Consider the following 72,089-nt stretch of genomic DNA (forward strand, 5'->3'; position numbering starts at 1 on the left):
TTAGGCTGATTCGGGATCATCTAAAAGCAGCTTCTGATAGACAAACGTCTTATGCAGATCTAAAGAGGTCTGAGATTGAGTATTCAGTCGGGGACTTCGTGTTTCTTAAGGTCTTTACATGGAAGAAGGTTCTGAGATTCAGTCGTATAGGCAAGTTGAGCCTAGGGTTTATTGGGCCGTATCGAATTCTGAAACAAGTGGGACCGGTTGCTTACCAGTTGGAGTTACCTCCTGAGTTAGACCATATTCATGATGTGTTTTACGTCTCGATGTTGAGGCGGTACTGATCTGATCCATCATAGTCTCTGTTGAGGATATCGAGGTTAGGCCAGATTCGACCTTTGAGGACGAGTGGGTCCATATTCTAGAGCGAGACGTTAAGGTTCTAAAGAGGAAGTCTATCCTTTTAGTGAAGGTTCTGTGGCGGAATCATAGCATTGAGGGGGCCACGTGGGAACCTAAGGACTCGATGCGTCAGCAGTATCCTCATCTGTTCTGACCAGGTAAATTTCGAGGTTAAAATTTCTTTTAAGGGGTGGTGGTGTAATGCCTCAAATCTTATATTTTTGTTTCTGCTATTATTTGACGCAATTGTGTATTTGCTTTAGTGGTTAAGTGTTCTGGGTGTGTGTGAGAGGTCCTAAGTTCAAGCCTTAGCAATTTTTTTTTATTTTTAGAATTAAGCCCTATCTCTGTTCAATGGGCTTCTATTAATTTGCCTGTAGTACTATATCAGAATGAGCCTGTTGGTTTGAGTGGTAAGGGAGTCTGTGTGTTGTGTGGAGGTCCTGTGTTTAAAGCCCAGCGTGAGCGAGGGTATTTGTTTTTGTTTAATTCTGTGAGAGAGTTTGGATGGAATTAGAATTCTGAGTAGTAGGATATTGGAGATAATTAAGGGATGGGTTGTCAAATATGGATTTTATTTTTCCTTTTTTGAATTTTTTCGGTTTTCTTCCCCAATTCTGACGTTCCATTCCTTTTCCACCTCTCTACCGATTTTCCCCTTTTGCTAGTTTCTCCTTATCCGTTCTTTCTTTTCGTCTCTATCACTTTTCTGTGCGTTGCTCATAGGGTCTTGTTTTTATTAGTGTTCTTCGGGTATTCTGGTAAGTAAGGATAACATGATTATTTATGTTGGTTAGTATATTGTTATTGAAGGGGGTTGTTTTGTGTTAGGGAAGGATTAAGGGGCTGAAGCTCTTCCAAACGGTGTTGAAGTGTGTGGAATTGCCATCATTCGGTCGTAAGTAAAGATTTTTTAGGGATAAAGGTTTGTCTATCTCGTTAAAGTTACGACTAAGTGTTGAATTAAGTGACTGATTTGGGTTTTAATGGATCAATTTTAGGTTTTAGGAGACTGGGGGTATTTTCGTTGCGAAATAGTACCAGATGTGTACCAAAATGCAGAAAAGTGGGATTTGGTGAAAGTTGAAAAACCCCTCTGTCAACGCCTCACGGCTGTGTGGTAGGTCGTGTGCGACGACACGGCCGTGTGATCTATAACGCCAGGCCGTGCAGAAAACACGGCCATGTGATGGCCAGGGTGTGACTGTGTGGGCCACACGGGCTAGCCACATGGGCGTGTAAGTCATTTAATCGAAATCTTTCCCAGGGTGGCACGGGTTGTCCCAAACGTCTGTGAGCCTACCTTGGAACCAATAAGGGGTACTTAGACCTTAACTTGTATGATCTGTATGACTGATATTGTATTCTGAGCATGCTATTATCATATCTGACTGACCCGTTTCATAAATCTTTATCTGTAATTAAGCATGTAAGCATGGTTATTCTGTAAGTCTGATTCTGCATTTATTGTATCTATTTTGGGGTTGGGGATGATATATATTTTGGAGGAAGTGTTTTGAGAAGCGTTTACACCTATTATCTGGCAGTTCAACTGCAATATATCTGATACTGCCGCATTCAATACAGCATGGTTTGTAGGGCTAGGTGGGTGTTTTAAACCTCATATGGTGTGTAAAAATGGTCGGAGATAGTGTGTGGAGGCTAGGGGTAGAGTCCTGATTTCTGTATCTGACTACATATCCGTATTTGTATCTAAGATAGGTTAAGGCCCAAATTTGCATCTAAATCTGTAATGGGCTTAGGCCTAAGACTGTATTTGACTGATATCGATTATTCTGTATATGTGCCTGCTTAATTTTGTAGGGATTACACTGAGTTTACGTAAACTCACCCTTTCTTCTATCTGTTCTGTACAAGTAATCCACAGAGTTAGGCGGATCGGTGCAGCGATGGACTCGACGGTGACCACTCTTTTAAAAATGTGTCACTTTTGATTTATGGTTTCATTTTAAATTGTTGGGTATTTCTTTTGTAATTGAGACTTTATGGACTATTTTGCTTAAAATTGGATTTTTACAGTGTTTATGAACTTACAACTGCAAAACTTGATAAAAACCAGGATTTTACTGAAAGCAAATGTTTTCTCAAACCATGAACGGTTTTACTTAATTACAATGGTTTTTCATAAGCTTCCGCTTTTAAACATTTTTAAGGCAAGTTAACTAAACATGAATGACCGTTTTGATAATAATTCTATGCAAATAGAGTAGCACATTCGAAATAGTTTTATTGTGTTAGTAGTTTCTAAAACCCATTCCATGTGACATCGCCAGATTCGATCATAACGTCTAGGCCAGGTTTGGGGTGTTACAAGAGACCAAACTGAAAACGATCCAGTCGATGAACAACCAGTGAGAGGAACTAGGTTCATCACTGAAATTTATCAATGGTGTAATTTGACGAAACTAGAACCAATCACTTTTGAAGAAGTTGCTCAAGAAGATGAATGGCTAACAACTATGAAAGATAACATGATTAACAAAAATGAAACATGGGAACTTGTGGATAGACTAGTTCACAAGAAAGTGATTGGAGTTAAGTGAGTGTTCAAAATCAAAATGAATCCTAATGGATCAGTCAATAGATATAAAGCAAGGTTGGTTGTGAAAGGGTTTAGCCAGTAATATGGAGTGAACTTCATTGAAACCTTTGCCCTGTTGTGAGGTTAGACACCATAGGGCTGCTAATAACTTTTTTAGTTCAAAAGGGTTAGAGGATACATCAAATGGGTGTAAAGTTAGTCTTCTTAAATGGATTTCTAAAGGAAAAAATTTATGTTGAGTAACCTCAAGGGTTCACAGTACCTGGGAGCGAGGCCAAAGTGTACAAACTAAACAAAGCATTATATGGCTTGAAACAATCACCAAAAGAATGGTATGAAAGAATTGACAGTCATCTGATGGAGATGGATTTTGAAAGAAGCATCAACGAGCCCACATTATATGTGAAGAAAATTGGTATATGGTGATGATTTACTTGTGATTGACAGCAACAATGAACCAATACTTGTATTCAAGACTTAGGTGAAATGACATGCTTTTTTGGTTTGGAGGTGAATCAAGCTTGCGATGCAATCTTCATAAACCAGAAGAGGTTCGCAACAAAAATTATACGAAGATAGAATATAGAGAATTGTAAACCTGGGAGCACCCCTATTACTCAAGGTGAGAAACTCACAAGCAATGAAAATGCTGAGAAGGTTGATGAAGAAAGCCACAGAAGCTTGGTGGGACGTCTACTTTACTTGATAGTATCCAGATCTGACATAATGTTTGCTATAAATCTGTTATCAAGATTCATGCATTGCTACAATGTGAACCACTACAAAGTAGCAAAAAAAGGTCTATGATACATAAGAGGAACTCTAAGCCATGGAGTAAGATTTGTGAAGACAGAAAAAGTCAAACTACTTGGGTATTCAGATAGTGATTAGGCTAGGTCTACTGAAGACATGAAAAGTACCTCAGGTTATTTCTTTACTTTAGGATCGAGCATGTTCTGTTGGAGCTTGAAGAAGTAAGAAACAGTGGCATAGTCAACTGCTGAAGTTGAGTATGTTGCAGCCTCAACAATTCTGAATCAAGCTATTTGGTTAAGGAAACTGCTAGATGATTTAAATTTGAAACAAGAAGAAGCAATAGAGATTAAATGTGATAATTACTCTGCTGTTGCAATTGCAAAAAAATCCAGTGTTCCATGGAAGAGCAAAACACTTCAAAATCAAGTATCACTTTGTGAGAGAATTAGAACAAACCAAGGAAGTAACTTTGGTTCATTACAGTTCACAAGATCAATTAGCTGACATTCTAACAAAAACCCTTGAGAAAATGAAGTTTGAAAAGCTACGTAATGGTATTGGGGTTTGCAACAACATGGAGGTCAATGAGGAGTGTTGCGAAGTGACCATCCATGAGTTGGCAAACCCTGATCGCAAAACTGTGAGCTCCTAAAAATCTGTGAGTTCTTCAAATGTGTGAGCTCACTAAGATTGCAAGCTCATCCAAACATACGAGCTCACCAAACCTGTAACGTCACTAAAGGTGTGAGCTCTGTCAGACGAACCCACACATGTGAGCTCCTTACTCTGCAAGTTGCCAACTTGCACTGAAACAGTGATGATTTTTGATAAGACATTTTGGGTGTTGATTAGACTAAAATCAACCAATGAGGAAGCAAGTTGTATGAATCAACTTACAAGATTAAGCCGATTTGTATTATTATTATTATTATTAGCTTATTTAAGCTCACTTGTTATTGTAAACATTGTATCGGCTTTTTCTTAAATGAAACAATTGATCACAAGCTGATCTTTCTCCATTTTTTTAATCTTTTTTGCTCCAGTTTCAATCCTTTCTTCATAAAAAAATCCAGTAGAAACTGTAATGAAAGACTGAGATTCTGAAAAGGGTAACTTGATTGTTTGGACTTTTGAAAAATAGGCGTCAAATTTCAACATTACTTTTGTGCATAAGAACTATCACTAAAAATGGAAGAACAAAGCAACCAATCGATTTTAACTCAATAAAATTCATGCAAGAATTTTAATTAAATTCAATTCAATTTAAACTCCAATCATTAAATGAATAAATTCAAGCACTATTAATTTTTAACTTTTTTATATTAATTTTTTTAATTCAAAGCACAAATATCAAACATAAAACCAAACAAAAAATCAAATTCAAATATAAGAAATCGAATAAACTCAAACTATGGAATAGCTCTTGTTCCCTTGTATAGTCGACACAGAACATTGTTTCTTAAGGTGAGTTGCCCTTGATCTGACAATGGATGTCCTGACTGGTGTTGGTACTTAGGGTGTTAACAAAGTCGGGATTGAAACCTCCTGTAATGACATTTGACAGCCACTGTTGATTGAAACATAGCTGCAACTAGGAATAGCTCTTGTTCCCTTTTATAGTCAACATTGAACGTTGTCTCTTAAGGTGAGCTGCAGTCGATCTGGCAGCAGATGTCCCGACTAATGTTGGTTCTTGGGGTGATACTGAAGCTGGGACTTTTGAAGGATATTCTATATTCTAGCTCAAAAAAATGTATAAATGTCTTCATCCTAAACCAATTGCAGAATATCCAAATGAAATACTTTTTTGTAACAAGCGACCTGTATTTGATTTGACAGAAACTTTTTGACTAGTTAAAGTTAGTCAAGTACTTAGCAGTTTTAGACAGGTCCTACATTATCATTAAGATGATGTTACAGCTTGTTCACTTGCACAAGCAAAAATTTATTGTTCTTTCAATGTAATAAAACTATATATACAAATTTTTATTGCTAAAAAATGTAATGAGATAAGTCAACTTCTTTTCTCCTTCAACATCTGTTTTTGTTTCTGTTTTTACCTTTCAACACAAATTCTAGTTCTTTTGTTCTTGTTTTGTGATTAAAAACTCAACACAATTTTTCATTAGTTTGAGGATAAACCCTATAACACATTCATTTTCCAAACTCATATTTCCTCGTATAGCACATAATTGATGGGTTCTTTTATGCCTTTGTTATATGAACTATTTCTCTGAAGATTTAATCGATTTTCCCACCCTATATATACATTAAAGCATGATATGAGACAACTTGTGGTCATGATTGAATAGCAGATGAGCTTATAGTACCATGAAAGCATAATGGATCTAAAAACATTGGACTAACTACCTTGGACAACATCGAAAGATAAGTTAGAGATCAGAAAAATCCAAAGATGCATCAATAGATCTTTTGCTTGAAGTCTTCCAAACTCGACATCTACACTCTTTTATTTAGTTGTTTAGAAGATAAGTCGGTAAAAGCAAGAAACAATATAAATTCAAGTGATCGTTTACGCTAAATAGAAGGGTCTATTAATAAGGACCTGAATATCTATAGTCCCATATGAGCGATGTTTCCTGGTGCTCAAAATGAGATCGATGAGTTCTTTCTGTAAAATACTCAAATACTGCTGAAATCACAAGTAAGCATCAGAAAGTCTAGAGCCAGAAGAATTTCATACAGATTACGAGCTTTATCAAACTTATGTTATGTACCTTAACATTATCCACACATTCGATACTTGTATATTCAGGCGTAGTCATTATTCATTTTCTTGTTGTAACATGTAAAAACATCCCATTTTTGGTTGCCAACCATAAGTTGTAACCACCGAAGTTCTGCAGTGCATATTACAAGTTCAGAGATTTTGTTTTAAAGAAAAAATGCAATAAGTTGAAAATAAGGATTCATAAAATTATTGAGGACATTCCTATTGCTTCGATCGAGGACAAGAACTGTTGTCTTCGGATCATCACAAAGCTTCCTCAAAAGGTTTTCGTAAATACAGATGTAACTTAGGCTCCAATTCTTTAATTTGATTGCCCTTCTTCCCAGGGGTATCCAGTGGTTCAGTTAAAGTTGCATTAAATCCCTATAACATGGCAGGCTGATTACAAAAATGAAAATGCACGCTAGGAGCAGTTTTTCTCTTCCCCTATAATGTTCAGAGATAGAGAGCAAGAGAAGCAGGGCCTTTTCAACATTTTCAAATAAAGAAGCACTACAAAAGTTAGCATACCAATATGTGCAATTGATTATGCAAAAGTGTGTAATGATCAACCGTAACTTCAATAGGGAGTGATGGTTGAATTTGTCTTGTCCTCGATTGAGCTTCAACAATGGTTTCATTAAGTTCACTACAAAGGGAAAGCTTCAAGGTTTACCATAAAATTGAAACAAGAGATATGCATAAAAAAGGGAAACCATGCAATCTTTCTCCAATTTGACAACTTAAATTCCAAGATTTTGAAAAGAAAAGTTTTGGTGTTCCATTTTTCTAATTAAAAAAGGAAAAAAAAAACGGGAAAGAGTTGTGAGAAAGGTCTTCTTTCTATCTTTCTCTAGCATTATAAGCACCAGTGTATCCATCCCTCGAGTTTTCATAGAAGATAATATGAGTACTAAGCTATGACCACCACCTTATAAACGATGTGGCCCATTCTTAAGATGTATGTGAAGTCACATGCATGAAGTTATGGTACTGACAATTTCTTTTTCACCAGAAACTCCAGTGACATTCCACGGATTAACCAGAATAGCTCCACCACCAAGAAACTGAGTAGCCCCAGCAAACTGGAAAATATGCAGAGACGTTCTTATGAAAATTTAAGCTTTAAGGTTTACACATCTAGAAAAATCCCTAAACATATGTATAATCCAAATCAGATAGCTACATCTTTGTTGGATGCTTGGCAAGCAACAGACTCATAGCTGGCAAAGTTCATTCCATCCCTCAAAGATGTCACAAGAGCTACATCTGCATAATTTTTTAATTGCCAAAAGTTGTTGGAACTAAGAATGATGATGAATTACAAAGACAGAAACTTGAGCTTGAAGGCTTGATGCTTGTTAAGCAAACAACATAAATCAGATATGAAGCTTAAGTTATTTGCTTAAGAGAAAGCCATAAAAATGAAGAAGAAAATGTGTATTTTCATTAACTTCAAATTGAGGTATAATTCCATTACATATATCAGTCAATAGGCTGATCAAAAAATAAACAAATTTCATCTAAACATCTACCTACTACCACTAATTACATTGAAACTTGATAAACTAAACTTGCAAACTTGGTAAAGCTGATTTATCGGCTCAAATGTTAGCAAAAATACATCAAGTACATTAACAACTTGGTTCTAATTCTAATTTAACTAAGTTACAAAACATCACTTGAAGTAACAAAATAAACTGAAATTGAACAGCTGCATCAACTTCAGCAGCATCTGCATGGTTCTATGGTTCTTGTCTGCATCATGTGTTGCATGCAGGCCAACTTCAGCACTTCTCAATAGCTTGCATGTTGCATACTCCCATTTTAGCTCTCAAATGGATGAACCTCGACACAGTAAGGGGCTTGGTTAAGATATCAGCAAGCTGATCCTCAAAACTATAATGAATCAGTTTCACTTCTTGAGCCTGTTCCATCTCCCTAACAAAATGAAACTTAATTTTGAAATGCTTTGTTCTCCCATGGAATGCAGGATTCTTTTCAATTGCAACAGTAGATTTATTGTCACAATTGATCTCTGTTACTTCCCTTTGGTGTAGATTCAAGTCGATCATCAATTTCCTTAGCCAAATGGCTTGCTTAGCAGCACTAGTAGTTGCTACATATTTTGCTTCAGCAGTTAATTGAGCAACAACATTTTGCTTCTTCGAACTCTAACAAAAGATGGCTGATCTAAGGGTAAATAGATACCCTATGGTGCTCTTCATGTCATCTACTGATCTGGCCTAATCACTATCAGCATAACCAACTAGTTTCATGCTTTTAGCCTTGGTGAACTTCATTCCAAAGCTCGGTGTACCTTTGATGTACCTAAGAACCCTTTTGGTGGCTTGTAAATGCTTCTCAATGCAACCGTGCATGAATCTAGATAGCAAACTCATAGCAAACATAATATCTAGTCTAATGGCAGTTAAATGGAGCAAACATCCAACCAAACTCCCGTAGGTTGTTTCACAAATCTTTTTAAAATCACATTGGCTCAATAGCTTTTCTCCAACAGCAACTAGTGTGTTTGTTGCTTTGCAATTCAGCATGGAGAATTTGTTCAGAATCTTTAAGGCAAAAGCCTTTTGACTTAATAAGATCCTTTGTTCAGTTTGAGACACTTCCATGCCAAGGAAGTAGGACATTTGTCCCAAATCAGACATCTGGAACATCTTTTCCATTTTTTCTTTGAAATCAGCTAGCATGGTATTGTTGCTTCCTGTTACCAGTAGATCATCAACATACAAGGACACTATGAGCTGTGTTTCAACACCTTCTATCTTCACATACAAAGTAAGCTTAATGATGCTTTTTTTGAACCCCAAGCTAGCCAAGTAAGTAGCTATCGATTCTATCATACCAGGCTCTTAGTGTCTGTTTTAAACCATACAATGCCTTATTCAACCCGTAGACACTATCTTCCTTGTCAGCTATTTTGAAGCCTTCAGGCTGCTCAACATAAATCTCCTCTTCAAGAAAATCATTAAAGAAAGCTGACTTTACATCTAGTTGATGAATTTTTCACTGTTTTTGTGTAGCCAAGGCAACCAGCAACCTGATTGTGTCTAGTCTGGTTACTGGTGCAAAGGTTTCAAAGTAATTTATATCATACTTTTGACTGAATCCCTTTACGACCAGCCTTGCTTTTAGCTTGTTCAGAGTTCCATCAGCATTGTGCTTGGATCGAAACACCCACTTCACTCTAATGACCTTTTTGTTGGCTAGTCTTGCAACTAGCTCTCAGGTCTTGTTTTTTTCTATCATACTCATTTCATAAAGCATGGCCTATTTCCATCCTTGATGAGTTTCAGCCTCTTCAAAACAACCTGGTTCAATAGTAATCACATCTGTTCTTGCATATATCTCAACCAATGGTCTAGTTCCCCTGACTGGTTCATTATTAATATCCATTTCAGGATCATTTTGATCAGCTTTAGTCTGATCTGTCACCAGGTCTTCAGCAGCAGTTTCTAGTTCATTTTTATCCCAATTCTAGTTTGTTTTCTCATCAAATACAACATCCCTGCCTACAAACATTCTATTGGTTGAAGGATCCAAGATCCTATAGCCCTTCTTGAAATTGTTGTAGCCCACCAATATGGCAGGTTGAGCCTTCTTGGATAGCTTGTCTCTCTTTACTACTGGAATATGAGTATAGCATGTACATCCAAATACTCTCAGGTGAGCTAGTGATGTTTTGAATCCAAACCATCCTCAAATGGAATTTTCTAAACTAAAGCCTTGGTTGGTAGTCTGTTTTGAAGATATACAGCAGTGTTAACTACTTCATCCCATAAGGTCTTGGGCAAATTCCTCTTAAACAACAGACATCTTGCCATATCCCTCAAGCTTCTATTCTTTCTTTCACTAACACCATTTTGTTGAGGTGTGTAGATGTTGGTGAGCTGGTGCTTGATACTTGCTTCATCACAAAAGCCTTGAAACCTTGCTGAAGTGTATTCAGTACCATTGTCTGACATTTAGGTCTTCAGCTTGCAACTTGTTTCTGTTTCTACTGTAGTTTTGAACTTTCAAAACACTAATGCCACTTTTAACTTGTGCTTTAGGAAGCAAATCCAACAATACTTCAAGTAATCATCAATGAACAGGATAAAATACATACTGTCATTTAAAGACAGTGTCTTCATAGGGCCATACACATCATTGTGAACTAGCTGCAACCTTTCAAAGGCTTTCCAGGCTTTGTTTGAAGGGAATGGCAATTTGGCTTGCTTCCCTAACTGACATACTTCACAGACTTCTTCTTTCTCAATTGATTTGGAGAAGTTTTCAACCAAGTCTCCTTTGGTCATTAGAACCAATGACTTGTAGATGGCATGGCCCAGCCTTTTGTGCCATAGCTTGGACTCATCTAAAACAACTGTGTAGGCACTGTTTGAGCCCTTGTTTCAATCCACCACAAAGCTTCTGTTAGCTATGGTCACTGACATAAGTTTGGATCCACTTGGATCACTGATCAAGTATTCTTTGCCTTTAAATACTACTGAATAGCCCTTTTCAAGCAGCTGAGCTATACTAAGCAAGTTTCTATCAATTTCATGCACAAACAAGACATTTGAAACAAATTTGGTACCTATATGAATGTCAATCAGCACATCTCCTTTGCCTTCAGCTTTGATGAAATGTCTATTTCCAACTTTCACCCTTATTTTGAAGCTTCTGTCAATGTTCTTAAAAATAGTAACATCATGGGTTATGTGGTTGGTGCAGCCACTGTCTATTAGCCACCATTTTATGGCTTTTCTTTTGGCAGATGAGTAAGAGACTGCAAAGACTTGCTCTTCTTGGGGACTACCTTCTTTTTCCACTTGAGCTTTAGCTCTTGGCTGTTGAGGTTGGTTTTGTCCCAGCTTACCTTTGTTTCTACAAACTTTCTCAGCATGGCCCATCTTTTTGCAGACTTTGCACTGCACATCAGGCCTGAACCAATAATTTTGTCTTGGATGATTCAGCCTTCTGCAGTGTGGACAAGGTGGATATCTTCTTGCACCATCTGTTCTAAGCTTGTTTGACCAGGTCTTCTTCCCTTTGTAGCTAGAGGAGTTCAAGGCAAGTCTGCTCTTGGCTTGGAAGGTACCTTCTTGGTGTTCCTCCTGTCTATTGGCTCTGTTTTGCTCTTGAGCATAAAGAGCATTGATTAGCTTAGTCAATGAGATGCTAGTCAGATCTCTCAAGTCTTCAAAGGATGAAATCTTGGCCTCATATCTTTCAGGCAAGGTGGAAATGGCATTCTCTATAATTCTTACTTCACTAAACTGGTCCCCAAGTAATCTGATGTTGTTCACTACAACCAAAATTTTGTCTGAGTATTGCTTCACTGTTTTTTCCTCATTCATCTTCAAATTTTCAAAGTCCATTATCAAATTCAGTAGTTGTTGCTATCTTGTTCTTTCAATTCCTTGGAACTCTTCCTTCAGCCTATCCCAAGCTTGCTTTGGTGACTCACAAGCCATGATCCTTGTGAAGATCACATCAGACACACTTTTTTGGATACAAGACATGGCCTTATGTCTTTTTGTTCTTTCATCTGTGTGCTGCCTGATCTGAGCCACTATGGGATTGGCACTTAGAGGTGCTAGTTCAACATCCGAGTTGACAACTTTCCATAGGTCAAATGCCTACAGGTAGGTTCTTATTTTTACTACCAAAATGTGGTAGTCTTCTCTATTGAGGACTAGTGGTGTAGCTGGAGAGAATCCTGATGAAGACATGGTTTTAAGGGTTGAAGAAATGACATGTTTACTAAGAAATGAGCTCTAGATACCAATTGTTGGAACTAAGAATGATAATGAATTGCAAAGACAGAAACTTGAGCTTGAAGGCTCGATACTTTTTAAGCAAACAACAAAAAATAGATATGAAGCTTAAGCTATTTGCTTGAGTGAAGCCAGAAAAATGAAGAAGAAAATGCATATTTTCATTAACTTCAAATTGAGGCATAATGCCATTACATATATCAGTCAATAGACTGATCAAAAAACAAAAAAAAATTCACCTAAACATCTACCTACTACCACTAATTACATTAAAACTTGATAAACTAAACTTGCACACTTGGTAAAGCTGATTTATCAGCTCAAATGTCAATAAAAATACATCAAGTACATTAACAACTTGGTTCTAATTTACTAAATTACAAAACATCGCTTGAAGTAACAAAATAAACTGAAATTGAACAGCTGCATCAACTTTAGCAGCATCTGCATGGTTCTCTACTTCTTGTCTGCATCATATGCTACATGTAGGCCAACTTCAACAAAAGTTCAGACATGCCTAAAGTCAAGTTATAATTTCAAACAAAAATAATGATTTCAATCGGTATTAATAACACAAAAGTCAGCACAGGTAACAACATATAGTGTGCATAAGGTGTGAAAATCAAGCGAGTGATCCTGAAAAATAGTAAGGAAAATGCTATAGAACTCGAGACAAGTTGTAGAAAGGACCACAATGTTTTTTTATATTCAGCAGCTTAGAAGATTGAGTCAAGCAAAGTAATGTTTGGAACGTCTTCTTCTATCAATTATGCAATAAAATCGACTCAATAACATACCCCACAAAAAGTTAAACTGCAAATTAATGTGTTACAAAAGTATGGAGTTTTCAATGATTTAAATCTTAACCAGATATTAAATTTCAGAAATTCATTTGGGACATAAAAAACTCATAAGCATGACTGTTCAACTCACAAAATGTGAAGTTATATCTTAGTATGCTAAAATCTTGCTAAGAATGTTTAGACTCATGGGAAATTTCTACTTAAATTAGAAGGTCTACTGACATGCCTTACTGGCATGGAAAAGTGCCCGTATAAGAAAACGAAAGGCTTTCCTTGTCCTTTGAAAAGGAAAATGTTATGTGAGCTGTGAAATGCTTTCTAGCTAGATCATTGTTGATTAATCATATTCTTTGTATTGTATTTATTAACCTATATATGCATCAACATTGAAAAACACACAAACTATCTATGCACGTGCATACCCTCTCATAAATAATACTTTGACAATCATAACCTAAGAACCTATATCTGTATCGTAAACTGTCTTATTCATTGTTTCACCTACAATTTTAGAAAATCGACTAAATGTTGAAGTAAATAATATAAAGCTTTGACTATTTTTTGCGGGAAAAAAGGGGGGGAGGGGGCAGTATCTTTCCAACCAAGCAATAACCTTTAGTTCACTCTTTTATCATATATAGTGATGGATAAAAGGTAATAAGGTATAGACAAACCAGAGAATTATTTTGTTTTTCATTATAGTAACTCGGTGAGATCACTTGATTACTTCTAACTTCGAAATTTAAATATTTTTGAAATAATTGCGAAAGATTAAAAAATTAAGAATAGAAAATCCCAATTAACTTTGTAATCTCTCGATTTTTTTATTGCTCCTTTTCAATCAAAAGAGATAAGAGTCAGTGAATTAGAAACGATTAATTAAGAAAAAATAAAAAAAAGTTTTTATGGAGCATGCATATCAATATTCATGGATCATACCTTTTGTTCCACTTCCCATTCCTATTTTAATAGGAATGAGACTCCTACTTTTTTTTACGGCAATAAAAAATCTTCTTCGTATGTGGGCTTTTCCCAATATTTTATTGTTAAGTATAGTTATGATTTTTTTTCTCAATCTGATGTATTGGTGCATCAGTAAGGGTTCCAAATCTTCCATTAATGCATCCAACAATCTCATGGACCTGGCTTGTAAGCTCTTTATCCATGATATCAAGAAAGTAAACATGTAAGGTTTGAGGAGTCAGTACAAGGGGAGGGTTAAAATGGCCTTGACAAAACTACAAATTATTGGAAAACAAAATGAAATGAGACAATATTATGGTAAAAAAGCAATAAATAACTCATGGGAATCAGATTCACTATTAAAAAGTGTCCGCTGAAGATAAAGATAGCACTGCATGTTCTATTTAAATAATAGATGCAACAATTGATTATCAAAAAAGTCAGTATGGCATAATAAGAAGGAAAATCAACACAAGAGTACTGCACCTTGAGATGCTAGAGAATGTTAAATTTTTGGCCTGCAATGCAACAGGAAACCAGCATCCAAGCCTAACTAGTGCAACAACAATTTTTTGTTCATTTGTAACTTGATTTAGTTTCTTTGTAATGTGACTTCAAGTTAGTAAGAGTTGTTGTTGTTCATTTATGTTTGATGTAATAATTGATATGTCAGCTTCTTTTGAATGTAATTTTAGCTTAACTTAAGTCATGTATTAGTGGTAGCAGTTAGACATTAGGTAACTGTCTTATTCTATTGTATCACATATACTTTAGCCGGATGAAATGGAAAGTAAGAAAAATTCATTTCTTCCAAAAAAATTCTGTTTTTTTGGTAGTTTCTTTCTTGCAATTCTCAAGTCTTCGAAGCTTAAGCTTCCTTCATACTTTATTCAAAATTATTGCTTTGTTGCTCTAGCTTCAACAAGAGCTTCATATTTCATCCGGATAACTTGGTTTTGTTTTTCTTTCTGTATGAAAAACCCAACAAATGGTATCAAGAGCCTGTCATCTTTGAGGGCCTCTATTGTTGGTATCTTTCTTTGTGGAGAAAACTTAAAGAGAAAAGAAGCAGAAGCTATTTTTTGTTGGTCTATTTGTTTGCTGTAAGGATGAGCTTTACACCACTACCACCTGTGTTTGCTGAAGAAAACTACCACATTTGGGTAGTGAAGATGAAGACATATCTCCAAGCACACGGCTTGTAGAATGTTGTAGAAAATGATGCTAAACCATCTCCATTGAGGGCCAATCCCACCATTGCACAGATAAGGCAACATAGTGAAGATTGTGCCAAGAAGCACAAGGCTATGGCTTGCCTACAAAATAGAGTATCCGATGTGATTTTTACTAGGATAATGGCTTGTGACTTACCAAAGCAAGCATGGGAGAAGCTAAAGTAGGAGTTTATGGGGTCAGACAAAACAAGACAGCAGCAATTGATCAACCTTAGGAAAGTCTTTGAGAAATTGAAGATGAAAGAGTCAGAGACCATCAAGCAGTACTATGCTAGGATAATGGCTATAGTCAATAACATTAGGCTCATTGGTGATGATTTCAGTGAGAGCTGAGTTGTTGAAAAGGTCATTACAACTCTCCCTGAAAAATTTGAGTCAAAGATCTCTTTATTGGAGGACTCGAGGAATTTATCAGCCATTTTACTGTCTGAGTTGGTAAATTCCCTATATGCACTTGAGCAAAGGAGGGTCAATAGGCAAGAAGAGCACCCTGAATGAGCTTTCCAAGCAAAGACCAAAGAAAGCTCAAGTTCAAGCTACAAAGGCAAGAAACCATGGCTTGACAAAAGGGAGAAATCAAAAAGGGATGTTGAAAAAAAAAAGCTTTCCACCATGCATTCACTGCAAAAAGACCACACATTTGGAGAAGAACTGTTGGCACAGACCAGATGTTCAATGCTAGAGATGTAAACAGTTTGGTCATGTTGAGAAAATGTGAAAAAACAAAAGGAAGGTATAAAGTCAGCAGCAAATACAAGTTAAAGCTGCTGAAGACCTTCAACCTCAAGAGGAGCATGTTTTCTCTACATCCTGTTATGCAACCTCAAACAAAATCAGTAAGAACTGGTTAGTTGACAGTGGTTGTCCTCACCATATAGCTTCAGATGAAAGGCTGTTCAAGAAGCTTGACAGAAGGTTTATTTCAAAAGTTAGAGTTGAAAATGGAAACCTTATTGAGGCCAGAGGAAAATGAGATGCAGTGATTAACACACATTTAGGTAACAAAGTTATTTTTGATGTACTTTATGTGCCTGACATAGACCAAAACCTACTTAGTGTTGATCAGCTAATTGAGAAAGGTTATTCACTGGTTTTCAAGAATAACTCCTGTGTTGTTGAGGATTCATTTGGCCAAGTACTGGTTACAGTGGCTATGACTAATAGGTGTTTTATTCTGGATATAAATCAGATAGAGAATAAGGCCTACACTAGTGTTACTGACTTAGCTAGTTTATGGCACAAGAGGTTAGGCCATGTCAGTTACAAATCACTTGGTTTACTGAATAGATTGAATTTGGTTGAAGACATGTCCAAAATTGAGGTCAGTGATGATGTTTGTGAAGTTTGCCAGCTTGGTAAGCAGGCAAGACTGCCTTTTTCCAGTTAATAAGGCATAAAGAGCTCGAGGCAAGCTCGAATTAGTTCACACTGACATTTGTGGACCAATGAAGACTTTCTCTTTGAATGACAGCAAATACTTTGTGCTGTTTATTGACGATTTCAGTAGATTCTGTTGGATCTATTTTTTGAAGCAAAAATCAGAAGTATTTGAGGCATTCAGCAAATTTAAAGCCTTAATTGAGAATCAATCAGGCTATAAGATTAAAGCTTTGAGATTAGATAATGGTACTAAGTATTTGTTTGACAAGTTTCAGATGTTGCGTGAGAAAGATGGAATTCATCATCAGCTAACAACAGTCTATACTCTTCAGCAAAATAGAGTATGTGAGACGAAGAATCGAACTGTGCTTGATATGACCAGATGTTTATTATTTGAGAGTAAGTTGCCAAGCAAATTTTGGGCTGAGGCTGTCAAGACCTCAGTTTACCTACTCAACAAGCTGCCTACTGCTGCTGTTAAGGACAAAACTCCTTTTGAAGCCTGGCATGGACTCAAGCCTACTGTGTCACACTTAAAAGTGTTTGGTTGTGTCTGCTATACTCACATTCCAACTGAGAAGAGAACCAAACTTGATAAAAGATCTGTTCCTAGAATCTTTGTTGGTTATAACAGCTTCAATAAGGGCTACAGAGTATTTGATCCCTCAATAAAGAAGATTTTGGTGAGTAGGGATATGAGGTTTGATGAAGAAAAAGTTTGGAGTTGGAGTGATGCAGATACAAGTTTGAGTGAAGAAAATCAGCTAGACAGCAGTTTGAAACCAGTTGAAGAAAGGCCAACTGATGAAGACTTTGATGAAAAACCTGTGAGAGGCACTAGAACTATTGCTGACATCTAATAAATATGTAATGTTGCAACAGTTGAGCCTTCAAACTTTGAGAAAGCTGCCAAGAACAAGAGTTGGAAGAATGCCATGGAAGCTGAATTAGATATGATCCACAAGAATGACACTTGGGAATTGGTTGACAGACTAGATTAGAAGAAATTCATAGGTGTCAAGTGGGTGTTTAGAGCCAAATACAATGCTGATGGCTCATTGAACAAGCACAAAGCAAGGCTTGTGGTGAAAGGCTATAGTCAGCAATATAGCATTGATTTTATAGAGACATTTGCTCAGTAGTAAGGCTAGACACAATTAAACTTTTATTTTCCTTAACTGCACAGAAGTAATGGATAATTCACCAGCTCGATGTCAAGTCTGCTTTTCTGAATGGCTTTCTCAATGAAGAAATTTTTATTGAACAACCAGAGGGGTTCAAGGCTCCTGGTGAGGAGGAAAAAGTCTATAAGTTGAAAAAGGCCTTATATGGTCTAAAGCAGGCACCAAAGGCCTAGTATGACAGGGTTGATGCATACCTGACTAGGCTCGGGTTTGAAAAAAGTGTTAATGAACCTACACTTTTTACAAAAAGGTCAGAACATGAAACTTTTCTAATTGTCTCACTTTATGTGGATGACTTACATGTGACTAGAAGCAAAGAAGAATTGATTAATGAGTTCAAGGTGTAAATGCAAGAAGTCTTTAAGATGACAGATTTGGGAGTCATGACATACTTCCTTGCCATGGAAGTAAACCAATCTGATCAAGGCATCTTCATTAGCCAACATGCTTATGCTTTGAAGATTTTCAACAGATTTTGTATGTCCAATTACAAAACAGTCAGCACATCAGTGGCTCAAGGGGAGAAGCTGACTAGTTGTGGGAATCAAGAGAGAGTTGATGAGAAGGAATATCGAAGCTTAGTAGGTTGTTTACTTTACTTAACAGCTACTAGGCCTAATATTATGTATGTTGTTAGTTTGCTATCCAGATTTATGCCTTGTTGTGATGTTGTGCATTTTAAAGCAGCAAAGAGAGTTCTCATATATATAAAGGGAACTTTGAATTATGAAGTAAATTTTGAGAAGGCAAAAAAGCTCAAATTGATAGGGTATTCAGATAGTGATTGGTCAGGGTCCATTGATGACATGAAAAGCACCTCTGGATACTTTTTTACTCTTGGCTCAGGAGTTTTCTGTTGGAGCTCAAAGAAGCAACAAACTGTTGCTCAATCTACAGCTGAAGTTGAATACATTGCAGCTGCAGCAGTTGTTAATCAAGCCATTTGGCTTAGGAAAATTTTGTGTGATTTGAATGAAGAACAAGTTGAAGCAATTGAGATCAGGGTTGATAATTAGTCAGCAGTTGCTATAGCCAAGAATCCAGTTTTTTATAGAAAAACTAAACATTTTAAGATTAAGTTTCATTTTGTTCGAGAGGCTGAACAATTGGGGGAAGTGAATCTGGTTCATTGCAGCTCAGAAAACCAGTTTGCTGATATTTTAACCAAGTCTCTCGGTGCCACATGATTTGATGTTTTGAGAAGAAAGATTGGTGTTTGTTGCATATAGCCCAAGGAGGAGTGTTAAATTTTTAGCCTGCAATGCAACAGGAAACCAACATCCAAGCCTAACCAGTGCAACAACATTTTTTTGTTCATTTGTAACTTGATTTAGTTTCTTTGTAATGTGACTTCAAGTTAGTAAGAGTTGTTGTTGTTCATTTATGTTTGATGTAATAGCTGATATGTCAGCTTCTTTTGAATGTAATTTCAGCCTAACTTAAGTCATGTATTAGTGGTAACAATTAGACATTAGGTAACTGTCATATTCTGTTGTATCACATATACTTTAGCTGGATGAAATGGAAAGTAAGAAAAATTCATTTCTTCCAAAAAAATTTCTATTTTGTTGGTAGTTTCTTTCTTGCAATTCTCAAGTCTTCGAAGCTTAAGCTTCCTTCATACTTTATCCGGAATTATTGCTTTGTTGCTCTAGCTTCAACAAGAGCTTCATATTTCATCCGAATAACTTAGTTTTGTTTTACTTCCTGTGTGAAAAACCCAACAGAGTATTAGTATGATAATGTTAATCTGTTTAATCCCATGGCAGTTCTCATTGCAAAAGTTAACACAATCTTTCAGGTAAACAGAAAGAAGATGAAAAGTGTTTCTGAGCATACAGTTAGGAACATCTGTCCTGGTAGGGACAACAATTTTCAAGAGAACCACCTTATCACCCAAATTGGGATTTTACTTGAGAAACATTTCAAATGCCAAAATCTTTTGTGTTATTCCCTCGATCATATCAATCTGATCAACGCCCAACATTACCTTACCATTATTAAACATGAACCCATAAGCAACTCAAAAATAGTTTGAAAGTTGCTTCCTTTAAATCAAACTACACAAACATAACTGATACCAATTAAGCAAAAAAAAAATTCAATTCCTACCTTTAGACCCGCAAACCTCTCTTTCAGTTCTTCCATAAGATTTTGTACTTAAGGGAGTTCACGAGCTCAAATGAAATTATCAGGATCAATCCCTACTGGAAACTGTAATTTCAAGATCCCAAGCAACAAAAAGAGTAGATGTGATAAGGGATAAATGTATTTTAAAATGCTAAAAGGTCCATGCAAAAGAGCAAATTAAATTGGCAATTTGAAGATTCTTCGATGGAAAAAGATGAAAGAGATTAGCTATGACATACTACAGCTACACGAGTCAACTTTCCTCAATCCTCTACTCCTTCGAGTGTGCCCTCCAGCCTGAGAATACGAGAGCAAGCACAAACAAAATGCCTTGCATAGTCATATACATGGAAGCTGGAACATCAACAAACTAGAAATTAAAACGATGCCACGGTAATGGCCTTGAGAACTATAACATAAAATGATTTTGACAGAAAGAAACAACATACTCAAAGTGATACAAGAGTGCATTAAAACTGACATTGCAGTTTTACAGCAGTTCAAACAAAAAATTCATGATGTTGCACAACTCACAAGCGTCTCAAAACAAGATTGTTTGAATTTGTTCTCATTTCACAATTAAGTGCTTTGCAATCCAACGTAGGGAGATTTCAGTATATCCATAACCATTGGATTGAATCAACCTCTCAAATCACGAATCAGCATAATCACTCCCCAATCTAGACAGCATTTTTTCTTTTAGGTATCGGACAAACATAAAAGAATATAAATGGCCAACAGTTTATTGCAAGTGTTCAGGCGGAATGACTACAACAGTTTGTATCACATTGGGTACAAGGCAGTGGAATGATAGAAAATTGAAAGGTTATCATATAGCAGCAAGAAGACATGTAATTTGATATTAACTGTCGTTTTGCTTGCAGTGATAAAACCTGAGGAATGTTTAAGCTCCCTACAGAGTCGAACCCAAAGTGCATTTTTAATACTATATTTAGTGGAAATTTAAATACCTTCATCCAACATGCAAACTAAGCTCAATTCATATATCCAAGCAACCTACTAATACATAAACATTGAAAGAAAGACAAGAAAATTGACTCTGCATTCCAATAAAACAATGCCTTAAGTAAAATGAACTTACCCTACTAAATCAGCAGCATGAACAGACCTCAGTGGCTCCAATCGAGATGGCAGTGTCCGATGGATTTCAGAAGAAGAAATGAGGTATGCAGAAACCAACCGATTTTCATTTTACTGTTCCATTCTTTTAGGTATCTTGGAAGAAACGTTAGGTGGTAATCATGGCACCAAACCACATCCCCTTCCTCGTAGTGCTCGTTAACCACATCGGCAAACAACTTGTTCACTTTCTTATAAGCATCGAACTGAGATTGGAAGCTCCGAGTGGTTGCAAGGCAGCTGTCTTGCAGAAGTCTGAGATAGTGAAACAATGGCCACAATATGTTGTTACAGGATCCATTATAATATTGATGAACAATTTCTTCATCAAGAAACACCAGTATGCACCTCTGCATTAATTTAAGCACAAAATTAAACATATAATCCTATAAACTTTTCCAAGCTTATGGAATTGCATTTCTTTAACAACAGTTAAGATCTTCATTCTTTTCTAGTCTGACCTTTTCAGCTAAAGCTTCAGTTAATGCCTTTCGTTCAATTTCATCAGGAACACTTACGCTAGCCAAACCAATTCATCTGGTCTCAAATTCCTTCACACCTTCATAACAAAATTAAATGTTGAACTATGCGAAACCAATAAATCTTATTTAGGTAGATAAATCTTGGAATAAATTATTTGAGATATTCTAGAATATTTTATTTTTTTCAACTTACACACCCTGTGCAAGAAACAAAAAAATCAAAGTAGCAGATAGGTCATTCTTGACAATAGCTGTGAAAGGCATTGTTAAAATTTCGCCTTCCTTAGTTTTACATGATGTTTTACATGTGTCAAATCTAGCTTGTAATCTCATATCAGTCAGTAAATTATCCCAGTCCTCGAATTGTCATGTTATATTTAACTCCTCTACGTGTAAATTTCAGGACATAGTCTCAGGGAGGATGATTGGCAATGCTAAAGAATATGGTGGAATTTACTTTCTTGACGACGACCGTCTAAGTCAACCAACAACTTATGTTTAAATTCTGCTTCTAGTTTTGATAAGGTTATGATATAGGCTTGGACATCCTAATTTTTACTATTTAAGATATTTTTTACCTGATCTATTTAAAAACAGAAGTCTTTCTTCATATCACTGTGAATTTTGTGAATTGGCTAAACATCATTGGTCATTCTTCCTACCTCAAAAATATAAATCTTCCAAATCTTTTTCGTTAATTCATAGTGATGTTTGGGGACCTTCAAGAGTCTCAACTTTTTTAGGAAAACATTGGTTTATCGCATTTATTAATGATCATACTCGTATTTGTTGGGTGTTCTTATTAAAAGATAAGTCAGAAGCTAAAAATGTGTTTCAGTCTTTTTATATTATATTGAAAACACAATTTGGTGTGAGAATAGAAGTACTTCATAGTGACAATGGTGGGGTATTTTTTAGTGACTAATTAGGTGTTTTCTTAACCAAACATGGTATAGTACACAAAAGCTCTTGTACAAATACACCACAATAAAATGGGGTTGTAGAAAGAAAAAACCGACATCTTTTGTAAGTAACTAGAGCCTTGATGTTCACTAGTTAGGTACCGCATTATCTTTGGGGTGAAGCCTTGTTAACAGCTACATATCTTATTAATAGAATGCCTAGTAAAACTCTAAACTATAGAACTCCTTTTAGTCTTTTTAAATATAACTTTCCCAACTCTAAATTGATCACATATTTATCCCTCCGAGTTTTTGGGTGTAGTGTTTTTGTTCATCTTCACAACCAAGGTAAACTAGATCCTAGAGCAAAAAAATGCATCTTTGTTGGCTATACTTCTAATAATTAGGGTTACAAATGTTACGATCCAATTGATCAGAAGATTATTGTTACAATGGATGTCACATTTGTTAAAAGGCAATCTTAGTTTGATTCTAATCTTTAATGCGGGAATTATAGTAAGAAAGATTCTATAATTGATCAAGAAAACACTAAAAATATACAACATAGAGATTCTAATAATGGGAAAGGTAAATTTATGATTAACATAGAAATTAATGATGTTAATGTTGTTAATGAAAAGGAATATGAAGGTGTAGAGTTTGATCATGAGAATAAAAAACAAACAAAGGAGTTAATTGTTTACTCAAGAAGAAATCGAAATCAAGAAAGTGGAATCCACCAGATTCATCACCAAGAATCCAACCTGCAAGATCTTGTCAAAAGTCCAGGTAAAGCTCATAATCCAACCAATAAATTTTCTGATTTAGATATTTCAATTGCTAAAAGAAAAGGTGTTAGAAATGTTTCAAACATCCCATGTCTAACTTTGTGTCATATAAAGTCTTGTCTTCGACATTCTCAACCTTTGTTTCGTGTCTCAATACTGTGAAAATACCCAAAAATGTGAAAGATGCTTTATAAGTTCCTGAGTGTAAGAAGGCTATTTTAGAGGAGATGAACGCTCTTGAAAAAACAAGTACATAGGAAACAGTGGAATTACCTGTAGGGAAAAAAAACTGTGGGCTATAAATGGGTGTTCACAACCAAATTCAAACCGAATGGATCTTTAGAGAGATACAAAGCCTGACTGGTGGCTAAAGGGTACACTCAAACATACGGGATAGATTATCTTGAAACATTTGCTCCAGTAGCCAAATCAAATTTAGTTAGAGTTCTTTTAGCAATTGTTGTTAATCTTGATTAGTCCTTACAGCAGCTAGATGTAAAGCATGCTTTCCTAAATGAGAAACTTGAAGAATAAGTTTACATGGATCCTCCTTCAGGTTTTGAAGAAAAATTTGAAATTCGAGTATGTAAGCTCAAGAAATCTTTGTATGGTCTAAAGTAGTCTTCTCGAGCTTGGTTTGAACGGTTCATTCAAGTTGTTAAAAAACAAAGTTACTCATAAGGGCAAGCTGACCACACAATATTCTATCAACACTCACAAAAAGGTAGAATAACAGTTATTATAGTTTATGTCGATGATATCACTCTTACAGGAGATGATGTAGATGAAATAAGGTGTCTCAAAGAGCATCTAGCATTGGAGTTTGAGATCAAAGACTTGGGTCCTTTGAAATACTTTCTTAGAATGGAAGTTACTTGATCAAATAAGGGTCTTGTAGTCTCTCAGAAAAAATATGTGATTGATCTTTTAAAAGAGACTAGTATGAGTGGTTGTCGCCCAACTGACACACCAATTGATCCAAATGTAAAATTTGGAAATAAAGAAGGTTAGTTGATAAAGGGCAGTACTAAATATTAGTCCGTAAGTTAATTTACTTATCACATATAAGGCCGTAAGTTAATTTACTTATCACATATAAGGCCAGACATAGCTTTTGCAGTGAGCTTAGTGAGTCAATTTATGCACTCCCCAATGGAGGAACATGAAGAAGCAGTGTTTCGGATTCTAAGATACTTGAAGAGTTCCCTGAAAATGGTTTATTCTTCAGGAAACCTGAACAAAGAGGAATTGAAGCTTATACAGATGCAGATTGGGCAGACTCAATAACAAATAGAAGATCTACATCATGATACTATACATTTGTTTGGGAAAACCTTGTGACTTGGCGAAGCAAAAAACAAAATGTTGTAGCAAGAAGTAGTGCAAAGGCTGAGTTTAGATCAATGGCTCAAGAAATTTGTGAAATGATGTGTTTAAAAAGAATTATGGAAGAGGTGAGGAAACCAATAACTTCACCAATGAAATTGTACTGTGATAGCAAAGCTACCATTAGTATTGCTCACAACTCAGTCCAGCATGACAGAACTAAACATGTTGAGATTGATAGACACTTTATCAAGGAGAAGATTCAAGAAGGTCAAGTGTGCATGTCGTTTGTTCCTTCAAAACAACAGATTACTGACATACTCACCAAAAGGCTCTCTAAGACAAGCTTTGATTTTCTTGTAAGTAAGTTGGACATGATTGATATATATGCACCAACTTGAGGGAGGGTGTTGAAATATGTGAAACCCATATATTTTGGGATATATTTTAAAGTTATTTAGGCAGATAAATCTTATTTAGTTAGATAAATCTTAGAATAAATTATTTGAGATATTATAGAATATTTTAGAATAAGGGAATTATTTTACTTATTTTTTAGTAGTTTATTAGAATAAGAGAATTATTTTACCAAATAGGTTATGACTATTTTATCTATTTAAATAAGACAAAATAGCTTTATTAAATGCTCTCTTAAAAACTTTCATTAAAAACATTGCAAACATAATAAAAACAACTGGAAAGGAAAAAAGAATCAATAAAGAATTGTAGTGATCAGTTTACCCAGAAGTGCACTAACCGTTACACGGCAAATCAGTACAATTTAAACGTTAGCGTTTTAGTGTTTCAGGTCATTTATCTTCATTTTTCTTTTCATCTGGTTGTTATTTGGTTGGTTATGGCCGCCATTGCTATTCTGTTAGGATACTTTGTTGATTCTATTATTTTGTTAGTTATTTTGGCTGATTTGGCTACCAGGGATATGTATATATAAATATATATATGTTGTTAGCCATGCGATTTCCCCGATATTTTCTCCTCTCGCAATGTTTCCTTAAATTTTCTATCCTTCATCTGCAGAATTCTACTTCTCTCTATTATTTTTTTTCTTTTATCTTTGCAGAACTTCATCCTTCATCAGCCAGCACTAGTTTCAAGTTGCCAAGAATCTTGGATGAAATTATTTTTGAATACGAGAAGGGGATTGAGAGGGAGGAATCAAGCAAATTGGCAAAAAGGATTTGGATATTTTGGAGGGCTTAAATGCTGTGTGGGCTAAAATACAAAAGAATTCAAAATAAAAAGAAAACCTATTGCCATGTACAAAATAATCGTGTGTCTGTGTGTATATATATATATAAAGATTCATCACTCTGACAGACTTAGCTTTCCATAACCGTTTCCGCCATTGAAAAAGGGCCAAATGCAACAGAACTTTTCCTATCTCTTTTTAGGCCATGCAGTAGTCCCCACAATTTTGCTCATTACTATTATTGTTGTTATTATTATTACAAATCTGCTTTGAAGAAGAACATCTAGACATATAAATTGCTAATATTAATTTAATTTGAAATCTGCTGTTTTAGGGCTACAGTTTTGTTTATCTCAGTGGATTACCATTGCAAATAGAATCTCAACCCAGTTTTTGTTTGTATTAGCCAATTAACATAACATTTGTAGTTTTCTGAACTGAGAGTAAATAATTGAAGCTTGATTAGCAATGTGAATGGAAAATTAGTATTGATTTACAAATCATAGCAATGGAAGAATGAAGGCCACAACTTATGCTATCAGAAGAAGTAAAATATGATCATATTTTCATATCCAAGATTAACATAGCTTAACCTAAGAATTCAGATATCAAACATCTAGTATTCATTTAAATTAACATCCCTTTACTCCTAAATAGCATGCTTGACTTTCTAGTCAGTACAAAGAAGTGAAGTTTAATATGGATGATACCACAGATTTATGCTAATAGAGAGACTGACCAGTTTTGCCCCTTACTGCTGAACCTTTAACCCATGTTGCTTCCCAAGAAAACCACAGTAGCATTGGTAATCGAGATTGTTTTGCCTTCTCATTTTTCTTGAAGTATTCATGTTTGACATTTGTGTATGAGGATATAATCTTCCAAGGATTTTTGGAATACATGAAAATTTTGAAACAATTAAATATACTCGTATTGGACACTCACATTTTATTCCGAGTAACATAGATAGCAACAGCTCCAACCGAGGCAATATTTGAACCCTAATCGAGCTTCCTTGTATTCACCACTTCATGTCCATGACAACTCATCTCTCCTCTTTTGTGACCTAAACCTTCAATTCCTTGCACTTCTAGCCCTTCACACTCCAGTTCTTTCTACATGGATTTTTGGCTTGATTTACTTGTTTGTAGACTGAAAGGTAAATCCAAGGGGGTTGGAAATGAAAAGAAACAGCTTTAACTTCAGTGAACGATCAAAATGTTATTCGCAAGGCAACCCTTGTAACTTGCTACCAATAATCCCCACAAGAGCACATCCCATTTCGGAAGTGATGAAAGCGTGTAGAATCTCTTACAATGATTTCACGCCCAACGATCTTAGCTATGAGCTTAATGGCACTGTGACAATCGCCACATGCACGAAGATTCTTCATCACTGTTATTGTGCTGCCCTCTGCGGTAGTCACCAATCCGAATGCAACAGCAAGCCTCTCACTGTGATACAACAACATCTCTTGCTTCTGTTCATCCTCCACATCATGCAGGGCAAAACTCTCATCTGGAACATACCCAAACTCCTTCAACTTCCCTCCCAACCAGTCCAGCTTTTGATATATTTTTTCACTAAGAGGGTGAGACCTATCTGCACAAACAAACTCATGTCGCACTCCCCTCAAAATAACCCAGCTGCAACCTAGTTGTTTCACGATCCCTGCTTGTTTCATCCTTACTCTCATTCTTGAGACATCACTCCATTTACCGGCAGAAGCATATATATTTGACAACAAAACATAGGCAGCACTGCAATTCGGTTCAAGATCAAGGATTGATTTTGCAGCCCTTTCAGCCACTCCTAAGTTAGAATGCATCCTACAAGCACTAAGCAAAGCTAGCCATACTATAGAATTCGGTTTTACCTGCATATTTTTAATTAGCCCCTCTGCTTCTTCCAATTTACCACATCTACCGAGGACATCAACCATACAAACATAGTGCTGAAGCTTTATCGCAGTGGATTTATATCGACTAATATACTCAAAAAAGCATCTAGCTTTTTGCAACATCCCAGAATGGCTGCAAGCAGAGAGCAACCCCGTGAATGAAATCTCATCCGGATCAACTTCATCACGTATCATCCGGCTAAAGAGTGTGAGAACCAACTTACCTTGACCATGCTTTGCAGATCCAACAATAATGGAGTTCCATGAGACAACATTTTTCTCACCAATATTACTAAATGCAGCTACAGCATCATTAATACTCCCACATACAGTATACATTACAATTAGAGAATTACCAACAAATACATCAGAGTCCAGACCTAGCTTGACAGACACAGCATGGATCTCTTTACCCTTGTCTAGAGCCTCTAATCCACTGCACGAATTCAAAGCACTAGTGAAAGATGATTGATTTGGGAGGACAGCCATTCGTATCATGTCTCCAAAAACCATCAATGCAGATTCATGCTTATGGTTCAAGCCATAACCAGTCAAAAGAGCTGTCCATTTTACCACATTCCCATGCAGTTGCTCATTGAAAACCTTGCAAGCATTTTCCATTTGCTTGCAGTTTGCATAAAAAGTTAAAAGCGAAGTACATATAAATTCATCAAAAGAAAACCCCAATTTAACTACTTGGCAATGAGTTTGAACACCCAAATGCAAAGCCATGACATTTGCACAAGCTTTCAACACGCAAGAAAGCGTGTTTGAACTCAGCTTAACACCAAAACCCACCATCTTTTTATAAAAAATTAAAGCTTCATCATTTCTTCCATTATAATCCAACCCATCAATCATTGAAGTCCATGAAATTACATTCCTAGATGGCATCTTTCTAAACAAATTAACCGCCTCATCAACTCTCCCAGATTTCAAATACCCATAAATCATTGAATTCCACGCCGCAACATCCTTCACAGGCATCTCAAAAAACAACCTCTCAGCCACCTCGATTTTCCCAAACTGCAAATACCCATTTACCATTGTCGTCCAAGAAACAACATTCCGTCCAGGCATTTCATCGAAAAGCTTCTTGGCCGTAATTAAATCCCCGCCATTCAAACACCCTTTAATCATTGAATTCCACGAAACGGTATCTCTCACCGGCATTTTCTCGAACAGTTGAATTGCATCGTCAAGCCGATGATTCAACGCATACCCGTCGATCACCATGGTGTATAAATGCACCCCAGGGAATGGGATTTTGTTTAAAACCTCACGAGCTTCATCCAATCTTCGGTTCTTTAGGTGATCGGAGAGTAAAAATTTATATTTGGGGGAATGAGAATTTGCATTACAAGAAATTGTAGTGAAAGATTCCGAAGGAAGATTGAGATACTGAAAAAGAGTATTTGATTGTTTGGGTTTTTGAATAAAAGCGCGCGAGATTTTGACAGTACTTTTGTTCATAAGAACTGTCACTAAAACCGAAGAACAAAGCAAACAATTTTCAAATAGTACTCAGCAATGGGAGAGAGCAATTATAAATAAAAATTAATTCCATTCCATTCCGTTCGATTACTTTTAAAAATTCAAGCAAGTATTTCAATATTGGTAAAAATTTTCTATTAGCCCCTAGACTTTGACAAATTTTGAGATTTAGTCTATATTAAAAAAAAGTTAAAAATAGTCTTATTTTTTTATTTAAAAATCTCAATTCAATTATTAAAATAGTAGATAATATATGGATAATACATATTCCAATTGACCGAGCCTAATTCTATTCTAATTATTTTGTTCCAAAGTAAAGATATCTACTAAATGGTTCGCCCTATTTAAGTATTCATAATCGAAAAAAACTAAATTCTCTTTTAGATAGGTCCTGGAAGGAGAAGGAAAGCTAGAATGCTGCTATGCATCTATTATTGAATTCACCCAACCTGATAATACCTATTTTTAGAATGTCCAGTGCCAAAGTCATGTGATGTACTTTATCTACTAGGTTATGGGGGAGCATTTTACGAGAGGTTTATATTGTATCAATCTATCCTTGTGTACGTGATTCCTGTTGAAGCATATACTCAGGGTGGGTGCAGGGCGAATGATTTCAAAACAAACTCCCTATTCATAAGATACAGAAGATAAGTTTGTCAACTTGTGTCATATGATTGAAAAAATATATATATATTAACTTGACAAATTTTGACAAAAACTACTGACAATAATAATTATTAGACTAAGATTTTTTAAATTGAAAAATTAAGAGCATTTAATGTTTATTATAAGTACAGAGACCAATTCTCAAATTCTATACAAGTTCGGGGACTAACAGTAGAATTTAGCCTTTAATATTTATTATAATGGCTAGTGAATTTAATTGAGCATTCTTTATTTTAAGCATACATATTGCTTTTAAAATATAATAAAAGAATTTTTAAATATTTAAATTCTAACTTTTTACATATAAACAAATATATTTAATTGAGTGTTATCGAATCAAATTCAAAGTTTTAATTGGCTATTATATATGTATATATTATTGCAAAAGAAAAAATTTTATTATGAAAAAAAGGAAATTTATTATTTTCAAAAGAACTTTTACTACTAAATATATAAAACTAATCTTTGAACTTTGCTACGTCTAATGTAAAATCCATCTAGGTATATATCCCATGATATACTGTAGATGACCGATAACAACTACTATGTCTGCAATAACAATAAATATGATACGATCGAAGAATATGCTTTAAATCTCGGGTTTTTACCGTCAACGATGATCTGCTAGTTCTCTCAAGAGTGTCACAACTTCATCAGATGATTGAAGGCGGTAGCGCGAGTTTGATCTTTTCCTTGCAACGGAGCAAGAAAAGTAATCGTTGGCCTGAAGATCAAGCACTGAAGAACCCTCTTGAAACGATATTCGATCGGTCACCATCAAGTGCAACGTATCTCCATCTATGGAATAGCTCTTGTTCTGTTCTACAGCCGACATAGAATTTCGTTTCAGAAGGAGAGCTGCCCTCGACCCAGCGGTGGATGTCCTAACTTGTGTTGGTACTTGGGGTCTTACCGAAGCCGGGACTTCTGAGGGAAGCTCTGGCTCGAAAAATGTATAAATGTCTTCATCCTGAACCAATTGCAGATCATCATATAGTTTCAGTTTTCGAAGTTTATCAATCAATGCAATCAATTTTTCATTAGTTTGAGGCTAAATCCTATCCTGCATTGGAGAGTTGGTTCTCCAAGTTCATATTATTCCCTTATATAGGAAAACTTTGGAAGAAAGGAAAACAGCTAAAAGTTGGTGATCGAAAACGCACCTTAGTGAGAAAGTGACCGATACATAGGACGTAATCAATAGGTTCTTTCATGCCTTTGTTATGAACTATTTCTCCGAGGATTCGATCGATTGCGGCACCCTATATATACATTAAAGCATGAAATGAGGTAACTTGTGATCCAAGAGTGAATAATACCACTAAAGCATACCTTTGTAACAGCGACTGATCTAACCTCAACAGACCGTCTACCTTGGACAACATCGAGAGATGCGTTAGAGATCGGACCAGTCCAAAGATGCTGCAACAGATCTCTCGCTTGAAGTCTTCCAAACTCAACATCTAGCATTTTTTTCATTAAGTTGTTCAGAAGAAAAATTAATAAACGCAAGAAACCAACATAAAATCAAGTGATTATCTGTGCTAAAAAGAGGCTCAGATGAGGACCTGAATATTTATAGTTCCATATGAGTGAAGTCTCTCGGACCTCAAACTGAGATCGAGGAGTTCTATCGGTAAAATATTCAAATACATTCTGAAATCAGAGTAAGCATCAGAAAGTCTAGACACAGAAGCATCAGAAAGTCTAAACACAGAACTCCATACATATTATGAGCTTTATCGAGCTAATGTTAAGTACCTTAACACTATCCACCCATTCCATACTTAAGTTTTCAGGCATTGTCGTCATCCAATCTCCCGTTGTAACTCGTAAAAACATCCCATTTTCGGCTGCCAACCACAAGTTGTAATCACTGAAGTTCTGCAGTGCAAATTACGAGTTCGGAGATTTCATTTTAAAGAAAAAAATGCAACAAGTCAAAACTAAGGATTTAATACATCATCCAGGACATTTCTAGCGCTTCCACTGAGGATAAGAACTGTTGTCTTCGGATCATCACAAAGTTTTCTCAAAGGTTCTTGTAAATCTGGACGTAACTTGGGCTCCCATTCATTAATTTGACTGTCCTTCCTTCCAAGGGTATCCACTGGTTCAGTTAAAGTTGCATTAAATCCCTGTAACATGGAAGAGAGATTACGAAAATAAAAATTAGAAGTGGTTTTTCTCTTTTCCTATAATGTTTGGAGATACAGAGCGAGAGAAGCAGGGCCCCTTCGACATTGTCAAATAAAGAAAGATGAGACTACGAAAATTAGCATACCAATATGAGCAATCGATTATTCGAACATGAATAGCGATCAACCGCAACTTCAATTGGGAGTGGTGGGGGAATTTGTCTTGTCCTCAGTTGAGCTTCAACAATGGTAACATTAAGTTCACTGCACAAACAAAGCTTCAGAGTTTACCATAAAACTGAAAGGTCTTATTTCAATTTTAATCTCACATTATAAGCACCAATCACCCCCTCCCTCAAGTTCTCATCAAAGAAAATATGAGCGCTAAGCTATGATCACCACCTTACAAAAGTTGCAGCCCATTCTTGAGCTGTATGTGAAATCACATGCTTGAAGTTATGGTGGTGTCGTTTTTCTCTTTCATCAGCTGGCATATTCAAAGCATAACCAATGGAAGAAGCAACTTCAGTGACATTCCATGGATTAACCAAAATGGCTCCGGCACCAAGAGACTGAGCAGCCCCAGCAAACTAGAATATGTGCAGGGACATTCTTAAGAAAATTACACACATCCGGAAAAGCCCTTACATAAGTATAATCCAAATCCAATCTAAGTACCTCACTTAGTATAAGGACCCCTTTCTTGGACTCTTGGCAGGCAACGTACTCATAGCTGACGAGGTTCATTCCATCCCTCAAAGATGTCACAAGAGCTACATCTGCATGATTTGTTAATTGCCAAAAGTTCAGACATGAATAAAAATCAAGTTATCATTTCAAACAAAAATAGTGATTCTAATTGGTATTAAAGTACAAAGGTCGGTACCTGTAACAGCGTACAGTGCACATAATTCATGAAAATCAAGAGAACGATCCTGCAAAACAGTAAGGAAAACGCTTTAGAAATTGAGGCATATTAGAGTTATAAAGGGTGCAAATATTTCATATTCAACGGCTACAAGAATGGAGTTTATTTAAGTTTAGTACTCCTCCTTTAAGTCTGTCTTGGCAACAAAATCTACAGTATTCACAAATTCATGTAGTGTATTCAATGATATAACCTGATAAAATTTCACATTCATTTGGCACATACTAAAGTCATATACATATCTTCCCAACACATATTTTGAAGTCAATATTCATCGGAGTATTCTAAAATCTTCCCAAGACCGTATAGCCTCACGGTTCTACTTGATTAAACAAGCATCCAGTATGCCGTACTGGCATGAAACGGTGCTCATATAAGCAAACAAAGGCTTTACTTATCCTTTAAAAAGGAATATGCCATATGAAATTTGAAGGCAAAAGTACCATGGAGGCCCCTGTACTAGGAGTCAATTTGATTTTGCCTCCTCTACTAAAAAAATGGGCAAATTAGTCCTTCTACTTTAGATCAAAGAGCAGAATGGTCATTTTTGTTAAAAATTTCATCCACTTATACTATTAAAAACTGACGTAGCTAATGGAATAATTAAACAATAACACATGGCATACCACATGTACCTCCATAAGGTACAAGGACCAATTTTTAACCATAAAAGTGGATGGAATTTTTAACAGAATGATCAATTTACTCTTTGATCTAAAATACAGGAGACAAAATGCAATCCGACTCCTAGTACAGGGGCCTTCATGGTACTTTTACTGAACTTTGAATTGCGTTCTAGCTAGGTCATTGTTGATTGATCATATTCTTAAAATTGCATTTATTCACCTATATATGCAGCAATATTGAAGCACACACACATTGCATGTGCATCCTTGCATAAGTTATATTTTTACAAACACAAGCCAATGTCCTATATCTGTACCTTACACAATCTGTGATAATTTATCAATAAGAATTTTTAACCACTTCACACTTCAAATTTTCATAGTTTCCTCTAGAATTTCTTGAAAGTAACATATGTTGAAGAAAGTAAATAAGATTAAGCTTAGATGTCTTTCTTTTTTGGTCTGAATCTTTCCAATCCAGCAGTAACCTTTAGTTCATTCTTTAGTCATATCATATATGGAAACAGATAATAAGGTATAGACAAACCAGATGATGTATTGGTACAGCAGTAAGGCTTCCAAATCTTCCATTAATGCGCCCCACAATCTCATGAACCTGGCTTGTAAGCTTTTGATCTATATCAAGAAAGTGAGACATGTAAGGTTTTGAGAACGGGGTAGAGGAAGAGAGGCAAAAATGGACTAAGAAAGCCTTCGATTATCAGAAAGCTAAATTAAATGAGACGACATTCTGGTAAAAAATGCAATAACTGACTCATGCAAAATCGATTCGTTATTAAAAAATATCTACTGAATATGAAGATTGGCACTGCATCTTCTGTTTACATAATACATGCAACAGTCTATTGTTATAAAAGACAGCATGGCACAATAAGAGGGCAAATCAACATGAGAGTATCTTGAGATGCTAGTTAATCAATTTGCTGTGGTGGTTCTCATTGAAAAAGGCAATATTTCAGGTAACCAAATGGGAAGAAGAAACATATATACAGAGGAACATACACTCAGGAACATCGGTCCTGGTAGGGACAGCAATTTGAAGGAGAACCACCTTATTACACCAATTGGGATTTTCCTCGAGGAATTTTTCAAATGCCAAAATCTTCTGGGGTATTCCCTTGATCATATCAAGCCGATCAACGCCTAACATTACCTTTCAATTATTAAACATTAATTGTAAGTAACTCAGAAAACAGATTGAATGTTGCTTCCTTGAAACAAAAGATGAGATTTTAAAATGCCTAATGAATGTTACGCAAACATAACTGATAATTAAGGGAGAAAAGCAAAGAATCCAATTGACCAATTCCTACCTTTCGACCTGCAAACCTCTGTTTCAGTACTTTCATGTGATCTTGTACTTCAGGGAGTTCAAGAGCTTTAATGAATCGTTCAGAATCAATCCCTACTGGAAACTGTAATTTCAAGATCCCATCCAACAAAAATAGTAGATGTGATGAGGAATAAATGTTTTCAAATGCTAAAAGACCTAAGCACTAGAAGTTTTTTAGATAATAAACAGAGAATGAGAACAACTAAGACATACTGCAGCAATGCGAGTCAGCTTTCCTTGATCCTCTACTCCTTCAGGTGTGCCCTCCAGCCCGAGAATACGAGTACAAGCACTAACAAAATGCCTTGCATAGTCGTATGTATGGAAGCTAGAAAGTCAACAAACCAAAAATTGAAAATATTGCCACAGTAATGAACTTGAGAACTTTAACATGCACAGAGTAATACTGGAGTCTGTTAAAATTAACAATGCAGTTTTGCAGCAGTTCAAACAAAAAAATCTTGACATTGCTCAACTCCCAAGCATGTCAAAACGTTAAATTGAATCAACCTATCAAATCAAGAATCGGCATAATCACTCCAAAACGTAGAGTGCAATTTATCTGTTAGGTACCAGACTAGCATAAAAATCAAACTGGCCTATAGGTAACTGCCAGTGTTCAGGTAGAACGAATATAACAGTTTGTATCACATTGGCTGCAAGGAAATAGAATGGAAAACAATTGAAAGATTTGCAACCGGAAAACATGTGCTTCAAAGTAAGCTTTCGTTAAGGGCGGTAATAAAACCTGAGGAATGTTTAAGCTCCATACAGAGTCAAACCCAAAGTACATTTCTATACTAGATTTAGTGGAAATTCAAATACATTCATCCGGCATGCAATCTAAGCAAAATTCATATATCCAAGCAACCTACCTTACATAAACACTGAATGAAAAACAAGATAACTGAATCTGCATAAACAATGCCAGAAGCAAAATGAACTTACCCTACTAAATCAGCAGCAAGAACGGACCTCAGCAGCTCCAACCGAGATGGCAGCATCCTATGGATTTCCGAAGAAGGAAATGGAGTATGAAGGAACCAACCGACTTTCATTTTACTGTTCCGTTCTTTTAGACATTTTGGAAGGAACATTAGGTGGTAATCATGGCACCAAACAACATCCCCTTCCTCATAATGTTCATTAACGACATCAGCAAACAACTGATTCGCTTTCTTATAAGCATCAAACTGAGATTGAAAGCTCCGAGTAGTCGCAAGGCGGTCTTCTTGCGGAAGTCCGATATAGTGGAACAGTGGCCATAATATGTTGTTACAATATCCATTATAATATTGATGAACAACTTCTTCATCAAGAAATACCGGTATGCACCTCTGCATTAACTAAAGCACAAAATTAAGCATATAAACCCTACTAAAATTTTTCCAAGATTATGGATTTGCATTTCTTTAACAACAATTATGAACTTCATTTTTCTGTTCTAATATGACCTTTTCATCTAAAGCTTTAGCTAATGCCTTTTGTCCAATTTCATCAGGGACATTCACGCCAGCCCAACCAATCCATCTGGTATCAAATTCCTTCACACCTTCATAACAAAATTACAATAAACACTGCAAGCACTATACTGAAAACCGAAAAAACCCGAAAAAAAAAAACATAATTGAATTATTGATGTGATGAGTTTACCAAGAAGTGCAGTGACTAAGCCACCAACACTCATCTCAAGTTGCCAAGAATCTTCCCCATGCCTAACTGCAGAGACTGGCAACCTATTAGCAACCACCAAAAGCCGTTGTTTTGAAGCTCGAAAATCGAGTCTTTCGCCATCATCATTCAAAGACCTTGATGCTGAAACAGGTTCTAAAAGTTCTTCATCGTTGAACCAACAAGTTGAAGTCTCAAGATCAGGTGAAAAACAATCTTGGGTTGATGATGGTAACTCAGCTTCACAATCATTCAAACACTTGGAGTACTTCCTCAACTCCCTGTCTCTAAGAAGCCTTTCCAATCTTGTTGGTGTAGCAGGGAGATTACTACAGATATTATATAAGTTCCCTGGCATACCATTAGTTTGCAACAAAGCCTAAAAACAAAAAAGCAAGAAAAAAACAATGAGAAAATCAAAAAAAAAAAAAGGAGTAAATTACAAAGGAAGAAAAAAAGGGTTCCTTTGAAATCACCAGATTGTTCTTGTTAGGCAAAATGCAGATCTCTTGGGATGAAATTGACATTGATTTTTTTTTTCAAGTGAAGCAAGTTGACAACAAATAACGCGGAATTTTTGGGAGGGCTTAAATGCCCGTGTGGGCTAAAATACAAGAGAATTCAAAGGGAAAAATTTTGAAAAATCTATCGCCAAAGAATCAGATATATAAGGATTCATCATCTTCACAGATTTTGTTATCCATAAACCATTTCCGCCATTGGAAAAATGCCAACTGCAATAGGCCTTTTTTTAGGCCATGCAGTAGCTACCGGGATTTTGCTTATAATTATTGCTATAATCATTATCATCATCAATAAATAAATTTATTCTTAAATTAAGTCAAATTTTCTTTTTTATTTTAAAAATTAAAATACTAATTTTTATAAAAATAAATAAATTAAATATTAAAGATTAATTTTAATGAATAAATAAACTAAAAAAACTTTTAGGCGATTCGAATCGAATATACCAAAGCAGTTGAGAATTGAGATATTTTTATATATTATATTACGTTAAAAGCGGTTTCTTGGACTAGCGTGCCATCATTTTACATTTATCTATTTTCATAATATTGTTTTAACTTTAAGACGAAGATTTGGTTATTATTTACACATTTAAAATTTTGACTTTTATTATAAGTATTTAACAATATTTTTAAATATACCTGATTTACGCTTAATTTATGATATTTTTATACTTGAATTTCGGATAAAAATTTTATCCACAATTTAAATAATACAAAGTATTCACAATTTTGTTATAAATCTATTTAATCACTTTACAGAGTTGGTGTCACTCAAACTTGTTCATAAGTCGAGTTACTTAAAATTTGAGAGGATTTGGGTAAAAATATTAGGTTTATCTAAAATATGGATCGAGCTCAAGCTTGAACTATAACAACATGTTTTTCAATAGTGTCGGAAACAATGGTTTTGGGACCATCATTTAGACAAGTAAATCCGTAAATATTAAATAATATTTATGAGTCAAATATAATGCTATAATGAATTTTGATTTAATAAATTTTGCTAATTGAACTATTAATTAAAGTACAAGTGGTTTAATCCTTAAGTCAATGGTTTTAGAAAATAATGTGTCAGGACCTCGTTTCTGTAAACTGAACCTATAAATATTTTCATTAAATGTTTACGGACTGTCATATAGATGAATTAAAATTTAGTCTGAAAATTTTAGTAATTATATGGCTAATTAAGGTACTTAAAATTAATCACTACTAATTTTATTAGTTAAATTAATTAATTAAGAAATGACTGAAGTTTAATATGGCAATAATACCACATTTTATAATAGTGGGACGGTTGGTGCATATTTTGTTATATTTTGCATGTTATTTTAATGTTAAAATAATAAATATAATAAAGTTAAAAAATAAACTTAGTTATCTTCTTTCCCATTTTTAGTTGTCTTCACCGAATACACAAACATAAAGGAAGAAGCGATTGTTTTGAATTGAAGCTTTCAGTCCCCTTGCATATAGGTTCTCTAGATGTCTGTTTTAATAATTTTATATTTTTGAAATGTGCGTAATTTAATTTAATTAACTCGGTACTAAATTTTAAAATTTTTAAAGTTTTGAAAAGATCATTGTTGTTTTAAAGCTTTTAAATGATTAATAGTTGAGTTTGATGTTTTAATATGAAATAGGACTATTATGAAAATTTATTTTTGTTAGTTTTGAGTTTAAGGACTAAAATGAAAATATATTAAAACTAGCATGAAATTCTTATAAATATAGATACTTTAAGGCTGTATTGGGATGAGATTAAATTCAGATTGAAAGTTTGGGGTTTAAATGTGAACAATATGTTTGTTTTGGTGTTAGGGACTAAATTGAATAAAAGATAAAACTTTAAGGAAATTGTGAAAAATGAATAAAATATGGCATATACATGAACTGAAATTATTTAAAGTGTTTGGAACTGATAACTGGAAATAAATTACTGTATAGATCAAGAACCGATAGGTAATCGAGGAAAAGGGAAATTTACTGATTAGTCCCTGACACTTCTACTTTTATTGTTTACCCCTGGTAAGTTCATATGGCATAAATAAGATTTAATTTTTGTTGTATTATGTTTAAATGTGTATTTATGTTTTATTGAAAGTTTGAATTGGTTATGAGTTAGTACTTAAATTGATGATTTAACTTAATTGAAATGGAATGGTACTGAATGGAAATGTTGAGATTAATCCCGATGAACTTAGTAAAAGTCTCATACATGAGGTTACAGTTGAATGAATTGTTTTCGTAAAGAGTATGCAATAAGGATTTTTCAACCATTACTTCTTTTGGACTGACTCCATTATTAAATAACTGTGAATTATCAGAATGATGCTTCTGGAAATAATTATAATTACTAGAGCCTAATTGCATATGTCTGATTGGTCCCTCCGCTAGCTCGGCAAAAGCTCGATTTGACTGTATTTGAATCAGAAGAAAATTCTATGACTTTGGAAATTAAATTAGGTGGTCGTGAAAATTGTTCAACTAGAGAATTTGATTAAAAATTTTTCTTAAACAATTAATTTGGAAAATCTATGTGATTTTTGAAAAAAATTATTTTTGATCAAATAAAATTAAATTAATCAAATTAATTAAAATTAATATGATATTTTTGGAGATTAATTTTCTAGTCAGACAATTGACCATTAGGTAATTGGACTTAAAAATTGGACCTGAGATCATAAATTGGGCCTGAGATCCCAAAACCCAGACCAAGACCCAAAAACTGCTTGAACTGGACCCGGTATGTGAAACCGGACCGACAGCCCAACCGGTGGCTAGACCAGACCGACTTGGGGTGCCGTAAGGGTGTCACACCTGCATCACCGGACACAACGGTGTCGCCGGCTGCGACGGTGGCGTCCCGATGGCCAACGGCGGTTGGTCTTTGGTAGTTGATGAGTGGAAGAGTTATACTCCTACTAAGGCTCTACCAAAAAATTTGATTTCAGATTAGTTATTCCAAAAATAATATTATTTTAATAGTTTAATATTAAATTAAATTTAATACTTATCTTAATAATATTTTATTAATTTAATACTAAAGTGATTATCTTAATATTAAAATTAATTTAATGTTTATCATGTAGATAAATATTCTATTATTTTAATAAGCTTTAATATTAAATTTAATCTAATATTTATCAAGGTAAATGTTATACTAATTTAATATTAAAGTGATTAAGTTTAATTATAGTTGAACTCTCTAAACTCTCCATATATAAAGAGAGCATTGGGTCATTATTTTACACATACTTAAATTCAAGAGAAAGTTGTAGAGAGAAAATTCTCTGAAGAGATTATTTCAGAAAATTTCTAGAGATATTTTTTTAATTTACAACTTGACCCAAAAGTTTAGAGAAATTGTGAAATTACCCTACTAGTAATTTTTGTGAAAATTTTTTTGATTAAAAGCGAGCCCACACTTGGCAACGTAAGCTCGAGGATAGCGGAGAAGACTACTCGGTTGAAGCGCTCATCCTAGACGAACCGAAAAGGTACAATTTTTGTTATGGAAAATTTTTTAAAACTCTATTTTCCCTAAATTTATTTTTCACTGTAATTTTTCAAACCCTTTTTTTTTCCAAAAATGTTGTGGTTAAATATTGTTATATACATATTGTAATGAAGTGTCAGTATGAGAAGTCTATAAATGTTAAGATTGTTAGAACTAATTGTGTGACCAATAGCATGTTAATGTTAACGACCCATGAAATGATTAGAAAAAGGTTGTGAATCATACCTTATTTGTATCCTAGATATTAGAATGTTAGAATCGAGGAATAATTAGATAGAAATGAGTAAAGAATTTATTAATATATTTCTAGAAGAAACTATCTGGATTATCACCCGTAAGAGAATATGAGTTTGTAACTGATACAATACTCGGAACCGCTTAGATCTCTATTGCTCTATATAGAATGTTATTGACAGAATTACAAGAATTGTAGGCATTGTTGAAATAATTATTTGATATGATATTTACTCAACCGAGCGTGTAATCTTGGAGAGTGATAATGTGTTTGTGAAAAAGAAAGATGGAATTATGATAATCGTGTATTGATTACATATATCAGATGTGAGACACCATAAAAGACCAATACCTATTACTTTATAGAGAAGATTTATTTGTTTAGTTAAGGGAACTACCGTATTTTCAAGTATTGATTTTCAACCAGGTTGTTTTCAGTTCAGAGTTATGAGTTTGGTGTGTCGAAGATAACTTTCCAAACTTGATATAAACAATGTGAGTTTCTAGTAACACTATTTGAATTATCGATCGCTCGGTCTCTTTATAAATGTAATGGATAGAATTTGCTAGCTATATTTTCATAGAATTATTGCTATGTTATTGAAGATATTCAATTTATGCGATGAATGAACTTGAACAAGATCAGCATCAGAAAAATAGTGTTACAGATTTTATGAGAGAAACAAGTATATGTAAAGACCAGAAAATATGAATTTTATTTTTCAGAAGTAAGTTTTTCTAGGTCTTTTGGATAATAGCTGAAGATATCTAAATTACTTCGGATCAACCTCTAATAAATGTGAACTAGGGAATCTCCGAGAAATAATATAGAAGTGTAAAGTTTTCTGGGATTTATTCAATATTGCAGATGAATTGTTCAGACTTCTAGATGATAACTCTACTATTAACGAAGTTGTTGCGGGAAAATGTCCGATTTGTTTGATTGAATAAATGCCAACAAAATTTCAAACAATTGAAATCTATTTCAACAGAAGCTACAGAATTAAATTGGAGATAGCGCAAATATCTAAAGTAGTTGAAAGTTTATAGTTGATCATCGGTTATCATTATCATCTGGGTAAACACTGATATGAGAACTAATTTGCTAAGCCAGAAATCTCTAAAAGTTGCGAATACTCACTTAACTGAAGATTGTGATAATTCTATTTCAACTGAGCTGAAAACTAAATTGGTATTTCTACAGAGAATTCAAGAATTGTAAATATATACTCCGAAATTGTTAATTAAACAGAAACTTGTTGGAAATGATCAAACTATAGTTGCAACACCCCTTGCCCGTCTCTGTCATCGGATTAAGGTTATAGGATACTACGACAATTAACAAGTCAAGAATATGCAATTTCAACTCAAATTTCAATTTAATCAATCATTAACAAATAATCATTCGATATCATGCTAATCATGCAAAAACGAGACTTAAATCGAGTCTATGAAACTCTAGAATCAATTCAAAACAAGTAGGGACTAATTCAAAACAAAATAGAAAAGTATGGTAAAAACCAAAAACAGGGGTCATACAATTGTGTGAGAGCTTGGTGTCCTGTGATGCTATGAGACATGGTCATGTTGTTCAACCGTGTGTAAGGACTAAAACCGTGTGGGTGGAGGTATACGACCATGTCTCTAAACCATGTAACAGACTGTGGTTGTGTGTGCTAATTGATAACTAAATCACATAGACCACACGGTCGTGCCATATACCTGTGTATGGCACACGACCGTGTGTTAGCCATGTTTCAGCCTGTGTGAACCTAAGTGTGCCTTCAAATGCAAGTCATACCATTTCATGCTTACTTAGACCACAACTATGCCATTAATCAATAATTCAACTTGTTCAAATTATATCAAAAACATACCAAAACATGCCATTTACCTAATTCTAACCAATATGTCATAAGGCACCATCACAAACAACATTCAAGTCTAACATTCAACTTCAATCTCTACCAAGTTCAAGTTTAACTCAATAATACCATATAAGATGACAATGTACCATAATTCAATCATCAAATAACATTACTTGCCAAAACATATGTACCACATATTGGCTACTAAAGGAAAATAATCCATATACCAATTCATAATATTCACAACAACTATAATCAAAGTATTATCTATTTAAACATTACTTATCACGTTAATTTCTTATATATGCATTTCATGCCATCATATATATATCTCATCACATATCAAGCAAATATCACTTTCAAATCTCTAAACCAAGCTATCATCCAGCACATTATTTACCATAAACACTCAACTTACACACAAGCACCTAAGAACACTTATAAACAAATACAAGTTACTCCAATTACATGCCACATATTCCAAAATAAACATTTTCAAAGTCTACATAGTTGGATAGTGTGATCTTCAACTTAATCCGATTGCTCGGTTCTGCAAAATGAAATCTACAAGAAAATAAGAAAAACGACACCAGTAAGCTTCAATAAGCTTAGTAAGTTCACAGGTTAAAACAATATAACTTACCTTGAAACATAGTTTAATAATTAACAAACTTATTAACTAACATTAACCCTATCAACCACAAGCATTCAATAGGTGAGTTTCATATATACGAGTCATTAATCATCTCATCTATACGATATCAAACATTATCAAGTCACGAAATAATATTGGAAATCATGAACACATTGATAAATGCCAAAAATAACATGTTTTAGCTTCATTTTAAATGTATTTTTGGATGATTATTTGATTTAAAATGGTGAATTTTATGCTCCTAATCCTTTAAATTCATGTTTCTATACTTAGGAGATCATTTGGGAACGAAATGAGCAAAAAACGAGTGAAAATTGAGCAAATTTCAAGAGTCACATGGGCTGGGCCATTCCACACGAGTTGGACACACGGCTATGTGAGCCACACGGTCATGTACCAGGCCGTGTGAAAATCGAGAACTGCACTCTGAAAATGCGAAAAAATGTAATTTTTAGGTTTTTCGGGAATTCTAAGACCTATAAATACCAAATATAAGAAGAGGGGAGGAAGTCGTCAAAGAATATTGAAGAAAACAGCTCGAAAAATGCCATTGAGGCCAACTTTGAAGTAGATTTCCATCAAGATTGAATATCTCCTTTTGATTTTTTTGAAATTTATTATGAGTTTCTTTATTTTTTGTGGCTTTACTATCTTTGGGATGTTTTTATTTTCCATTATGAACTAATTTTCTAAATACCTAGGGGAGATGAACCCTATGATGAATTCTATCTTTTGATTTATGTTTTACGCAATAAATACTTGAATCTTGTTCTTAATTATGTGTACTTAATTCTTGGTTTAATATTTCCAGACTATTTATCCATGTTTGTTGTGCTTAGATCAGAGGAGGAAAAGTCTCTGTTTAAGAGTAGATTTAGCATAATTAAGTGGAGTTGCATGCAATCCTAGAAATAGGACAATATAAATCTATCGTATTAGAGTCAAATCCAATAAGGGGATCCATAGATCGAATTAATGTGATAACGATGGTTTTAATTAGAAAGAAATTTCAATTAATCAACCTAGATTCAGTTACTCTTGCTCTTGAAAAAGATATTAGCATAATTTAGGGATTTCTAAGGATTAAGATACTAAATAAAGAAATTGTTTAATTTAGATTGTTAGTGACAGACGAAATCTAGGTGGATTCTTTCCTGGGTATTGTTTCGTTTCTTGGTTGTTAATTGTTTGTTTTCCTGATTCGTTCTTTGTCGTGTTCTTTAGTTAATTAATTTAGTTAATTTTAGTTTTAATCAATCACTCTAGTTTTTCGGTTAAATAATAAAGAGACGGTAATTACTAGTACTTTTAGTCTTCGTGAGAATGATATCTTTTCTTACCATAGCTATATTATTAATTGATATGTGCACTTGCCTTTGTCGAATTTTTAGTTAGTTTCGTGGACATCACATATATAAAAGTCATCCACATGGCATCATAACCAAATATCAAATACATATCATCATTTCATTTAACCATTGAAATTCAGCTCGATGAACTATATGAATAGATACTGATACGCGATTATCCACCCAAAACACGCCAAAATCTTCAATCGAGTCAATCCAACGAAGATCACTCCTAGGCACTAAGTGCCTATCCCATAGGCTAACGTCCCTCTAGAAACACGCCTGGGCACCAAGTGTCAATCACTGTAAATATAGCTCGGTAATCTGTAACAAGTGCAAGACTCCAGTATATTTAGTGTATAATAAGAAGTCAAGAATCATCATCTCATCACTAGTCAATCCCATACAATGCGCAAAATAACCTATTGGCATGTCATTTGTATCCTTTCCTATTTTCATCCAAGCTCGATACACAAAATCGTAAACACTTTACAATTTAATCAATTTCTCACCTTATATCAGTTTGTGACAATTTAATTATATATACACATATTCAAAAAACCATAATTTACAAGTCATTATAGCATTACAAATTATACTAAATTAAAAATATGAAATTCTAAACAACAAAATTGCAATGTTAGGGACTAATCAACAAGTTTCTCTTTTCCACGATTATTTACCGACTCTTGATCTAAATAGTAATTTATTTCAATTATCTATTCTAAATAGTTTATAATAACCAATTTAATGCATATAACTTCTTTATTGAAAATTTTTACAATTGCGCTAAACTTTTTCATTTTATTCAATTTAGTCTCTAAAATTAAAACAATCTTGTTTTCACAGTTAACCCCTATACCCATTATGTCGAATTCATTTCCATCCCAAATCATCCTTCTAATTTTGAAATTTTACTAGAAAACCATGCCAAATTTAACATACTTTCAATTTAGTCCTTTAACTTAAAAACTATACAAAAAATCATTTTACAACATAGTCATATTTCAACATCAAGTTTTAAAATCTAGCATAAACATCAAGAAAGCTTCAAAAACATCAATGAAAAGTTTTGAAAACTTTTAAAGTTTCACAAAATAGTCTCTGGGCTAGCTAGATTAAGCTACAATGATTTCAAAACACAAAATTCATGAAAAACGGGTGAAAAATGGACTTACATGCAAAGGATTTAACTTGGAAGAACCTTAGAGGTTTAAAAATGGCTTCCCGCAAGCCCTTTTTTTTCCTCAATTCGTGAATGGCTAAGTGCATGATGATGGTATTCATTTTTTTATGTTTTTCTCAGAATTTATAGTGAAATGTTTAGTTCTGTCATATTTAATACTACATATGATGATTTCGGGATGAAAATAACAATATGTTATTAAGGATTTTGTATCAGGTCTATCGCTATCACCGAAAAAGAAATATTTGATCTAGGAAATTGTTGACAGGTTAATAAAATCAGTGCACAGATTATTCATTTGAGAAATTAGTTGAGTTATATGTTTATGAGATTATTATTTTGGACAATGTGCCGTTAATAATTATTCCTAGTCGTGATCAAAGCCTTGGGTACTAGATTGAATTTCAGTAATACTTTCCATCCGCAAACGGACAGCTAGTTAGAACAAGTTATTCAAATTCTAAAAGATATGCTTCGTTGTTGTATTGTTGAGTTTGAAGGCAATTGGGAGAAATATTTACCGTAGATTGAATTTTCTTATAATAATAACTAGCAATCCAGTATTAAAATGGCACCGTTCAAAACTTTGTAAGGATGTAAATGTAGAACTCTGTTATACTGGTCAAAATTGAGTGAAAAGAAGCTAGTTGGGACTGATTATTCCATGAAACTAAAGATAAATTTCATATTATCCGTGATTGTTAGAAAGTTGTCTCTGATTTTCAGAAATTGTATGTTGATCGAAAAAGAAAAGATACTAAGTTATAGATTGGTAATAGAGTATATCTGAAAGTCTCCCCGTGGAAGAAAGTACTACAGTTCAATAAAAAAGGGAAACTTAGCCCGAGATTTGTTTGGCCGTATAAAATAATCAAAAGAATTAATCTTGTGGCTTACAGACTAGCATTATTGTAACACTCCATACTTCGTCCAGTCACTAGACCCGAGCCACGGGATATCACTACAGTAAATAGAGATCATCATATACAATTCTGGCTTATAAACAATTTTTTCATTTCATAATCCATGCAAAACATAATTAACAAACTAATTCGAGTCCTAATTGAGCTTACGGAAGCTTTAAAATAAGTTCTGGATTAAATGAAGACTAAATTAAAACTTTTGCAACAAAGAAGGGAAACATGAAAACAAGGGTCACACGGCCGTCTGAAAAACTGTGCCTGTGTATGCATAAGTCACACAGCCGTGTACCCAGGCTGTGTAACTAACAGTGGCTATGTAGTCCAATAATTACCAAACCTACAATACCCACATGGGCATGTGCCTATCTTGTATAAGGCACACACCAATATTCTAGACCATATGGGACAATTATGTGCCAATTTAAGAGTTGCCATGAATCAAACAAGCTCATGTTTCAAATAATACCTAAATGGCCAAAACTTGCACAAGAATCAACTAATATACATACCAAATCATGTAACAAATAATTCATATGACCATTCATCCATATCTTATAAAATTTTATCCATTTCTAAACTTAAAAAATTATACAATCAACATCTACACAACAATTCACATACTTCATTATATACTTTTTTAATTCAACTCAAACCATACCATATATACATTTCCTTAATCTTTTAACCGATATGCCTTAATAACACCTTTTCACAACAATATGATATACATATAACATATTCTATCCAACAAATTCATTATCAAAATGCATACATTCCAAACATTCATCTCAACCTTGATTTAACTTACCAACTTCCAAAATCACACCTAACACAAGTGGTCAATAATAATTCTTCATCTAAATATGTTCATACAAGTCTAAAACACACATATATACATTCAAAAAACCTTAAAACAAAACAATAGATCATATGTCCCAAATCATTTCTTTCTAAGTCAATATTTAAACATTTAACCTATATACATGCCACATAATCGTAAAAGATCATTCAAAAGAAATATCGAGCCTGATGCTGGATAGTGTGAGCTTTGAAGAGATCCGATAGTCGTGTTCCGCAAAATGTCAACTATAAGAAACATGAAACAAAATCGAATTAGCTGTACAAAAGCTTAGTAAATTCATACAAAAACATATACATTAACTTACCTTATCAACTAAAAATACAATTATAAAACTACGTTTTCATGGAATTTTCAATCCTAATATTTCATATCACACGAAACAAGTGAGACTTTCATATAAACATGTAACAAGATCACCAATGTACATTTCAATCATTCCAATTCAAGGATTTAATAATTTCCAAGTCAACAAATCATTCATTTCATTTATTTAATCAAGACAAACCGATGAAAAATTGTAACTTGATTCAAATATACGTGTTACAATATTAGGGAGCATCGAGGTGCTAAATAAAGCACAAATGTGCAAACAGGGCACTGGAGTGCTTAACAGGACCAAGAATGTGTAATCAGGGCATCGTAGTGCAAACAAGAGAATGAATATGCTACCAGAAGCACCGTAGTGCTAACAAGAGTATGAAAGTACTATCAGGAGCATTATAGTGCTAATAGGATAAGCACGTATCTACCCTATTGGCATGTTAATCGTATCCTAAACGTTTATTAAGTTCAAACAAGCACTTATTTAGGATTCAAAACATTCATGTTATCAAAACATTTACATGTACCAAAGTATGTATTAAAATCATCCCAATATCATCCATTACTCTACACAATACACATACATGTCTATATACCTTTCAATTGAGTCCAAACTCAATTTTCATAACAATGCCATTTAATCTCAAATTCATTAAGTATATACAAGTATTTATAACATAGTTAATCAACATTTTTAATAATTATAAACTGTTTGAACTTATTTAAGAAAATCAGCTAACGAACTGAAATGTAGGGACTATTCCGCAGTTTTCTTTTTTTGGGGTTATCAACAACTTGATCTATATAATAGTTAAAAATTAAAAATATCAATTCAAAATATATTATAACATTCAAAATACATGCATATGACCTTTTAATTATATTTTACGAAATTTTCCTAAACTTTTACATTTTATCCAATTTAATCCCTAAAACTGAAACAAGTATAACTTTTACAATTGAACTTCATTTTTCATTCCAATTTCAATTATGTCCTTCTACAACCCTCTAGAATCCAAATTTAAAAAAATTTAATGTCACTTTCATCAAAATTACATTTTAGTCCCTAAATGCAAAACTAACAAAAATCATTTAACTAAATAGTCATATTTCATTACTAAGCTTCAAAATCTACCATTAATCCTTCAAAGAGATTCAAAAATAGAAATGGTAACTTTTAAATTCTTTAACAGTTTTGAAAATGGAGGTATGATTTAGCTAGATTAAGCTGCAACGATCTCAAAAACATAAAATTTATAAAAAAATGGGGGCTTAATTTATTACCATGCAATGGCCGAAACTTTCAAAACCTAAGAAAGGTTTCCATCCATAGAGAAATCGGTTAGCAAGAGGAAGATGATCACTATAACCGTCCATTATAAGTAAAGATGATCAAATTACCTTCTAAAACCTCAAACAATCCTTAATCATACAATTTAGTTAATAAAATTCAATACCAATCAACTTTAATAGTTTTTACAATTTAGTCATTTTTCCTTAATCAACTGTCTAAACACCAAAATTTTTGGACCAAACCTCATTCACCTAAAAAATAGCTCTGTAAATATTCAATTAAAATATTTACAAGCTCGATTTACAGAAACGAGGTCTCAATACCTTCTTTTCAAAAATCATTGACTTTTGATGCAAACCATTTGTACTTTAATTAATCATTCTATTAGTAATATTTACCGGATCAAAATTCACTAACACACCTAACTGGCTTAAAAATCATAAATAATCATATTTACGAACTCGCTCGTCGAAATTGTGGTCTTGAAATCACTATTTTTGATACCACTCAAAAACGGGTTGTTACAACCCTCCCCCCCTTAAAAAATTTTCGTTCTCAAAACTTCTTACCTGAGAATAGGTTCAAGTATTGAGATTTCATAGATTCTATCGTTTCCCCAATAGCTTATTGTACATCATGTTTGTGCCACAGAACTTTCACCAATGGTACAGACTTATTACAAAGTTCTATAACCTCTTAAGCTAAAATCTTAATCGGCTCCCCGGAATATGATAAATCAGGTTGTATCTAACCTCTTTAGGCAATATCACATGTGAGGAATCAGAATGGTAACGTCACAACATAGACATATGGAAAACATTATGATTTTTCTCAAGTTCTAGAGGCAAAGCTAATCTATAAGCTATTGTTTCGATTCTCTTTCCAGAATTTCATACGGCCAAATGAATCTTGGACTTAGCTTTCCTTTTTTGCCAAACCCTAATACCTTTTTCCAGGGTAAAATTTTCAGAAATACTTTTCACCGACATTAAACTTAATATCTTTTCTTTTTAAATCAGTGTACGATTTTTGACAGTGTAAGGTAGCTTTTAAACAATCTAGAATAACTTTGACTTTATCCTCTGCTTCCTGGATCAGATCAATCCCAATAAGTTTTCTTTCACTTAATTCAGACCGGTACAACTGAGTTTTACATTTCTGACCATACAAAGCCTCAAACGATGCCATTTTTATACTCGACTATTAGTTATTATTGTAAGTAAATTTGGCCAACGACAAATAATTTTTCCTGCTACCTTCAAAATCTATTACACAACAGTGTAACATATCTTCGAGTATCTGAATTACTATCTCAGATTGCCCATTTGTCTCAAATCACAATGCATTTTATTACTACCTAGATGTATCATATAAACACTGTTATGAGCTTTACTCAAAATGTCTTGTTTTAACTCTGAATTATCAGGTACACATATTCGGTCACAAAAACACAAGTTGTCATCATCATCAATACAAACTCAATAGTTTGCAAATTCTCAACTGGACTTCGCTTTGATTGCAACATTGAATCATGCTTTTAGTGATCATGAATTCTTTGTAGAAATAACGGTTTAACTTTTTGTTTTGCCAAAATAGAACCATCCTGTTCTAAAGTCAAATACACATTCATAGCTTTCAAAGCAAATAGAGATTTTCTACTTAAAGCATTAGCAACTACGTTAGCTTTCCTCAGATGATAGTCAATTACTATATCGTAATCTTTTAGCAACTCCAACCATCTTCATTGTCGCAAATTCAATTTTTTTTAGTCACCAAGTATTTCTAACTTTTATAATCAATATAAACGTGACATTTCTCACCATACAAATAATAACGCCAAATTTTCAGGGCAAACACAACAACTACTAACTGAAGATCGTGAGTCAAATAATTCTTTTTAAATGTATAAGCTATGACTTTACCCTATTGCATTAACACATAACCCAAACCACACAATGAAGCATCGTTGTATACAATATATTTTTTTCCAAACTCAGGCTGTGTCAAAACTAGAGCTTCTATCAATAAAACTTTCAGCTGATAAAAAATCTGCTGACACTTTTCTAACTAGACATTCAACATTTTCCGCAACAACTTAGTCAATGGCAGTGCAATCATTGAGAAGTTTTTTAACAGAACATGGTTAATAAAGAGCTAAACAGCTAAACCCAGAAAGCTATGTATCTCATAAACATTTCTCAGAGCTTTCCAATACACGATTGCAAATATTTTATCAGGATCAACTCGGATTCCATCGGCAGAAATCACATGTCCAAGAAAATCAACTACTCAAAGCCAAAACTCACATTTACTAAACTTTATGTATAACTATTTTTTACGCAAAGTTTGAAACACAGTTTTCAAAGGTTAAGCATGTTAGAACTCTTTTATTGAATATATCAAAATATCGTCAATAAACACAACAACAAACTTAGCTAAATACGACTGGAATATTCAATTCATCAAATCTATAAACGCAACAGGGGCATTGGTCAAACCAAACAGCATCACAAGAAACTCATAATGACCGTATCAAATTCTAAAAGATGTTTTCAGTACGTTAGGCTCTTTGACTTTCAACTGATAGCAACTTGATCTCAAGTATATCTTTGAGAACATGGTGGCTCCTTTCAACTGATCGAATCAATTTGGGGCAATAGATATTTATTCTTTACAGTAATTATGTTCAACTACCAATTATCTATACACAACCTCATCGAACCATCTTTCTTTCTCACGAATAACCCTGGTGCACCCCACAGTAACATACTCGGCTGAATAAAATCATGACATAGTAGTTCTTGCAAGTTTACTTTAAACTCTTTCAACTTAGTAAGATTCATTCTATATGGAGCAATCAAAATCAGAGTTGTTCCAAGAATAACTTCAATTACAAATTCAATTTCTCCATCTAGCGGCAATCCTAGTAAGTTTTCTGGGAGTACATCGGTAAACTTATTAACTATCGGTACTCGATCAATCTTAGATTTTTTTCATACGAGAATGTATACCAAAAAATGTCTCACAACCTTTTCTAACTAATTTCTAAGCAGAGATTGTTAATATAACAGTAACAGAACAATCAAATCTATCAGATTCAACAGTAATTATTTCACCTTTCAGACATTTCAATGAAGTTAGTTTCTGTCTACAATTAACCATTGTATCATGTTCGGTTAATGTGGGGAAATATGTCCATATTATAGTAAGCATGTAATTGTTTTCTATGTATTTTAATGATGAAAAAATAAATAAAGTTAATTTCACATTTCACTATTATGTCTTTTGTGTTCCTATTTTCATGTTTTGCATGCATAGAAAAATTGTGACAAGCAAGTATTAGCTCATTGATTGTCTAAATTCAAACTAATGATAAATAGCATAGTAAGAACATTTACATTGCAAGAAAGACAACTTACTTTAGTAAATAATCTAAACGAATCCATAATCCCGTAAAAGAATCAAAATGAGCATTTGATTCAAATACTCAGAAGGGCTAGTCTTGAATTAATTCTAAATCCATTTGTGAATTAATTCACTTGTGACGTTCATGGTGTGGTTTACTTAAATCCCGAGTTACTCACTGACCATGTGTATGTAACTCTTGTGCTTTGATATAAATGGAGGCTTATGCTCTAAAGATGATCGAGTCTGTAGCCGGTATGCTTGGTATATGACTTGTGTATGGCATGATTTTTCTAGCAATAATAGAATTCATAGCTCGATTAAAGATTTAACGATATCCTCTCATTTTCATTGTGTAGATTAATAATTATGGAACGTGTAACACTCCAAACCCAATCCCTAAGGATGATTCAAGAATGTCGTGTCACTACTTTAAAACCATATTCTTTAAAATTATTTCTAGCGCAACTAACTTCACTGTAAATTCATTAGAATCACACTTTCATGAACATAAGTTTAAATTCAAGATTCATTCTTCAAAATTAAACATCTCGACATCACCCCCATGTCATGCATAATACAAACCACTAGAAATCTCACAACATCAATTATCCTTTAGTGTAGTCCAACAACACGTCTTCTATTTCTACAGCAAGCCTGAGATGGAGAGGTAACTAAGTAAGTTCAAAGAACTTAATGAGTTCCCACAGTAAACATATCAAAGATTTACTATTGCACTCAAACAGATCATTTCAAAGAGTCAAACAATCACACAATACTATAGATGGTGAGTACCATACAAAGACAATCTGTACATCTGTTACATTCGCTTTAGCATTTACAGTATGCCCATAACACCATACAGACAACTTTCTTTATGTTAACCACGTACCTAGATCCTTTAGTCAGATCCATATCATTCATTTCCTTTATTGTGATTTGCCAACCTGGTTTGCAATGTATAATTGCCCTACCAATGGCTACACAATCATTTTCATGTATCACGATCTACCAGTTCAATGTATATTACATTGAAGGCAACATCATGAATATATTTTCCTTAATCATCGTTTCTATGATTCAGTTCATGTTGTTCTTGCCAAAGCAGAAGGTAATGGTTTAAACATGAAGAATAGTTTTACTCATTAACACAAACAAACCAAAACCAGACTAACAACTCTAAACAACCATCATTCATATACAGACATTTCATCTTTACAAGTACGAATACTTACCGTAAGCAAAATTATACTTACCTTAAGCAAAATATAAACAAATACAGTATACCTATGGAAGTAAGAAGGAACTCACCAGAAAGTGTAGTAAGTCTAAACAACAGGGCATTTTTCGTTATCACGGGAACCTTCAAGAGTGTCTTGAGCTATAATATAGATAGTTAAACTTATTATATCGTTATATGAGTGTAACACCCGTTAACTCTATCCCGTAATCGAAACAGGATTACGGAGTATTACCGGTCACTACAATTCGATTACAATTAATAGAAAAAGAATTACAATTCAGTTCATAAAACATATCTTAATGTTTCTTTAATGGGCCCTCGAGACTTAAAATGTATGATAAAACCAAACCGGGACTCAACCGGAAGCTTATAAAATTTTTCATAAAATTCTTAAATTTCCCTTTTATGAACAGTACCACACGCCCATGTGGCATATGTGACACGCCAATGTGGCCACACCGTGTGGCTCACACGGCCTAGACACGCCCGTGTCCTCTACCCGTGGAGCTCTCTGACTTTTTTCCTATGAACAAATTGATTTCACATGGCCAAAACACACGCCCGTGTGCTCAGCCTGTGTGGTAATCTATTTTGTAGCATTTTAGGTGCAGGGGACACACGGCCTAACAACATGCCCGTGTGCAAGCCGTGTGTCTCACACGGTCTGGTCACACGTCCGTATGTCAGGCCGTGTAGACTCAATAATGAACCTTCTACACTTTACTAGCCAACCCTGCAAATTTCAAACCACAACCAATACAAATATTCATACTAAACCAATCCAATACTTGAATTAAAACACTTATCATGTATCATTATCAATTATCAATTTACTTATTACACTATTACAATCACAATGCAAAACAACATACTGAAGACATCCTAAGTACATGCCATTACTGATAATTAACATGCTTTACCTCATTGAATTCGGGATCGACTTGGGATGCTGATTCAACAGTCTAGCTTTAATTTATCCTGCTCATGGAAACAAACCGTACGCTGAGTATGAACTCAGTGGTACTTCTATAATCCGAACACTTAATAATGTAAGAAAAACATTACAGACTCTTAAAATCATATAATAAACTCAATAGTATAATTGTTTAATATCTTTAAATAATAATCAACTATTTACTTTTCAATCAGTAATCTGTTTTAATCCAACCTCTATATCAGTCAATATCTTTCAATGTCAATCAATTTATCAATATCGTTCAGTAACAATCAATTATTCTTTGATAATCAGTTTTCAATATATATATTTACAATTCACTTTGAATAATAAGATTATTCACCTTTTATTCAATATTATGTACTATTTCATTTCAATAACAGTCAATATACTTTAGTAACAATCAATTGATCTTTATTGTTCATTATCAGTCAGTCATTAGTATTAATCAATTATTCAGTAATAATCATTTATTCAGTAACAGTCATTTATTCAGTCCCAGTCAATTATCCAGTAATAATCAGTTATTCAGTAATAGTCATTTATTTAGTCACAGTCATTTATTCAGTAATAATCAGTTATTCAGTAACAGTCATTTATTCAGTAACAGTTAATTATTCAGTAGCAGACAGTTATTCAGTACCTTTATTTTCCCCTATTAACAAGACTCAGACTCGGACGGATACACGGATCCAACCCACACACCGGGATAGCATACAGTGTTTCATCGGTCGAAGTTGGAATACACCGTACTGGTAACAGTAACGGTAAAAATAATAGTAGCGGTACACAGAGTACCTCATCGGAACAAATTCGAAACAGTAACAGTAACGTAAGGTACAGAGTACCTCTTCGAAATGAATCCGGAACAGTAATAGTAAGGCGACACTTATAGTGTCTCAACGACACAAAGTCGGAATCTCCCTGAACACTTCTAATCCTATGGCATGCCAACTATATCCGACTAACCCGATAATGTTAATAGGGTATTCAGTAAACTTTCAGTTTTCATTCAATACATATTTCAGCTAATCATATATATTTTCAGTTCAATATATATTTCAATTCACTTTACATTAACAAATGTTCAAATTTCTCATTAATCATATATTTTCATATCAATTTCATCATTTCCCAAATTAATATATTGTTCAATATAACATACATTCATATTCAATACCACACCAATCACATATATTCAAATAAATTCAATAAAGTTTAACATATACCAGTTAATCTGTTTCAATCATAAAACACAATAATTCTTATCTTAACATTTTTCATATACTTTAAATAAAATATAACAATTAATAACTAAGTTCGAATTATAGAAATACAAATTGTAATTTCCTAGCTATCCCTCGTCGACTTTGGCTTTACCTTGCCTAGCCGAGATTTTCCGGCACAACACTAGTTACGGAAATCAATTAAATATTATCAATACATTACCATTCAATTTTCATATTGAATATTTCAATTTCTATCCATCTTTTGCCTAAATTCCAATTTAGTCCTTAAACCGAGACTAACTTTTATTCTTCACATTTAACTCAATATTTTCATTCAATTTCCACTTTAGACTAATTTCAATATCACCATAAAACCATAATTTCAAAATTCTTTCAATTTAGTCCCTAAAGCATAAAACTTATGAATTACTTTACAATTCAATCCTTATTTCACTTCTAACTTGAATTTCTATCAATTTAATCCCTAATTAATCATTTTATTCAACATGAACAATATTTAGAAATCTAATAACTTTCAATATATCAACTTAATTTCATCAAAACCTTGTTCCAAAGCTTCTAAAACATCAAAATTAAGTAAAAAGACTAAATTAACTTACCAAGTAAACCTTCAAACCTCAAAATCCCAATTTTTCCTTTTCTTTCTTTCCTTTCTTTTTCCTTCTTTCCTTCCCTGTTTCCTTTTCAATTCTGTTTCTTTTTCTTTTCTTTGTTTCGTTTTATTATATATATATATATATATATAATATGTTAACAATAAAGATATCTATTAATAAAAATCTATTTAATCACAAATACTTATTTAACACTTGTATGCATATATATTATCACACTTGTCTTTCTTTTAATTTATTTGTCACATAAAAATCTTATAATATAATTATTTAATTAATAAATATCTTTTATAAATTAAATACAAGTATTACAAATGTATGTATTTTTATTAATACATTTGTATCAAATCATTACCATACACTTGTCTTTATTTAATTTATTCATTATATAATATCAATTTAATAATAATAAATACATTAATATTTACTTAAATAATAAGTAAATACATACATGTATTACAAATGTATGTATAATATTTATTACACATGTATTTTATTTTTATATTATACACATGTATTTTATTTTTACCATACACTTGGCACTCATTTTGGCTTATTTATTTATTTATTCCTTTCAATTTTCTTTATTCTATAATTAACTTTCACACTTTATTCAATTTAATCCTTTTATCCTATTATCCTTAATTAAGCTAAATTTACTTAATTAAACTCTAATTAACCACTCAATTAACTTCGTAAATATTTTTAATAAATATTTACGAATCTATTTTTCAGAAATGGAGACCCGAAAATTCACTTTTCCGATAACAGTAATATTCGGGTCATTATAATAAGAAACTAAACATGCTTGCAAGAAGCATTATCATAAAACCCAGAATTAGGAAATTTCCTTCCTTACATACAAATCTAACACTAAAACATGCAATGCTATGATCACATAAATGACCATGAAAATAACCTAAGGTTCATCGATATTTACCTAGTGCTAAAACAACGAAGGAGTTGGTTGAGTACAGTGAACTCAACTTCAAACAAGTTTCTAATTGAAAGTTTCAAAGAGTGTGAGAGCAAAGAAAAATCTAGAAGGAAGAAGACGTAAAACTTGCCTAAGAAATCACTACTAACTTTATACAACCAAACACGGAAGTAAGGTTTAGTGAAAAAGTCAAATTATCCTACTAACCCTCCCTCGATAATCGTGACTAAGTACTCTAACCATAACTTTAGTCTTATCAGCTACAATAATTTAGTTCCATTCTAACCATTTATCATTAGACTAACTAAATCGTCCTACCAGAATAATAGATAATTCTATCAAATTACAAACTTAACTTAAACACCTAAACAACTACGGTGATTTATACCCTATAAGAAAGTTCGCCAAACTACCGAGCTCGCCAAACACAAGATTCTCCATTGGCGCATTCATAGAATCTTATACTTAATCAAAACTAATGCCTTACCCATTCAGAATATACTATAAACACCAATTTTCAATGAACAGTAACTGAACATTAAGACTTCACCGGATGGGCTGTTACAGAACGTGGCCATGGGTTGCTTGTTCTCGAACAAGCAATTTATCATAGTCATTTGTTAATAGTGATCATATTAATCATTAAGAAGACATATTGGTAACAACGAGATAAAATAGAATTGTATTAAGTGAACAGATTTAACTCAAAAGAATCAAGGATAACACATACATGACGAGGTCATTGGATAGAGTGGTTGGATGAATTGTTTTGGTAAGGAGTATACAATAAGGAGTTTTCAGTCATGGTCCTTCTTGTGGACTAACTTCATAATTAAGTAAATTACAAATTATCGAAATAATGCTTCTATACATAATTGCAATTACTCGAGCCTAATTGTATATGTCTAATTAGTCCTTCTGTTAGTTCAACAAAAGCTCAATTAGACTGCACTTGAACCAAAAGAAAATTCTACGACTTTGGAAATAATTTAATTAAGTTGATTTATTTGATGTGGAATTAAATTAGGCGGTTGTAAGAATTGTTCAACTAGAGAATTTGATTAAAGAATTTTCTTGAAAAATTAATCTGGAAAATCTAAGTGATTTTTGGAAAAATTAATATTGATCAAGTAAAATAAAACCAATCAAATTAATTACAATTAATATGATATTTTTGGAAATTAATTTTCAAGTCAAACAATTGGCTCAATGGTAATTGAACTTGAAAATTGAACCTGATATCAAAATTTGGGCCCAAGAACCCAAAACCGAGATCGATACCTAAAAACTAGTCGAATCAAGTCTGGTACATGAAACTAGGCTTGGACTAGACCGATCGGACCTTCACTAGGCTTGGATCGAATCGGCTACAGTCGACCCAGCTCGAGTTTTCGTGAGGGTGTCGTACCTGCGATGGCACCACCGGACACGATGGTGACGGCGATGACGATGACATCATTCTAGTGGCCAACGGGTGGTCCTTCGATGATTGAGCAGTGGAAAAATTATAATATTGATCAAGTAAAATTAAATCAATCAAATTAATTACAATTAATATGATATTTTTGGAAATTAATTTTCAAGTCAAACAATTGGCTTAATAGGTAATTGAACTTGAAAATTGAACTTGATATCGAAATTTGGGCCCAAGAACCCAAAATCGAGATCGATGCCTAAAAACTAGTCGAATCAAGTCTGGTACGTGAAACTAGGCTTGGACCAGACCGATCGGACCGTCACTAGGCCTGGATCGAATCGGCAACAGTCGACCCAGCTCGAGTTTTCGTGAGGGTGTCGCACCTGCAATGGCACCACCGGACACGACAGTGCTGGCGATGACGATGACAACATTCTAGTGGCCAGCGGGTGGTCCTTCGATGATTGAGCAGTGGAAAAATTATACTCTTACCAGGATTCTATCAAATAATTTGATTTTAGATCAACTATTCCAAAAATAATATTATTTTAATAGATTTAATATTAAATTTAATTTAATACTTATCTTGATAGTATTTTATTAATTTAATATTAAAGTGATTAAGTTTAATCATAGTTTAACTCTCTAAACTCTCCCTATATAAAAAGAGCCTTGGGTCATTATTTTTCACATAAGAGAAAGTTGTTGAGAGAAATTTCTTTGAAGAAATTATTTCAAAAGATTTCTAGAGATATTTTCTTATTTACAACTTGACCCAGAAGTTTAGAAATTACAAAATTACCCCACTAGTAATTTTGTGGAAAATTTTCTAATTCGAAGCAATCCCATACTTGGTAGACATGAGCTTGAAAATGGCGGAGAACGCTACTCAATTGAAGTGTTCATCTTAGAAGAATCTAAAAGGTACAATTTCGATGAAATGTTTATTACTTTAGATATCACAACCAAGTTCTTATTTTGAAAAAAAATTTAAAACTCTGATTTTTCCCTTAAACTTATTTTTCGTTGCGTTTTCCAAACTCATTCTTCTAATAGTTAATCAATCCATACTCAGAATCCAAAATAAGATCAAACTCATCAAATGGTAACAACATTAAATCAATGAGAAAATCACAACCTCGAATTTTTATTAGACATCGATTACATATCCAGTTAATTAAAACACACTGACCCAATGGATTTGTTTTGCTCTAATTGTGTAACCGGTGGATTCTACCAATATATTCTTCTTGTTTATTAATGCAGTGCATATATAAGAGTGGGTTGACCCAAGGTCAATTAATACATCTACATTAACATTAAAAAGGGAGAAAGTACCAGCAATAACGAAAATAGTAGAAGCCTCTTTACGAGCTTAAATAGTATAAGTCCTGGCAGGTGCCCTAGCTTCTGGTCATGCTGAAGCATCAACAACTTTACCAATTTCTGGGTCGTCTTCCTCTCTATGGAGTTACATCAGGTCCAGCATTTTGATCTACTGAAACATCAGGTATCATCGAGCAATCCTTTAGAAAGTGATCAGTTGAACCACATCAGAGAGAGGCCTTCATTATCAATCGACATTCACCACTGTAATAATTACCACAATGATCACAAATAGGTTTTCCGGCATTGCAAACACTACCAACACTAGCAGCAGGAACAGACTGGAATATCAAATCACCTAGTCTTGCCCTATTTCTTCCTGTAAACCTTGATGGAGTGGTTTGGTGACTGAAAGTTTCCCTCGACTTCTTTGATGGAGGAGCTGAAAATGGTCTGGATATACTTCGCTTGCCAAAGTCCCGAGTTCTCATCTCATTTTGTTTCTTTATATTACAAATTTCTTCCATTTTCTGCGTTCGATTAGACAAGACTAAAAGTTCTCATATTTCCATTGTGTTAGCTAGATTGGTCACCAAAAATAACTAAAAGGGGGTGAATTGGCCTTTTAAAAATTTTGTAGAAGCTCGAAAGAAAGGATGGAAAAATTGAATACAATGATTTATACTGATTCGGTTCCAATTGCCTACTCCACTACCTTAGCTTTCCACAGTTAAGGATGTTCTCAAATTCACTAATTTGATCAACCTTTGAGGACAAGGTTTAACCTTACAACTCCATTAAGATTTCTACCCAAATCTTAAGACATAAACCCTCTCAACAAGAAACAAATAAGGAAACAAAGAAATAATTCTCACAAGATTAAGATGTTTGTCAATTAAGCACAAATACAAAGAAAACACTTGAGCTGAAAGAAAATACAATGAATGCTCACAAGTGTTTACAAGAAGAAGATAAAGAATTGAAGCACAAAGTGATTGGTAATGGATTTTTTATGTATCTTGAAGCACTTTATCTATTGTAACCTCACTTATTATTGTAGAACCTTTAGAAGATGGTATTTATACCTTCTAATTGATTTTCAACTGTTGTGGTTGTTGAGAAATTGAATAAAACTGTCGGGGATAAAAATACAAGATCACTAAATTTACCTGCAACAAAAAGTATCAATACTTTTTCTACGAATATCGATACTATTATCATTTAATGCCCGATTCACTGACCGTTAAACTTAGTTCGCAATGATACCAAAGACATTTATGGATACCTGGTAAAAGGCATCGATACTTTTTGTGATTATTTGAAAAATCATCAAGTCAGAATGCAAAAACAGTATCGATATCAAAGATGGTATCGATAAAAGTACAATAGGTATCGATACTTTTTGAATAGTATTGATACTTTTTGCTTTTGTTCAATTTTTGTTTTAAGCCAATAAGCAAGTTTAGTATCGATCTTGAAAAAGGTATCGATAAAAATTGTATGGGTATCGATACTTTATGAAAGGTATCGATACTTTTTGTAGGGAGCCGTTTTTTAATCGATTTAAAAATGTTTCAATTGAGTTAAAAAGTTTGAACTGTTTTAAAGTTTGTCCAATATTTTTCTAAGTGTTCAAAACAATTTTGAACTATATAATTTCTTTGCTCAAAAACAAACTTATTTAAAAACATTTTTGTTTTTTATATCAAAACAATTTATCAAATAAAGCTAGTTTAACAAAATCAACTCAAATAACCTATATTTAATAATTTCCTACAAAACTTAATTTCGTTTTGATTACATAATCTCGAATATTCCATGCTAAGCTAAAAGCAATGGAAAAAATCCTTGCAAGGATAAAGAAGTGATGAAAAATTTTATGAAATTTGTTTGACATGGAAAATAAAATTTAATTAGTTAAATTAATTGTAAGGATTTTTCTTTACTTTTAGCTTAGCATGATTATATAATCAAAAGAAATTTGTGTTTTGTAAACAATTATTAAAGATGAGTTATTTAAGTTGATTTTAATTTGAAACATAAAATAAAATTGAAAATTTTAAAAGGAGATTAAATTAATTAATATCAATATTATAGTAACAAATTAGCTAACACAATCAAGAGAAAAAAATTCAATAATTCACCTTATTAATTTTGATGTTTTGAAATTTAAAATTTCAATATTGAAAAAGAAATTTAGAACTTTTGGTAAGGATATAAGCTAGTATAATTTGACAAAATTTTAATGTATTATTTTAATTAACTTTTTTATTCTAATCAATACTTAAAACGATATTTTTTGGGTAACCAAAATGAAAAGTGACTTAGAAGTTGGATAACCAAAATGAGAGTGTAAACATAATATAGTGTGTGCAATTAACCTGTTAGAGATTTAACACTTAAGTGACTAAATTGAAAACGCCTTAAAAATTGAATGACAAAATTACAAAGATTTTATTTTTGATAACCAAAATGAAAACCCTTAAAAGTTGAGTGACTAACTAAAAATTTACCCTTTTTTAAAGATAAAGTAATCTTTAATTTAATCTCTGAACTTAATAATTTTTTCAACTTAATCTATGAAATTTTTTATTTGTTCAAATTAATTCTGGAGCTTAAAAACTTTTCTTTAATTTGATTATTGAACTTGAATTGATTTAAATGTAATATATATATCATTTCACTTTTACAAAATTATATAAATTTCAAAACTACAAAAAATCTAAAATATATTAAAATTTTAAGATTTTCAGATATCATGATCAATCATACTTTAATAAATTAATGTGAACAAAAAAATGAAAATGACGATAAAAATATCAAATTCTATCTTAACAATTTCTTTATTTAAGCTATTTACTATTAGTTAAAACCTGTGCCCCAATAAGCATAAAATATAAGATGTGACTTGCAAAAATAAATCTAGGTAGTCAATTACAGGATGATTTAAATTATCCTTATTTTTAAATGTATGAAGTATTTTATATAATTAATGAATATTTAATATTTAAAATTTATTTAGCTTACCTATTTGATATTTATAAATATATTAAATATCTCTTAAAAATATTTATAAATCCCGAAACTATAGACGGAAATAAATAATACCAATAAGTATCAATTCAAATATAAAAACAATGCATCCACTGCTACAAAATATTGACCATCTTAGTATAAACTCCTTTACGATAAATTACTAATGACAAATGATTGTTCCATGCATATGGAAAACATCTACTGTTTTTCTCTACTTGCAACTTTAAATTTTGTTAAAGATCCAAGTCATGATACATACTCGTTATGTCGACTCTTCATTGCATATCCAGACATTGGTACGATGATATTCAAAGATTTCTCAAATACAGGGAAAAAAAAATCAAGTTTAAGTGTGTTTAGAACCTCAAATTATCAAGTAATGAAGATCCAGCTAATCCAGGCAAAATACCATTTCATGTTAATCTAATTTACAACATTTAATTCTGTTTTTCCCCTTAACAAGTAAAAACTGTGGTGAAGGATGGGAGGGAGATGCCGCATAAAGTACAATGACATATAACCTGAATTTCATCCCCAGCTGGCTAAAATCACGAGGAAGGCTCCTCTTGAAGCTCCATTTTGCATATGGAATACTCCCTCTCGAACAATAAAAATTCCTGCTCATAAGACAAAACAAGTTGTTTGAATGAAATTCTGATAGTCCGCAACAAAAAGTTTGAACAATGAAGAAATCATTTTATACCGCATTTATATCATCAAAATAATAGCAAAATTGAAGAATTCATCAACATTCTCATAGTAACATATTAATTTTCTTTTTAGAGGTTATGGTATACCTTTTAAGGTCCATTATAATGTAAAAAAAACCTAAATTTAGCCTTTATGTCTACAATAGATAGAGACTATGTTAGTCTGACTCTTCATTTTTCTTTTAGTACCGGTGTCCAATGCATACCCATGTATATCACATGCTCATATCCAATACTTGCACTAAGTCCAAGTCCGAGTAACATAGGATATAAGGAATGAACAATATGAGCCTCTTTTACCACTTAACCGATAAAAAGATATCCACTTACCTGCAATTGTTGCTGACTGAAGAGATTGATGAACCCTGTCTCCGAACTCGAGACTAGCTCAATCAACTGGTCATGGCTTTCAAAAGGATTACCTGACTCCATGAGTGAAACAGAAACCTGCCAAGGAGTTGAGATATGGTAAGTAAGAACAAATCTATTGAAAAGGTAAAAGTTATGAAATAATGCAATTCCACCACAGCTGCTGTCTTTTTCACTCATTTCTTGTCATTGCTTGGATTGAATTTGTAAAATAAGAATTCCACAATGACGTAAATTTTTGTTCCTTGTTTCTAGACCTCATTTCTCTTAATTTTTGCAAAATAACGGTGACAAACTAAAAAAGAAAACAGGGAAGCACAGCTGGACCAAGAAAATGAAAACAGTTTCCATAAGTACATGAAGGGCACGGGCATGGGATTTCAATCTTCCAAAAGGATAAACATCAAAGAAAAATTGAATGCAGCCATGTGCAACGGACAAAACAGCGACAAGACACTTTTTCTGTTGTTAAAAGATGGTGCCTATATTTAATATAGGGCCTCACTCCATAAGAAAGTTTACCTGCATGCATCGGAGAATGACTTCTGGAATACAACACCTACGACAGAGGCCCTGCACAATATACGTTGCAGGCCCTTCCAAGGAACCATCTTTGCTTGAAAACCAAGCATCTAATCGGGATATCTCCAATGTAACTCCTGCTTGAAATCTCGCAAGCTCACCTGCATTTAACAAATTCAATCAACACTGCTGAAATTTATCATGCAGATCATGTTCCTCGCTAATTGACATGGCATGTTTCCGCCTTTGACTAATTACGATAACATACAAGACACAAAAAGAATTAGTTTCATGCATGTAACTGTACCATGAATGCATAACATGCATGAAGAAATTATGAGAGTCTGCAACTATGGACATGCATCGTAGATCGGCATCTTCTTATTTACTTACCTTTGAAGCCAGCTGCCATAACAGCACTGAGAAGGCCACCATCATTGAGGATGTGTGGACCAATTCCATCACCCTCCACTGCCAAGCAGCGCAACATTACCTCAATGCTGTAGCTGTCTTTTGAAGAAATGGCAACATTTACCTGCCCCATAAAAAACTAAGATCATTAGTTATCTACTAAGAATGGTTCCTATCAGCAATATTGCTCCCACTCTTCACTTTTCTCTAAGCAGAGGTGAAGCCAGAAAATTTTCTTTGGTGGGGGAGAGAATTAAATTATAAATTTTGGGGAGCCAAAATGCAATTTTACCATTGTATTAGTTTATAAACTTAAAATTTCTAGAGAAACCATACAACAATTTTACCATTGGGAGTACAACCCCCACCTTGGTGCCACCCATCTTCAAGTACTCAAGTTCAACACATTTTCAGACAGATAAGGCAATATAACTATTACATGAAAAAACTTAGAAAATGATTGAAGATACCCATATCCGGATTTAGATACATGTCCATATCTAACACTCAAACCCAAGTTCAAGTAAAATAGCCTATCAGACCACAGTTCATGAGTTGCTATTCCTTTCCAATACATAGAACTAGAAGGACCATTTTCCTCACTCAACCTCACAAGCAAACCTACTGTCACCTATACTCTCTCAAGGATTTTGAGAAGCATTACCTCATTTGAAGATATCATCCCATCTCTTGTAGAATCTATATGCAATTTATGTAATGAACACAAGAAAAGGATCAAATCCAGGGTGATGATGGGGAAGTTGAAGTTAATTGTCTACCCTTAGGACTAATAAGAGAGAGACCCAGATCTCTTTGGGGTTTTTTTTAGAAATTTTGCTTAGGGTTTATTAATCTATATGCTGCTTTATATGACCAGTCATATTACATACATAAATAGGAAACCAGTTCTAGAAAGGAAATAAATTAACTGAAATACAGTCACAATAAAGAAATAATGTTGCAACCTAATCCTTAATTAGAATTGAAATTAATGGCCCTTCCTAACACAGGTTCAGCCCATAACAAATTACCACAAGGATTAAGAGGAGTTGACATCTAGAATATAGCTTTGACATATCCAAATTCAGAGGCTTCCTTTTGGAGAGATGCATATCTAGGAATTTAATTGTTCAACATGATGAAAATATAGCTCAAATTCTTATAAACAGCTAGATCATTCAGGTCTTGGAATTGCAAAAAAACTGTAGCATGAGACCAACAATTTAATATCTTCACATGGACAACAAAATCATTTAATGGATAACAAGATAGAAAAGCATACTGTTAACTGTCTTTCTGAGACAACTTCCTCAGTTGCAGAAGAGTAAAGTGCACTCATTAATGCAGCACAAACAGTAGCGTCTGGACACATGGATTCACCAGAAGGCAGGCGGAGCATTGCAGTAGAATGCAATTCAAGAAATAGAGGTTCCATCGATTCACTAATATGTTCCACCCAAGAAATAAGCCATGGGTTTCTTTCCCCTGTTATAAGCATTAAGATCATAAACCGTAAAGGCACCAATATGGTGAGACAAAAGACAAATAGAAAACATCCACACTCCATGGAAGCAAAGCTACCAAATTGCCTTACTCAGTAGCAATAAAAAAGATAAATCCAACGTCTCTTTGGCTGCCATTATTGCTCTTTGTTTTTCCTCTACCGAAAGTTCGTCGGGAGAAACTTCTGCATTCGCTAATTCAATTTTGAGCCAGTTGCGATACGTTGCATCACAGGAGTAGTATTCACTCTATTTAAAATGAAAATTAGGATAAGCATATAGAAGAAAGTAAAGAATAATCTACCAATGCCAATAATTTATGCATGTATGAAAGTAAAAGCATACCCAGTCTTGAAACTCTTTCAGATTCTCAGAAACAAAATCCTCAAAAGTATCAGGAGTTTCAGAAAGCTGCTTCAAAGGCTCAGCAAGAAAACTAAGCAATTCATGTGCACCTATTGGCATTGCTGGGACTCTCCACATAGAAATCAGAGCAAACTCCCTAAATAATATATTGCTATAGGAAAGAAATGATGGTTAAATGCCTGATAGAGAACCCTTCAAATCAGATTAAACTAGAATTGATATGATTTGGGTAATGCATAAATTGCTTTCACAGTTGAACTAAAATTTATAAATGGTACAATAGGGAAAAAAAACCAAAATTAATCTCCAATGATAATAAGGAAAGAAATACCTGTGTATTAATGCTCGCATAAGAAGTTTGGCACTAATATCTTTAACATCGGTAATTGTGGAGGGAGGTGTGAAGCAGAGCCATTGGACAACCAAAGCTTTTTGAAGACTCTGAAGCCTATGTTGCTCCACAACGTCAGATGTTTCATCAAATTTTCCAGCTTTGGTTTCTCGTGATCGTGACAAAAGCCTGTGTTATCATGACAAAGCATTCCAACTTTAATTGAAATCAATGGATCATAACTGCCAAGTATATAGGCTACAGAAAACACAGGAATACCTCTCAATAATTTCTTCAAAGCTTCCTTTCGAATCATCCCCTTGAGAAAATGGTAAATACTCCATGGCAGAAAGGAAGATTTTATATTTGACATGTACACTGTTGCCGAGGGAAGAAACAAAACAGTGGTGAGCAGAGATAAATGGAGAAAGAATTGTACAGATAATTTTGCAATATCTTAAAAAGATAACTCTGTTTTTCCATTTCATTTTGAGATCATCTTAGTGATATCTCAAAGACTCAAACTAAGATCAACAATAAATGACAGAAAGTACGGTTTCTAAATATTTAAATCATGAGCCAGTGGGTCCATACTAAAGCAAAATAAAGCGGAAACACAAAAGAGACAAGAAACATGGATATATGTTTTGACTTGTACAAAGCGGTGGCTAAAACTCTTTCCGTACACCCATTTGACACAGATTCAAACCCTATCAACCCCCTTCCCCCACCCTTAATATTGTATCAGAGAAAAAAAAAAAGAAAAAAAAAAGGGGGACATAGAAATGAAGACAGCAGACAGTGATTCTGCCTGTCTTTCCTTTATTTTTTTTGGGCTACATGGCATAGAAAAATAAAGACAGCAGACAGGTTCAAACCCTATCACCCCCATCCCCACCTTACTTTTGACAACTTAATTACCCTCAAATATCTCTTCTCATTCACACTTTTTAGACTGTGGTCACGCAACAAAACATAGCCCCACCAGACACATTATAAGAACTTCAGATGCAACAAGTTCTAAAATACTTTCTTTTCCCTTCCACAGATTAATACAATATGCATAATTCTAACACCTTATAAGATGCAACAAGTTCTAAAACACTTTCTTTTATCTTCCACGGATTAAATAATATGCATAATTCTAGAATAGCAGCTCAAAAAAGTATAGTTATGATGCTTCGTTGTTGATTAACATGGATTATAGAAAAAACAAATATGCAAGTCACTGATCTCCATGAGGGCAAAACAACCTGGCAATTAAAAGCACCCAATGATAAAACGTAGCCCATCTCAGTAATGAAGAACAGCAGAGGAAAAACAGATAGAAAACGACATATAGCTATTACCTGCTATTAAGCCTAAGCTCCATCATGTGCACAAAGAGGTCAATGCAACGATGACTTGCAAGCTGAGAAGCATAAATGCCAACCAATTCTTCATGATGCTTTGAAAATAGAAACAATGAATACCTGAAATTTTGATTTTCCAATCCAGCATACAAAGCAAACTAAGTGAACCTATCCATAAATTGAAGGTGCTTTCTCTCTTATAGAACACATATTGCAGGACTTATTCAACATAATTTACAACCTAAAGGAACAAGCTATTATGAGAGATATAATGCCTATACTAGAGTCATGCTCAATAACAAATTCTCCCAAGAGAATAAAATCAACTAGAACATGTTAGATAGCTCCTTCTGCTTTATTATTACCCAAAAAAAGGATCTTTTTATTGGAAAAATATATGAACTCCATGTAAAGAAAAGTGTTAATTGAAGCTTTTTGGTAAATATCAATATTTGGGTGCTTAAACAAACGTGGGTAAGAAAAGGACCCACTTCATAGCTTGATGTCTTCACAACCTTTATATGCCTTTCTTACATCAAAATTTTTATCAACTGAACTTATGTGTTCACAACTTCTATTCCTTCCTCAAATAAAAAATTTCATCAACTGAAGGTCACAGTTTCCAATCAATTCAGATTATATGTTCTTAATTCCATGTTGTTTTAGTTAACATACATGCTTTTCGCATAGGTTTCATAGACTTCCAACATTTTTCATGTGCGGAAGAACTAGGCCAAGCACTTAAGAGATTCAACTTGCTTATCTGAATCATGATGTCTCAACATAATGCACAAATGAGAAAAATCCACTAAAACTAGCATAACATATGCAGAATAAATTGATGCCTGCATATTTCAGAGTCAGAATGACTATCTGTTGAAATCACTCCACACCATTACAATGAGAGATACAATAAAACAAGAATTTGGAAATTACTCACATGTGAAGAATACGATCACCAACAGTCATAAGCTTTTCCCTGAAGGTATCTTTAATTTCTTCAGCAAGTAGATATCTAAGAACAAGCACTACATGCGCACCGAACCGAATCATCTGAGGATCACGAGGCCTGGAAGAAATTAAGATGCACGTATAAGAAAGAATGTTCCAATACAACTGAGAATAAATCCCATTGATTTTACCTTCTCCTGCACCATAATACCAATAAAAATAGCAGCCCTGCAACCCTTGTTGAAAAGCTCATTTAGAAGAGCTTACTTAAATAGGAATAAACAAATAGAGCTGGCTACTTCCAATCGCAATTGCTTCTATATTGTTAAATGGGAAAATGTTAACCAAAGCCTAGTAAAACTGGCTAATGTAATATTTCTAGAAAGAAAAGCTTAATCAAATGCATTATGTTTTTTTCTTGATTCAGCAGTGATGTCACGGCGAGAGCCTAGGTACTACGGTGCAGTGTAAATGGCCATTACCGCCTCAGCCACCTCAGGGCAAGGCTACTTCAATCAGGCAAGCGCCTGGCATGCTTTTCAGGAGCCTTTGTTGAAAAACCAGGCGCAAAAAATAATAAAAAATAAAAAAGCACCTCACTAAAGAGCCATTCTGTTCTCCTGTTTTTGTTTTTTTTTTTTAACTTTTAAAAGAAAAATATAATAAATGATTTTTTAATTAATTATTGACCTAATTTTATTATATAAAAACCTAGTTAACTCTTAAAAGTTAAAACTGTTCAAGAGAAGATGAAGGAAATTTAGAGCTAATGTCTGACGATGATATTTAGTTTTGTTCTTATGGTGTTTTATTTTACAATGCATTAAGTAAATTATTAAACTTAAAACTATTGAACAATGTTTTGAATTTATAAATTGAACAATATTAAAATTTATCTTTCTTTTACGATGCCATTAATACTTATTAATTGTATGTATTAGTTACATATGATTTTATCTACATTTTACATATATATCTATATGCTTGCACCTTGGTTTACTCGGGCGAGCACTTTTTTTGCACCTCAGGCTATATAGAGGTCCTAGTGCCTCAAGTGCGCCTGGCACCCTTGACAATGTTCGATTTCAGTAAAAGAAATGTATCAAAGGCAAAAAAGACTTTCCAAAAATGGGAATAGAATAATCTTTAACCGGTGCCTATAGGCAGCCTTAACCGGACCCTTTATTAGATACTGGTTGATGTGGCTTTCAAGAAGTACTACCTGGAGATGTTTTGATCATCTTCTGAAGGTGCTATCCACGACCATATAAGCTCAAGGAGAAGTGGTATATTCCCTAACATTAGATTCATCTGCCAAGCAATGTGTGGTTAGAGAAGCCACCAAAAAGTTTATTGACTTTAATGGAATCCATTAATAAAGGAAACAAGATCTAACAAATCACTTTCAATGTACATGTATCTAGAATGAATTGCCAATGCTCTAAGAAACAAAATTTATCTCCCTGTATGTCACTTCAATCCAGGAAGTGAAACTGGTGAAGCCTATGTAGCGGTTCAATGAGGTAAAAAGTAAGGAGTACACCCCAATTTCTCCAAGTGCCTGAAGAGTGAGCTTTTGAATTTTCAGTTCATCTATAACAGCTAGTTTCTGTTTTAGTTAATTAATCCCCCACCACCACCCTTTATTTTTTTCTTTTTCTTTTGGTAGGCCAGAATGACTGTTAAAGATTGTAGCATTATGATCTATATTTATGCAAACAGAATCAGAGTAAAACAAAGTATGCAAAGTCTACTTGACAGAAACCTCAATTTGACGTTGCTGTTCCTTGCATCCCCGAGTTACTGCTTCATGCACCATTTCACTAAATCATGGGAACAAAAGACAAAGAAAGGATATAACAAATTCACCAGTATGACAACGGATAACTTAGTATTAGGAAGGGGGGACACATTATAAAGATACCCTGAATGAAGTTTCTGAAGAAGAGCGGAAAGGTCTCGTGGTTGCTGGTTCAAAACTTGCAATGGCCAACTTTCAGGTCCAGGTGAAGGCTGCGAGGTACCATCAATTCCTCCTGGACTTCCATCAATACCATCTCCATAGCTTTTTAATTGTTCCATCCTGCCAGGTTGTGAACGAGCTAATTCTAGATCTACCTGAATTTCAAGCCATGATTTGGCCATTGCCCAACAG

At 33.8% G+C, this 72,089-nt stretch overlaps 3 protein-coding genes and 1 pseudogene across 4 annotated transcripts in view; all 4 read right to left on the reverse strand.

Annotated features, from left to right (window-relative positions):
• Nucleotides 1–6,026: 6,026 nt before the first annotated feature.
• Nucleotides 6,027–26,571, reverse strand: LOC108455486 (alpha,alpha-trehalose-phosphate synthase [UDP-forming] 1-like; annotated as a pseudogene).
• On the reverse strand, nucleotides 26,252–29,865 carry LOC108457160 (pentatricopeptide repeat-containing protein At5g46460, mitochondrial). Its single transcript, XM_017756050.2, has 2 exons — nucleotides 26,667–29,865; nucleotides 26,252–26,557 (listed from the first exon to the last, which is right to left on the reverse strand). Exon 1 carries the CDS (start codon nucleotides 29,092–29,094, stop codon nucleotides 26,971–26,973), a length of 2,124 nt encoding a protein of 707 aa, XP_017611539.1. The 5' UTR covers nucleotides 29,095–29,865; the 3' UTR covers nucleotides 26,252–26,557; nucleotides 26,667–26,970.
• Nucleotides 29,866–30,178: 313 nt separating this feature from the next.
• Nucleotides 30,179–37,317, reverse strand: LOC108457159 (alpha,alpha-trehalose-phosphate synthase [UDP-forming] 1-like). Of its 2 annotated transcripts, none has more exons than XM_017756049.2 (18): nucleotides 36,978–37,317; nucleotides 36,484–36,880; nucleotides 36,285–36,382; nucleotides 35,779–36,167; nucleotides 35,044–35,158; nucleotides 34,811–34,912; nucleotides 34,500–34,650; nucleotides 34,024–34,112; nucleotides 32,809–32,857; nucleotides 32,601–32,701; nucleotides 32,325–32,512; nucleotides 32,069–32,186; nucleotides 31,746–31,922; nucleotides 31,546–31,668; nucleotides 31,353–31,440; nucleotides 31,141–31,247; nucleotides 30,948–31,046; nucleotides 30,179–30,754 (listed from the first exon to the last, which is right to left on the reverse strand). In XM_017756049.2, the coding sequence occupies exons 1-18, from the start codon at nucleotides 37,026–37,028 to the stop codon at nucleotides 30,395–30,397; spliced, it is 2,802 nt and encodes a 933-aa protein (XP_017611538.1). In that variant the 5' UTR covers nucleotides 37,029–37,317; the 3' UTR covers nucleotides 30,179–30,394. The 2 variants fall into 2 exon arrangements, with proteins under 2 accessions (XP_017611538.1, XP_017611534.1); XM_017756045.2 differs by having other exon boundaries at nucleotides 31,117–31,247; nucleotides 36,978–37,316.
• A 26,307-nt stretch (nucleotides 37,318–63,624) lies between these two features.
• The window catches only part of LOC108456937 (nuclear pore complex protein NUP107), a 13,622-nt gene continuing 5,157 nt past the window's right edge, over nucleotides 63,625–72,089 (reverse strand). Inside the window, exons 11-24 of the mRNA XM_017755694.2 lie at nucleotides 71,859–72,089; nucleotides 71,700–71,757; nucleotides 71,157–71,245; nucleotides 69,924–70,052; nucleotides 68,981–69,103; nucleotides 67,911–68,009; nucleotides 67,632–67,820; nucleotides 67,280–67,451; nucleotides 67,027–67,183; nucleotides 66,715–66,917; nucleotides 65,415–65,556; nucleotides 65,022–65,182; nucleotides 64,461–64,577; nucleotides 63,625–64,037 (exon numbers count right to left, since the gene is read on the reverse strand). The exon at nucleotides 71,859–72,089 is cut by the window's right edge and continues 5 nt beyond it. Of these exons, the coding sequence (XP_017611183.1) occupies nucleotides 63,969–64,037; nucleotides 64,461–64,577; nucleotides 65,022–65,182; nucleotides 65,415–65,556; nucleotides 66,715–66,917; nucleotides 67,027–67,183; nucleotides 67,280–67,451; nucleotides 67,632–67,820; nucleotides 67,911–68,009; nucleotides 68,981–69,103; nucleotides 69,924–70,052; nucleotides 71,157–71,245; nucleotides 71,700–71,757; nucleotides 71,859–72,089 (1,939 nt within the window). The 3' untranslated portion in view covers nucleotides 63,625–63,968. The remainder of the gene's footprint in view (nucleotides 64,038–64,460; nucleotides 64,578–65,021; nucleotides 65,183–65,414; nucleotides 65,557–66,714; nucleotides 66,918–67,026; nucleotides 67,184–67,279; nucleotides 67,452–67,631; nucleotides 67,821–67,910; nucleotides 68,010–68,980; nucleotides 69,104–69,923; nucleotides 70,053–71,156; nucleotides 71,246–71,699; nucleotides 71,758–71,858) is intronic.

This window comes from Gossypium arboreum, chromosome 9, assembly GCF_025698485.1.
Source record: "Gossypium arboreum isolate Shixiya-1 chromosome 9, ASM2569848v2, whole genome shotgun sequence".
In the NCBI taxonomy this organism is placed as follows: domain Eukaryota; kingdom Viridiplantae; phylum Streptophyta; class Magnoliopsida; order Malvales; family Malvaceae; genus Gossypium; species Gossypium arboreum.

Bases quoted from the DNA above. Each gene is read 5' to 3' on its own strand.
- LOC108457159 (XM_017756045.2), bottom strand. From the start codon at position 37,028: ATGTCAATTTCATCCCAAGAGATCTGCATTTTGCCTAACAAGAACAAT. The intron at 36,881-36,977 runs GTGATTTCAAAG...TTTTGTTTTTAG, and splicing joins TGCCTAACAAGAACAATCTG to GCTTTGTTGCAAACTAATGG. The intron at 31,047-31,116 runs GTATGCTTTAGT...ATGTATATATAG, and splicing joins GATCAGTCGCTGTTACAAAG to GGTGCCGCAATCGATCGAAT.
- LOC108457160 (XM_017756050.2), bottom strand. From the start codon at position 29,094: ATGAACAAAAGTACTGTCAAAATCTCGCGCGCTTTTATTCAAAAACCC.